Here is a 69,294-nt window from a genome sequence, read left to right as displayed (position 1 = left end):
GTTGTTCAGACAGACCCAAGGGCACCTGATCTAACACTTCCTCCCCGCAGGGCCTGGTCGGGCACCCCTAGACTCTGATCTCCAGAGCAGCCCAGGCTCTAACACCCCAGCAGCAGGCCTGCCTCTGCCCGCTGCCTTCCCCTGCTCTGGGGGCCGATTTTCCAGCCCGGCTCCTCAGAGGGGTTGCTGGGCCTATTCCCTGGCTGCATCTCTGCCAGATGTGCGGGGGAAGGGGGGCCTGCAGCTGCAGAGCATTTTGCCCAGATGTGGAAGCTGCAGTTTGCAAAGGCCTAGCAAACCGGAGGCTGCTGAGGCTGAGGCGGGCTCTTAGCTGGCCGCAGAATGGCAGGGGAAGAAAGGACATTCCTGTGCCGATGGTGTCGCCCTGTCATTAGCACCCGGGGAGCCGCAGAAAGGGAGTTCCCAGCTCCCCCACAAGGGAAGGGAGGCCAGAGGGGGGCGGAGGTTAGCTGGGGCCCCCGCCTGGCCATTGGATCCGCAGCGGCCGCCTCTGGAAACCTCAGGGGCTTTCCACGTGCTGCCGGGGAGCCGAGGCTTTCTGGCTCGCATTCAGCCTGCTCAGCAGTTGAGTGAGTGCCCTTAGCACCAGCCAGACCATCCTGGGGCCCAGGCCGCCTGAGCGTGCCAGAGCCACACCAAAGCCGGGGGTTCGTGTGCTGCCACCAGCCCCGGGGAGGCCACATTCCCTGGGGGTTGTGGGAATGCTGGCGGTGGCGGGGAGAGCTCGGCCCATCCTGAGCAGGCTGATGGCCATGATCCTGCGGGTGAGGCTCAGCTCCTGTTAGACCAACCCCCACTGGGGGGTGCACCCAGGAGAGCCCAGACAGGATTGGCCCAAGGTCACATCAGGGGTGTCAACGAGTGGGGGGGGTCCCCCGGCCCTGCCCCCCCCCGCAGGCAGACGTGACTCTCACTCCCCAGGGGAACAGCCGGGGGTCAGGCGACAGGGACCCAACGTAGAACAGACGGGTCAGCACAGGGACCAGAACCCGTCAGTACCATCCAGCTTGGGGAGAGGGGCCCAGAGGGGTCCCCGAGCCAGGCCCTGGTCCCCTTCCTCCCTCTCCAGCCAGCCCAGACTGCCCCACCCCCCAGCCCAGTTCCAATTCAAACCAGCCTGGCCCCTCCTCTGCTTCTGTCCCGGGGAAGAAAGGGGTCACCTGGTTGCCTGGGTTACAAAAAGCGGGGATGGCCATTGGCTACCTGTGAGAGGTTACCACACCCAAACTCCCCTCCCCGCTGTGCACTGCTGCTGTGCCTGGGGAAACTGAGGCACACACCCGGGGTCACTGCAGGACAATAGGAAACACATGGAGTGGACCCAGGGGGATAAAATTCTTACACACCCCTTCGCTACAGGTGCATGCTGGGAAGAGCCTTACCCTGGACCACTCTAAGGCCCGGTGCCCGCGGTCAGATCTGGCATCTCTGCTGGCAGTGGGGTGAGGACAGGGCCAGGAGAGGGGGTGTCTCCTTGGACCCCTCACCTCCTGACGTGACCGGCTGCTTCTCTGCTGTGGTGCTGGACCTGCTGCCTGCCTGGGGCCGGGGCAGCACTGCTGAGCACGCCTACTTCTTTCAGTGCCGCTGGCCTGTAACCGGAGCAGGGGCTCGGGGGCGATGCTGGAACATGGGCCTTAGCCGCATGGGTTACACTTCCATAAAGGATCCCCATTGGCCGGGGGCCCAGGGCTGCAGGTCTGACAGCTCTGAAGCCACATCAGAGAGCGGCCAGGCACCAGCTGAAACCACCTTCCTCTAGGGAATGGGGCTCTCTGGTAAGCGGGATACCTGCCCATTCCTGGGCTGCTTCCCCCCCAGTGCCATGCCCCCTTGGTGTGCCGTGCCACGCCATGCCTGGTGTGCTGAGTGGGCACGGCCCCTGCGTGAGGCGAGGCGGGTTTGTTTCCCACATGGGAATTGCTCTGACGGGCCTGTCTCTTCCTGCCAGTGGTTGCGGTCGGGACCCACTTGACGCGCCCAGCTGCCTGGGGTGTTTGGCTGAGCGGGACGGGAGGAAAAGCCCAGTGGTGCTGGCAAACATTGTAAAAGGCTCACAGAGCAGCCCGGCAGCCTCCCTGGGACTGGCGCAGCGCTGGAGTGTTAATCCTTGACATTAAAGCACTGGCAAGAGGAGGAACAAAGCCCGACTTGTGGCAGCAAAGCCAGGCCCAGCTACTTGTTTGCCTCCCTCCTGGCTGGCCTCCATCGCTGAGCCAATCCCAGTGCACATTTAACCATTATCTTCTCCCCCAACGAACCCGGCGGGTTTCCACACCATGGGCCAAGTTCCCCGCTCGTAGCACCCAGCTGACTCCAGTCCTTCGGCGTCAGCAGGGTGTGACCTATATCCCGCTGCGTTCCTGCCTCTCAGCCTCTCTCCCAACCCCCATGCTGTGGTATCCAAGCACCCGATTTATTTCACCCAGTCAGCAGTGCAGCCACCTCTGGGGTGCAGCGTGACGGCTGAATAGCGGCGCCCAGCTCCGCTCGGTATTAAGACAGGAAGTGAAAATGAATCCCCTATCAAACTCGGCCTGCAGGCAAATAAGGGGCGCGGTGAGACGTGGAGGGGAGCAGAATGCAGCTAGGGATAATGGGGTCACAACTCGGCTGCACTGGGTCCCCTTTGCTCGCTCTGTGACAGTCTGTGTGTCTTGACTTTCAAGCCTGTCACAGATTTGTGGGGATCCCCAGCCCAGCCCCCACCTGCAGGCGGACGTGGCTCTCACTCCCCAGGGGAACAGCCGGGGATCGGGTGACAGGGACCCAGCGCAGAACAGACTGGTCAGCACAGGGACCAGAACCCGTCAGTACCGTCCAGCTTGGGGAGTGGGGCCCAGAGGGGTCCCCGAGCTGGGGCTGTGCTGGAGTAGGGTGAGAGGATCTTATTTCCTTCATTAGGTTGCATGTGTTTCCTACCGGCCTGCGGTAACCCCAGGTGGGTGCCTCAGTTTCTCTAAGCCCAAATAATAGAGGGGTGTAGGGCCTGGTGACCCCCACAGTATTTGACAGAGTTCCTGGTCCCCTTCCACCCTCTCCAGCCAGACCAGAGTGCCCCACCCACTAGCCCAGTTCCAATTCAAACCAGCCCGGCCCCTCCTTTGCCTCTGTCCTATTTCCCAGGGAAGAAAGGGGTCACCTGGTTGCCTGGGTTACGAAGAGCAGGGATGGCCATTGCCTACCTGTAAGACGTCATCACACCCAAACTCCCCTCCCCGCTGTGCCCTGATGCTGTGCCTGGGGAAACTGAGGCACCACCTAGTGCTGCTGCAGGACAGTAGGAAACACATGAAACCTAACCAGGGGAAAAAAGTCCCTCCCACACCCACTGCGCACATCAGCCGACCCCCTTTTCACTGGCCCTTCCCAGGGTTTCAAAGTCCAGCTGGACCCCTGCCCACATGTCAAATCCAGTTGGTGTTGGCCCCTCCTCGGGCTCCGTGGAGTCCAGGACACCCGTGGCTGGCAGGGGAACTCAGGCCACCCACCTTGCCAGGCCCAGCCCGGGGACCCTGTAACCAGAACTCTGGGTCCTCAGTCACTGTCCTTGGGGTTTATTTGGGCTCCTCCACACCTGCTCCCACTATCTTCCCCTACGAGCTGCTCTCTCCCCGTGGCTGCTTCAGCCCCCTCCTCACCGCTAGCCAGACCCCCGGCTCCCGAGCAGGCTGGCAGGTGAGGCCCAGTGACCTCAAGGGCCCTCATTAGCTTAGTCAGGGCTGGCGTGGGCAGCACACCCTGGACATGAGCCACGTTGGTGTTTGTCCGGGAGAGACTAAGGCCCCGATGCTCAATTTCCCAGAAGCGCAAACCAACGAACACTGCCGCCAAGGGACCGGACATCAGAGTGCAGGCCGCGGTGAACAGCCGGGCTCGGTAACTCAACGGTGCAGGAGCTGTGGGCAGCAGCAGCTAGGTGCTCAGAGCTAGCGAGCAGAGCTGGGTGTGTCCACCAAGACTTGAGAGTCACGCTCCTTCGTAACCCCAGGTTGGGAGTGGTTGAACCTGGGGCCCAGCCTGGGGCTCCTGCATCTGCTCTGCATCAAGGCGCCCTGGTCCAAGCCCCCACTCCCCGGAGGTCCCAACGGCGGCTGCTCCAACCCTCGGCTCGCAGTGCAGGGTGGGAAAACATGACTGTTGGCAAACTGCCTGGTCCAGAGGTGGAAGGAGGTCAGACCTGGGACTGTGGGGTGCTTCCAGTGGCCTCCCAGAGCCGAGTCTCGGGGGGCTGTTTGGACATTGCAAAGCATTGCAAAGCTTGACACTGGCTCTGATCCTGCCCCTGTGAGCTCTGGGGCAGCGCGGGTTGTGTGTGGACGGGGGGGAAGGAGAGAGAGCAGGCTCGGGCCTGCGTGCAAACCCGGGGCTCATGCTATAGGGTAGGCACAGCCCACGGACAGGCAGGAGGGGTCCAATAAAATAAACCCACTTCTAGAGCAACTCAACTGTCCTCCCGACCCAGTCTCGCTGGGCAAACCAGCCCTGGTTCAGCTGCATGTGTGTCCTACTCCCCTGTAGCAACACCGGGCGGGTGCCTCAGTTTCCCCAGGCACAGCATCAGGGCACAGTGGTGAGAGGATTCTGGGTGTGATGACTTCTCATACGTAGCCAATGGCCCTCCCGGCTCTTCGTAACCCACGCAACCAGGTGACCCCTTTCTTCTGGTCCCAGTGCTGAAAAGTCTGTACCACACTGTGTCCCTGTCGCCTGATCCCCAGCCGTTCTCCTGGGGAGCGAGAGCCACGTCCGCCTGCAGGGGGGGCAGGGCTGGGGACTCCCCCTTGCCGTGACAAACAGATCTGCCCTAGGAATCTGGGGTGAGTTCTCCAGCCAGACAGGGGCCCCCCAGGATTCCTGGGCAGGGAGCCCAGGGAGTGCAGGTCCCAGCCCGCACCTTGTCAGCTGTTCCCCAGTGGGCCCAGGCAGCGGAGGGTAAAAGCCGTTTCAGTCCAGGGCCTCGGCTTGCAAAGGAGAAGCGGCTAACTCAGAGCAGCGAACGTGGGCCTGCTGCAGCCCCCGGCAGGATGACGGGCAGAAATCCTGGCACCTTCCCCGCGTTCTGGTGCCTGACTCTCCCCGGTGGGGCAGGCGAGCGGAAACGGGTGCTGTCGCGTCGCCAGACAGGCGGATGCAGCACCTCCGGGGTGGGGTGGGCTCCGGCACTGCTGGCGACTGGCCCTGCCAGCACACGGGGCTGCGGAGCTGTTGCTCCGGATCTGCATCGTGTACCACGCCTGCCATTGATAACCCAATAAGCCCAACTGGGTCCCAGGCAATCTTTGGAGGAAAAAACACCCCGCCCCTGCCCAGGCAGCTGGTGCCAGCTGGCAGAGGGCGCTGGGGTTAGGCCACAGCCGAGCTGCTCCGCTCCCAGCTCAGCTGTCGGGTGATCCCTTGGTTTGGAAAAGGAGCGTGGCTCTGGGTGTGGGAGGGAGCCATCTGAGCACGGATGAAGAAGAGGAACTCCTCCAAGCACTGTGTAAATGCTGCAGGGGAGTCACTCCTGATTTGCACCGGGGGAAGGCAGGGAAGGGTCAGAGTGGAGGGTCCTGCTGCTCCCAGGGAGTTAGATGGGCCAGCCAGGGAACACGACCTCCAACCCACGCTGGCCGAGTTTGCCAGCCATCAGGAGCAACACCGGCATGTGGGCTGGGGTCAGCTGGTGCTGGGGGAGGGGCCAGGATCAGTTGGCAGAGATGGGGGAGGGGCTGAGATAGATCAGCTGGCAGATGGGGGAGGGGCCAGGATCAGCTGGCAGAGATGGGGGAGGGGCTGTGATAGATCAGCTGGCAGATGGGGGCAGGGCTGATAATCTTGCAGAGAGGGGGAGAGGCTGAGGTCAGCTGGCAGAGCTGGTGGGGGGGTCTGTAGCAGACAGGACCTCAGCCGATGGGTACCCCAGGAGGCTGAGGCCCCTCGGGGGCTGCGGCAGGCTTCCTGGCTCTTGTCCTCGCTGGGTCCGAGCTCTCATGGTGCTGTTCCAGAGGGACCCGGACTTCGCACTGGTTCAGCGGCCCATGAAAGCTCCGGGGCCCAGCCCACTCCTGGGGCACGGCGCCCAAGCCAGGGCGACCCCAGCCCGTCCACCCCGCTGTGTTCCTGGGAATCCAGATGGAAGCCCCAAGGCTGCAGCACTTCCAACAGCCCCACCCCAAGCCCTGGCCTTCCCCTGCCTCCAGGATGGCTCTGGCTGGGGAGGGAGGAGACAGCCACGGTGCTACCCTGGTGGGTGGGATGCAGCCAGGCTGGGCATGGCACCGTCCCCCCGCCTCCCCCCACAGCTGGAGGGCACAGTCCCATCAAACCCAGCTCAGCCCGCCTTCAAACCGGCCGCCTGCCCATGGGAGGGCTGCCTAGGGCCAGGGACTGCAGCTGTCGTGGGAGCTGTGCTCCCCGGCTTCCCTTCAGGAAGCTGGCTAGGGTCAGCCGATGCTCAAGTGACTTGTGTCTCGGAGTGGGGGGTCCCCAGCCCTGCCGTCCCCGCAGGCGGACGCGGCTCTCACTCCCCAGGGGAACAGCCGGGGACCAGGCGACAGGGACACAGCGCAGAACAGACTGGTCAGCACAGGGACCAGAAGCCGTCAGTACCGTCCAGCTTGGGGAGAGGGGCCCAGAGGGGTCCCCGAGCCAGGCCCTGGTCCCCTTCCTCCCTCTCCAGCCACAGCAGACTGCCCCACCCCCCAGCCCAGTTCCAATTCAAACCAGCCCGGCCCCTCCTCCGCCTCTGTCCTGTTTCTGGGGAAGAAAGGGGGTCACCTGGTTGCCTGGGTTACGAAGAGCAGGGATGGCCATTGGCTACCTGTGAGATGTCATCACACCCAAACTCCCCTCCCCGCTGTGCCCTGATGCTGTGCCTGGGGAAACTGAGGCACCCCCCTTGGGTTGCTACAGGACAGTAGGAAACACATGGATCCAACCCAGGGGAATCAAACCCTCCCACACTCTCTGTGGGAAACACAGATCTTGTTCAGAGGCTTCCCCGAGTGGGCAGACAAAGGCCTGACCCAAACCACTGACTGTTTCACCCGGAGGGCGATTAATCCCCAGAGTAGCTCCCCGGGGCTGGTGGTGGCCTCTCCCCTGCCGGGGAGGAAGGGGCTGTGAAACACACGTGCAGGTATTTGCTTAGCAGGAGCTCTGCTCTCGCTCCGTCCCGAAGGAATGCCGCAGGTCCCAGGGCCTGTGATCCCAATGGGCCATTCTGGCTTGACGGCTGAGGGGTCGTTGCCCAGGTTGTGAACCCAGGCCCATCAGCATTCAAAGCAAGTCGAAGGGAAGGAGTAACTCTCTTGGTTGGCAGCAGTAGTAGGCTCACTTCCTCTTACTGCCCTGCCAGACAGGAGGCTGGCCTGGTTTTGTGCTCAAAGCTGGGGGCATCTCTTCCCGACTGACCACCCACAGGACGAGATTCCAGAGCAAAACTCACTCATACAGTGGAACAAATCCCTCACGGGCAGGTTCCTTTGTCCGGCAGGGTCCCCAGTCCGCACTGTGGACGGGGCCCTGCCAAGCCAGGTGCAGCACAGGGCAGCAACGCCTGCACCCAGGAGAGCTCTGCCCAGGCAGCGGGGAAGGGGGAAGCCAGAGATCTTCAAGGAGGGGAGTCTGGAGGCACAGGTCATGGGAGCCGCCGCGGAGCAAAGGCTGTGGGGTAGAGGCTGAGGCGAGTGGGCCCAGCAGCTGGAGCAAAGCAGCTGAAACAGACAGCGCTGGGGCAGAGTGAGTGGGGAACCTGAGGAGGGACCAGGGCTTTATTCAGTCTCCACAAGAGAAGAGTGAGGGCGGATTTGAGAGCTGCCTTCAGCTTTCTGCAGGGGCTGCAAAGTGGCTGGAGTGAGGCTGTCCTCGGAGGCGGCCGACAACGGACCGAAGCGCAGGGGTCTCTGGAGCAGCAGCACCGTCGGCGTTGGTGGTGCATGTTGGCTCTGGGGGCGCTGGTGCACGTAGCCGGAGAGTCTGCTCCCTGGTGTTCTCGAGCCCTTTCTTGGGGCAGTGACCGCCCAGGACCAGGCTCCGGTTTGGGGCTCTCATGCCCGAGGGAGGCGTTTGCTGGCACATCAGCTGTGCCCCAGGCTGAGGGTAGGGGTGTAAATAAACACACGGCACTAAGAGACGCTCGGCAAAGGGCAAAGGGTGGCTGCAGTCGAAGGAGCCCCGGTGTGGCTGTGCCGCGGAGGAGCCATGTCCAATACAAGCATCTCACAAGCCCAGCTTGCACCGGGCCGGCGTTCGTGTGTCTATACAATGGGGCTGTTGGCTGCCGTACGCCAGCTCTGAGGTTCCTGGGTCACTCCTAGCCTACCCACTGCGGGGCAGGGGAGGGCGCAGAGCAGCCGTGGGGATCGTCGGCGTCAGCAAGGCCGGAGGAGGCGGGTTGGGCAGGTTGGAAGAAGAATCTGGCGTCTCCTCTCCCTGCCAGAGCCAGCAGTGCTGGGGCGTGCTGGGGCGTGTGCTTCTGGGCCAGGTGCTCATGCCTGGGGTGCCTTGAAGCGCCCGGGAGGGGTGTGAATGGCCCAGCAGAGCAGGCCCCATCACACCCCCTGCCACCGCATGTGGCTCCCCTCCCCTGCCGTGCAAGCCAGCTGGGAATGGGAAGCGCTGGGCGACTGCCTGAGATGGTGAAAGGCTGCACAGGCAGCTGGGGGGCGGTCTGCAGGGGTGCGACTCTCCCCCTGGGGTCTCCCTCCGCGCTGCTAGGCTTGGACAGCTGCACCCGAAGGTTTGCCTTCCCCGTGCGGATGCAGGCAGATTCGCCTGTGGGAGGGCACAGACCCAAGTGCCCGTTGGAGGCAGGGGAGCGCGTCTGGGGGTCAGGCTGCAGAAGGCCGATGGGACGCGGCGTGGCTTCTTTCACCTGGGTCCGGTTAGCGCGCTGCAGAAAACGCTCCCTCGCAAATGCCCCAGGGACCAAATAACTCCCCGGCCATCAGAGAAGCTTGGGGAGTGCCGGCGAAGGTACCACAAAACCGCTCCTGTCAAATGATCATTGTGTGTGGCCACCGGGGGTCACAGACCCAGCGTGGGTTTCTCCCTCACCGCCGGCCATGGCAAAGCCCATGTGGGCAGGGCTGCTGTCAGCCTGTTTTCAGGGAGAAGAAGCTGTAAGTGTGGAGTCAAAGAAGGACCCTTCTCCTCGGGACTCTGACAGGGAACACCCCAGGGCCCAGCTGGGCACCGGAAGAGACTTCGGGGAAACTGGGGTTTATTCTATTACTGCCTCCCTTTGGAGTTTCACTCCGCGGCTCCCTGCGCTGCTGTTCCACCAGCTTTGACCTCCCCGCCCCTTCGTGCGGCTAATACCCCTTCCGTCAGGTTACTGCAGCGCTGGCTTTGCTGTGAGATCCAGCGAGCCCGGATCAATTGGTGTCGGGACTGGTCTGCAGGGTGAGTTTTGGTGTCAGTGACCCCGTGGCCTGTCTGTGACTCCATGCAAAGACAGACCCAGGGAGCCAGGAGCTCACATTTGTCACTGGCTGGGGCAATCTAATCCCAGACCACGCTGCCAGCTTGGGCCCTACCCGGGTTCGATGTCTGGGCTGAGGCCGGCACGCCCAGGTGGGAGCTGCTCCAGGTGGAGTAACAGCCTGATGCTCTTTGTTACTCAAGTTTTGCTCCGTGTTGGCGACGTGGCCGGGGCTGCAGAGCTCTTTTCCGGCCACAGAGCTCAGGCGGGCGCCGCGTTTTAGGCAGCTGTCGTAATAGCTGTAGCCAAAATCCATGTGAGTGATCACTTGTGAGCATGGGTTTGCTCACCTCTGCCAAGGGCCTGCCAGCCGTGCGAGTGACGTTCGGTGGTACGTACGAGGGCCTTGGTGGTGCGTGGGGCGGAGGTGAAGCACACCTGAGCCTTGACGCGCTGCTTGGCCCGGCTGCGGGACTGGCGACCTGTGCTGTGGCTGTGCCGCAAGCTGCTGTCTGGGTGCAGAGCTCTGGGCTTTCCGGGGCTGTGAATTTGGGCCCTCCCGGGTGCCGAAGTTTCCGTGTTCAGGGCAGAGAACATTTTCGTTATGCAGCGAATTACAAAAATGACAGGAGCTGGACAGCGAATGTCAGCCAGACGCAGGTCCCGGCACCCCTCCGCTGCTGTCCCTCGCTCCCGACCCACAGCCCCTGCCGCCAAGCCCTGGACCCCCCAGCCTGCCAGTTCCCTTCACTCCCCACCTGCAGCCCCTGGCCCCCAGCCCTGGGCCCCCCCAGCCCTGCCAGTGTGTGACGTCGTGAGGGGGTGGGTGTGAGCAACAGGTTGAGCAGCTCCCACCAGGTGGGGATGACCCCCAGATGTGTATAGCCTAGGCTGGCAGGTAACACCTCTGTCCTCAACAAAGCACCGGGAGGAGCCGAGCTGGGTTTGAATCGGAGGTGGCAGTTAAATGCTGGGGGGAGGGAGCTGGAAGGAGCCAGCCTGGCGAGGGGGAAGCTACACCCCAGAGGGGCTCCCCTCAGGCTCCTCTCCCCAGGACGGGTTGGAAGGACTGTCACTGCTGGCTGCACTGACACCCCTGTGCTGAGCTGGGCCTCTGTCGTCTCATCAACTTCCTGTTCTCCCTGCTGAGCGAGAGTCACTCCTGCCTGTGGCCGGGGTGCAGAGCTTGGGGACCCCTGAGCCCCATCACACAGTGCCCCCCACTCCCAGTCCACAGCCCCTGCAACCCCAGCCCTAGGGCTCCCCCCCAGCCCTGCCAGTTCCCCTCGCTCCCGACCCGCAGCCCTCTTGCCTGTTCCATCTTGGCCCCTGCGTGAGCCCTGCCCGCTGACGGTGCCAAAACGCTTGGCTGTCTGTGAGCCAGGCTCCAGCAGGCGCAGAGCCACCTGACTCCGCTCTCCCTTGTGGCCAGGCAGGCAGGCGGTGCTGGCACAGGGGCTGTGCGGGTGATGAGCTCACACCCCGGCCCGGCGTTCTCTGACGGCCCCTGGCCGCGGCAGCCCCTCGGCACGCCTGGGATGGCAGGGAGCTGCCGTGCGCCAGCCTCGCAGGCTGTCATTATGGCATTCCCGTCCCCGCTGGAAAGTCCCCGCACGTGGAGCCGTGGGGCTGTGGCCAGCGCAGGCAGCTGCAGGCAGCCACATGAGAGCAGGCAGCTGCCCTGCGATTACAGGGCCCCGGCTCCACCCCAGCCCGCTGGGCTGCTCCCCGAGCGAACGCTGCTGGTCCCTTTCCTCGGGCCCTGCCTGGCCTGCTCCAGGCCTGCCTCTCTGCCACCCCCGGCCCCTCCATGGCCGCCCCTCCACCGGCCCCAGCCCCTCCAACCTCCAGCCCCCAGCCCCTCCACCGGCCCCAGCCCCTCCAACCTCCAGCCCCCAACCCCTCCACCGGCCCCTGGCCCCTCCAACCTCCAGCCCCCAACCCCTCCACCAGCCCCTGGCCCCTCCATGGCCGCCCCTCCACCGGCCCCAGCCCCTCCAACCTCCAGCCCCCAGCCCCTCCACCGGCCCCAGCCCCTCCAACCTCCAGCCCCCAACCCCTCCACCGGCCCCTGGCCCCTCCAACCTCCAGCCCCCAACCCCTCCACCGGCCCCTGGCCCCTCCAACCTCCAGCCCCCAACCCCTCCACCAGCCCCTGGCCCCTCCAGGGCTGTTCCTCCAGCGGCCCCTCCATGGCTGTCTGTCTGCTGGCCCAGCCCCTCCACGGCTGCCTCCGTTTCAGCCCTCCTGGCTCCCCATCCCCTCCGCTCTCCTGCCCTTTGCTTGCTCTGTGCCCTGCTGCTCTCCCCGCCTGACCTGGGCTTCCCTGCGTGGCTGTCTCTGTGCCCCCAGCCCTCTGCCCCGTGCTGCTGGGGCGCACCCCCCACCTGTGCAGTGCCAGCCCCCGGAGGCGCTCTCAGCCCAGCGGCCACGGAGGGCTGGGGGTTGTGCGCTGGGCGTTCATCAGGCCCCGCAGGCAGAACGGGCCCCCAGGGAAGTGGGGAGGGAAACACCTCTGGCCTCTGCCGCCTGCTGCCAGCTGAGCCCTGGTCCTGTCCCCCGCTCGGGACTGTTCCCCTGCCCAGCCCTTAGCCCGGCTGAGCTGCTTGTGTCTCCCCTCCCCCACCCTCCTGCCTACCAAACAGGGGTAGGAGGGGAGGGGGGGAGTTCTTGGGGCCTGTTCGCTCTTGTGGCTGCCCAAGTTAGGGACCTCCTGCCCCCCACTACTTTTGGGGGGCTCCTTCCCCCCATCCCAGGCACTGCCCAGCCATTTGCTGCTGTCCGTGTGCCCTGAGCCTCCCCCACTGCCCTGCCAGCCTCTCCCCAGCCTGTTCTCACCCCACCCCGTGACGCACCTCGATTTTCCAGCCGAGCGCTGACGCCACTTCTGTGCCCATTGTACCTCATGGCACCGAGTCCTGAGCCAGCTGGGCCGAGGGAGGCGTCGGACGCCCGCTGGTGCAGCCCTGAACCTGGCTGTGTGGGGGGAGTGCATGTGTGAGACTCAGGCTGGATGTGTGTGTGACAGGCAGAGCAGCTCCCAGTGGCTAAGGATGACCCTGGGGCTATAACCCAGGCTGGCAGGTAACACCTCTGCCCTGAACACAGAGCAGGGAGGAGCCGAGCTGGGTTTGAATCCGAGGCAGCAGTTAGAAACAGGAGGGGAGAGGGAGCTGGAAGGCAGCCAGCCGGGGGAGGGGGAAGCTACACCCCAGAGGGGCACCCCTCGGGCTCCTCTCCCCAGGAGGGGTTGGAAGGACTGTCTCTGGCTGCTGTACTGTCGCTTCTGTGAGAAACTGGGCGTCTGTTGCCTAATAAACCTCCTGTTGTACCTGCTGAGTGAGCGTCACTCCTGCCTGCGGACGGGGTGCAGTGCAGGGGGACCCCTGAACCCCATCACACCGTGTCCCTAGTGTGTCTGTGCTGTGTGCGTGTGAGAAGTCGTGGCTACGGAGCTGTCGCTGCATGGGAACTGTGTCAGCGTCGAGTCTCACACCAGGAGGTGCGACTTCCCCCTCCGGGCGATGGGCCGGACAAAGGTCCAGACGTCCAATCAGACGTCTGGGCCTTTGTCCGGTCCGTCGCCCGGCAGGGAGGGGATTGCACCTCCTGGTGTGATACTCCACACTAACCCATTTCCCATGCAGCGATGTGGGACGCGGCCCGTCCTCACTGATGCAGCACAGGGCAAAGTCCCACAGCCACCTGCGGGGCAGGAGACCTGGGCTGAGTGGTGGGGTGGGGAGAAGACGCCCGGACGCTCATTCCATCTGCCACGTGAAGGACTGGGACGGGCTGGCGCGACCAGTGACCAACGGCCGTCTGCTGCAGCTGCTTGCCTGGGGCGGGTGAGCCTGACCCTCCAGGGCCGAAGGGAGAGGAAAGGACATTTCCCTCCCACTAGAAAGTCAGAAGGTGGCCCTGGCGGTACCGTCTTGGGTCCAGTCTTTGGTGCTCCAGGAACTAAGCCAACGTGCTCTGAGTTTCCCCCCATAAGGTGTTTTCAGGGAAAGAAGCCACGCTGCATCCCACCGGCCTTCGGCCGCCTGACCCCCAGACGCGCTCCCCTGCCTTCAACAGGCACTGGGGTCTGTGCCCTCCCACAACTGAATCTGCCTAAATCTGCACAGGGAGAGGCGAACCTTTGGGTGCAGCTTTCCAAGTCTAGCGGTGCAGGGGGAGACCCCGGGGGAGAGTCACACCCCTGAGGACTCCCCCAGGAGCCGGCTGCAACCTTTCCCCAACCCAGGCAGTTGCTGAGAGCTTCCCATTCCCAGCTGGCTTGCTGGGGAGGGGAGGGCAGCCGCACACAGTGGCAGGGGGTGTGATGGGGCCTGCTCTGCCGGGCTATTCAAGAATCCGCCCGGAGCAGCGCTGGCTGCATTGACACCTGCCAGTGATGTATGAGATGCATCACCCTGACTATTTGTCTCCCTCACCCTGTTCTCTCCCTCTCTGTTAATAACCTTTCGACTTTAGAGTCTAACAGCCTGGCCCAGTGCGCTGCCCTGGGTAAGAGCCAAGTCTATATTGACCGGGGGCTGTGGCTGGACTCGGGGGTTGGGAAGAAGCTGTGTGGAGCTGGTGAAGTAGGTTTAATAACCTGTCACCTGGGTTTGGGGTTGTTGGGCTGGGCTGGTGCAGCAGCTGGGAGGTCTGGGGGTTTGCTTGTGTGGCTCTGGCTGGCCACTGGGGCTGGCAGAGGAGCTGGTTGGATTTGCCCTCGCAAGGAGGAAATCCCAGCCTGGCTCGGATTTAAGCCGTTTTACCCTGGGTTGATTTTCTCAGCCATGCCCAGAAACCCCCGTCCTGTCACCCCTGCCCCCAACCTACCATGCGTGCTCTGAGGTGCCACAGCAGGAGCTCAGCCCTAGCCCAAGCCTGGGGAGGCGACAGGGGGCACCACTGCCATGGGGTGCCCTGCTGAGCCAGCATCTCCCTGCACAGGAGCGGAGGGAGATTCTCCCCTGCCCAGTGCCCGGCTGGCCCTGCAGCAAGGGTGAGCCGCAGGGGCAGTGCCCCGGTGGGCGGGTGCCCCAAGCTGATGTCTGCCCATGCACGGGGGAGAGGGGGCAAATTCCAGCCTCAGGGCCTGGGCTGGTCCCTTCTGGATGGTGCCCTGGGCCTGGCCTGGGAGAGTCCCGCCGTGGGGGAAGAGGGACCCAGGCGGAGCAGGGCCGTGTGTGCGCTGCGGGAGGGGCTCAGGCCTGGAGGCCGCCGGGTGAGGCGTGGCCGAGCCCAGGGGCTGCATTTTGTTGTGCACGTGGGTGTGATTTGCACCACCCCAGGGCCATGCCGAGTCGCACCAAGCAGTGCTGAGGACTGGGGGCAGGTCTTCGCTGGGCCTGGCTTGCCTACCATGAGCTTCAGCCCCGGGTGGCACTCGACGGCTCGGACATTGCACTCGTGTCTGGGGGACAGCCCTGGGCCAATTCACCTCCGGCCCTGGGAGCGACCTTTCAGCTGGAAGCGACGGGTGGGGCACGAGCGTGTGAAATGGACACGAGAGGGTAGTTTAGTGGTGCAGCGTGGTATGTGTGCGATGGCTTGCACGCTGGGCTGGAACCAAGCACCGCCCGGGAGAAAAGCGTGAGCTGCTTGAGCAGAGATCCGAGGCTAGTACAGGTCTGTCTCTGGGGTGGGTGCACGAGGGGCCTCTGGCTCACAAGTCCCAGCCAGTTCACCAGTGCAGCTCGACTGGCCAACGCACACTAAGCTCTGAATTCCGTCCCGGGGCTCGCACGAAGCCTCGCACCATTACTGTCCCCAGGCTGGGGGCAGCGCTGCAAACAGGCAACGCTCCCAAAGGCAGGCGGGGGGAAGTGCTGGGACGTGCCAGCCAGAGGCTCCCCTGGTGCCAGCCAAGCCTCACACCTCAGGCTCCAGTTTCACTGCACCAGGCCCTACACATGGGTGTGAGTTCTGAGCACGAGGGCTGCTGCTCGTTCCAGGGACGCACGGCGATCCATGGCAAACGGCGGGGGAAGCAATTCGAACGGAACAGTCTTTGCAGCAGCCCAGGGAACCCGGACGTGGGCTGTGTGCCGCCGTGACCAGCTCTGCTGCAGGCCTGGGGGCGCTGGGTGCCTGCAGAGGAGCATGCCAGCAGAGGCCTGGCCGCTTGCACTTTGCACCTGCATGCACAGCTTCCTGGGGGGGACGGGACAGATAAGGGGTGGCACCCCCCTTGGGCCAGGGCCGGGGCCTCACTGCTGGGCGCTGCCTTGGGAGCACACCAAACTCTGTAGTTTGGGGTGGGGGCTGCACGGGATTGCAGGGACGCAGCCATGTCCCCCGCTGTGCCTCCCCAAGACCACATCAAGCAGGGGCCGGCCTGGCCCAGCTGTATGTGCTGCTGGATTAGTAGCTGGGGCGTTACGGAGCTGGGGGAGGGGGGAGGCAGGCAGCCCAGCCGGCTCACACACTCCCAGCCCATCAACCCCTGGGGGACTGGCAGCAGGTGCCGAGTCCAACCTGCCGAGGTGTGATTGATGTGCGGGGGCTGAACTCCCCTCTCCCCCTGGAGGGGACCCTCTGCGGCAGGCTGGGGGCAGCAGGCCCTGCTTTGTCCTGCCTGGCCGGCCCTTTCCCTGGCAGCGGGAGAGCAGCTGGCTGAGCCCTGGCAGCAATGGCGGTGGGGGGGACATCCCTGGCTCCTCGCAAGCCTGGACTCCTCCACTGGTGCTTTGGGGCCACTCTCGCCGGGGTGGAGGCCCCTTCTGGAGTTTCCCTTTCGCGTCGCCGGGGGGAAGTCAGGGAGCAACCAGCAGCAGGGCTCTGGGGGCCAGCATGTGGCTGCACCCTGGGGAGACGGGCTGACTCCTCGGGCTTTGCCAGGGCTGATGGACGGGACTCAGGCCTGGCTTGCCCCCCCCAGGCTCCGGAGACACTGCAGGAGCTCAGGGGCGCTGGGAGTGCCAGGCCCTGGGCAGGCCAGGAGGGAGGCTGAGTTGGAAGGAGTTGGGATCTTCCAGGGCTCTCTCTGGCTTCCCTCCTGCCCAGCCCCAGCACTGTAGCACAGCCACTGCCCCGGGAAGGGCCAGCTTTTCCCGAGGGCCCCGCCGCAGGGCCACTTTAGCCTGGGGCCTGGTTGGTGGCGGGGGAGGAGGCTGCCTCTGCGGCTGTGCCAGGTCCCAGCCCCACTTGGGGCCCAGCTGCCCAGTGCTCAGGCTGACCCACGGAGGCCTGAACCCGGAAGACCCTGACCCCTCTGCTCCCAGGGGTGCATCGTGGCTGGGCCCAGGGGAACCACAGAGGCAACGGGCAAGGGAGGTTAAGGGGGTTGAAGGAGCAGCCCTCTTCCTTGGGGCTCTCGCCTGCCATCCCACAGCAGTGGGAGCAGCAGAAACACCCGTCAAGCCAGCGGGGACTCTGCAGGGCAGGGAGGGGGCTGTTCCCCCCGATCCCGGCCCCAGCCCTGGCCCATGCTGACACGCTGACCTGCTGCATGGTCCCATCTCCAAGCCACTTTTATTCACAGCAATAAAATAATTTACGGTACCCAACAGCTGCGGGCGCATGCGGCGCTGCCGGGGGCCCCCTGCCCCGCTGAGAAACGCCTGCGGGTTGGAACGCAGCAGTGGGCTGAGTCCTGAGCTGGCTCCCGCGGGGGATCAGCCGTCGAGCGGCTGGGGGGTCGCGAGCCAGGTGGGATGCTCAGTGCCCTGGGGGTCTGTGCTTGTGCCTGTATGGGGCAGCGACTGAGTGCTTCCGGAGCCACTTGTGGCCCACAGCCTGGCCATGCTTTGCAGCCAGGGCCAGTGCGGCTGCCAAAGAGCTGTGCATGGCTCAGACACGCCCCAGCCTTGCCTCACTCCCTCTGGAGCGGCCCTGGGGTGTCCTGCAGGAGGCAGTGGTGGCGTTGGCCCAGCAATGGCGGGGGCAGACCCAGGGTGCTGACAAAGGGAGGAAAGGGAGAGATGTACAAGCTGCTCCCTGCTGCACCCCATGTCTGGATGCAGACAGGCCTGGGGCAATGGGCAGATGCCCCGGCCCATGAGGTGCAGCCCGTGGCCCTGCTGGTATTGGACAAGCCCCTGTGTGCAGACTGTGACCCAACCAGTGGTGGACAGGACCTTTGGTTTGGCCCGTGGCCCAGCTGGTGGTGAGCAGGCCCCTTGGTGCATCCTGTGACCCAGCCAGCAATGGACAGGCCCCTCGGTGTGGCCCGTGGCCTGTGGCCCAGCCAGTGGCAGACAGGCTCCTTGGTTTGGCCCATTACCCAGCCAGTGGTGGATGGGCCCCTCAGGACAGCCTGCGGCCTGGCCGGTGGTGGGCAGGCCCCCGGTGCATCCTGTGACCCAGCCAGCAGCAGACAGGCCCCTCAGTGTGGCCAGTAGCCCAGCCAGTGGCAGACAGGCCCTTTGGTGTGGCCTGTGGCCTGGCCAGCAGTGGACAAGCCCCTCGGTGCAGCCCAGGGCCCAGCCAGCAGTGGACAGGCCCCTCGGTGCAGCCCATGGCCCGGCCGGTGGCAGACAGGCCCCGTGGCCCAGCCCATGGCCCGGCCCGTGGCAGACAGGCCCTGTGGCCCAGCCCATGGCCCGGCCGGCGGCAGACAGGCCCCGTGGCCCAGCCCGTGGCCCGGCCGGCGGCAGACAGGCCCCGTGGCCCAGCCCGTGGCCCGGCCGGCGGCAGACAGGCCCCGTGGCCCAGCCCGTGGCCCGGCCGGCGGCAGACAGGCCCCGTGGCCCAGCCCGTGGCCCGGCCGGCGGCAGACAGGCCCCGTGGCCCAGCCCGTGGCCCGGCCGGCGGCAGACAGGCCCCGTGGCCCAGCCCGTGGCCCGGCCGGCGGCAGACAGGCCCCGTGGCCCAGCCCGTGGCCCGGCCGGCGGCAGCAGGCCCCGTGGCCCGGCCAGCGGCGGCGGCGGCAGCGCTCACTTGCATACGCTGACCCACTCGGTGAGCCGGCACTCCTCGCAGGCCACGAAGCAGCACCAGTGGAAGCGGCAGTGGCAGCGCTCCCGGCGTGTCTGGCGCAGGATGTTGTGGCCCCGCCCGCAGCACAGGCTCTCGCAGTTGTCCATGCCCGGGCTGGTCTTGTTACAGCGCCGGCCCTGTGTGCCGGGGGAGTCCAGCGCCGGCTCCTGCTCGCAGAAGTCGGGCGATTTCTCGAAGTAGACCAGGCTGCCGCTGCCGGCTCGGCGCCGCTGCCGCCCAGGGCCCGGCTCCAGCTGCCCCGCGTTCCTGTTGTGCGGCCGGATGAGCGTGGCCCCGGAGAAACGCTCCCTGAGCAGGGAGCCCACCAGGCGGAACTCGGGGGTCACCTGCCAGCACGTCTGCAGCTGGCAGCTCCCAGAGGTGCCGTGGCACTTGCATTTCCGCCGCATGTTGTCCAGCACCACCTGGGGGCACAAGGGGGTCGTTAGGCCGAGCTGGGAGCCCGCCGCACCCGGAGCAGCCGGGGGGGGATGACTCGGGGGGAGGCGAAGCAGCCAGGGGAGCCTGGGCTTTAGGGAAGCAGGTGAGGGCTCCTGAATGTGCATTGAGCCCAGGGCTGGGCTGAAACACCCGGGTTTGAGCGTGGCCGGTGGGGACGTGACTGCAGCACACGCAGGCCCAGCAGGCTGGCTTGGCTCCAGTCTGGGGGTCTCTCCCAGCCCAGAACCCAGCTTTGACCTCTGCTGGATCCTGGCTGGCTCCCGTCCCTCCCTCCCGCCTGCCTGTGGAGCCTCCCTTGGCCCGGGCCTCCCAGCAGCAAAGTGGGGAAAGTCCCACCCTGGAGGGCAGCTTCCAGCTACCGGGGGCTGGGGCCACCTGTGCGTGCTCACTCGGCCTGGAGAATGCCAGCCTGGCCAAGCCCCCGGCTGCTTGCGCTGTGTCACCGGCTGTTGAGCAAGGACAGCGGCCGTCTCGTCCGCAGGGTCTTTTTCCTGGGCCCTATCCCTGATCTCTGCCTGTCTGCTTCCAGAGGGTCCCCAGGTTAGCCTGTAGCCCCCCAAAAACCAGCCCTGCAGAGCCCCAAAGGACCAACCATTTTTTCTAGTAGGTGATGAGCTTCTGTGGGTCTTTAGACCTCATCACCCAATAACTACAACGGTTGGTCTTTAAAGTGCTGCTGGGTCCTTGGTCTTTGGTGCTGCTCCTTCCAGGCACGCAGCCAGCACGCAGCACTAAATCCGGCCGGCTGGGCAGGCTTCTTTCTGGGCTTCACAGCGTCTGCTACCTGCGTTCTTGGCTGTAACCTAAACCTGTCACTGGGAAACAAACCAGCAGTCCTGGAGCATTTTAAAGACTCACAAAATAGTTTATTATGTGATGAGCTTCCGGGGGGGGCAGCCCCACTTGTCCAGCGAAAGCTTGTCCCCGAATAAATCATTTGGTTAGACTTTAAAGCGCTCTGTAACTGCTGGTGTGGTTTGTTTGGATACAGACTGGTACGGCTCCCTCGCTGCCACTATTACGGGTAGTGAAGGGTTTTGTCACTCCAAGGGTGCGTCTGCACTTGCATTCCTCTTTTGAAAGAGGCATGCAAATGAGGTAAATCGAAAATGCAATTTTGCATATTCAGCACCTCATTTGCATGCTCTAATTTCAAAACACAAGTTTGCATATTCAGCATCTCATTTGCATATTCTAATTCCGAGAGAGCTGCATGCCTCTTTCGAAAGAGGAATGCAAGTGTAAGTGCCCCGTAAAGGGAATTTCCACAGGATTCCTCCAGTGAAGAGCCAGATGGATCTTGAGAAACTTGGAGCCTCCTGCTGCAAAAAGCAGAGGTGGCCACTCTTTTGCTGCACTACAGGAAAATCTTCACAAGGAGTTAGCTGTATAGGTCCTAAGACACACTGTTGAGCAGTTCTGATTCCAGTCAGTAGAGCAGTGGTTCTCACCGGGGGGGGGGTTGCATTAACTCAGTGGTTCTCAACACTTGTTTATGGATAAAAAAATGGACTTATTTTATGTTCATCTAATCTTCTTTGTTTATCCTGTTTGCCCAGTCCTCAGTACAATGGCACGTTTATGGCCTGTGGGCCATTTCTTCCAAGCTACCAGTTATGATTTGGTTGTTTAAATGAATGTGTTGCAATGGGAGGAGAAAAAAATTGTGTGTTTGAAAATTGTAGGCACTGGGGTGATTGTAGATTTTTTAAGGGGTACTTTATTAACAAAAGGTTGAGAAACCCTGCAGTTTCTCTGACACAACCAGGGACGGCAGAAGAACAGCCCAGCCAACCACTCCAGTACAGTGCAGCACCCTCCTAAGCACATACACACACTCAGCCGCTTGCTCTCCAGCTGAGGTTTGAACCAGACCAAGGGGGGTTTTTAAAAACACACAGCAAAGAAGGAACCCCAATCTGCCTCCATCACCTGGGCTCTGGCAGCCTGAGGGTGGGCGATTTGACTGGTTCTCTTGTCCTATCTTATGGCAAAATGAGAAGCCTGGCCCTTGAGCCAGCGTGACTCCGGAGCCGTGCTCAGGTCTGTTTAAAGCCCAGAAAGCCTGGGATCGACAGAGCCGTACTGCTGTGTCCTCCCCCTGCCCTCCTCTCTACACCCCTACATTGCCTGGGTCCCCTGCACACACCCTGCCCTGAAAAGATGGTACAATGGATCTAGCATGGCCGGCTCTCCTGAGGTCCATTGGGTGAAGCCCCAGCTCTTGGAGTCCTGTGATTAAGAGGAGACTCGGGTTTTGTTTAAAGAGGGGTCCAGCTCGACAGGAGGTAGGTCCCAAACACTAGAGAGACTAGCCAGACATTTCCAGGCCTCCGGCTGCAGGGAGAAGCTAAAAGGCCTGGTGTGAGAGTCCAAGGCTCAGCAAGCAGCTGGCCTGTTGAGCTGACAACAGGCTACCCGGGATGAAGTTGAATACAGGATAAAGTGTAACAAAGACAAATGCAAAGTGCTCCACTTCGGAAAAAACAATCAGTTTCACACGTACAGAATGGGGAGAGACTGTCTAGGAAGGAGTATGGCAGAAAGGAATCTAGGGGTTACAGTGGACCACAAGCTAAATATGACTCATCAGTGTGATGCTGCTGCAAAAATACCAAACATGACTCTGGGATGCATTAACAGGTGTGTTGTGAGCAAGACACGAGAAGTCAGTCATTCCTCCACTACTCGGCGCTCGTTAGGCCTCAGCTGGAGTATTGTGTCCAGTTCTGGGCACCGCAGCTCAAGAAAGATGTGGAGAAATTGGAGAGGGTCCAGAAAAGAGCAACGAGAATGATCAAAGGTCTAGAGAACATGAGCTATGAAGAAAGGCTGAAAGAATTGGGCTTGTTTAGTTTGGAAAAAAGAAGATTGAGGAGGGGACATGATAGCGGTTTGCAGGTATATAAAAGGGTGTCATAAGGAGGAGGGAGAAAACTTGTTCTTTTTGGCCTCTGAGGATAGAACAAGAGGCAATGGGCTTAAACTGCAGCAAGGGAGGTTTAGGTTGGACATTAGGAAAAAGTTCCGAACTGTCAGGGTGGTCGAACAGTGGAATAAATTGCCTGGAGAGATTGTGGAATCTCCATCTCTGGAGATATTTAAGACCAGGTTAGAGAGATGTCTGTCAGGGATGGTCTGGACTGTACTTCGTCCTGCCTTTGGGGCAGGGGGCTGGACTCGATGGCCTCTCGAGGTCCCTTCCAGTCCTAGTGTTCTGTGATTCTACGTTTCTAACCGATGTACTGCAGCGCTGGCAAAGGGGACCCCGGCAAGGCTGCAGGAGGCAAGGTAGGGCCAGGTTAACAGTGCCATCAGCCTTGGCACCGGTTCCCCTGGCTCCGAGGAAGATGAGCTCGGTATGGAGCAGCGGCTGAGCAGCCCTAGGCAGAGTCCAGCCCTGGGCGGAATAAACGTTGTTAGGGGCCCCGAGCTGTGAAGGATGTGCACCACCAATAGAAAGACAGTGCCAGCTGGGGGTGTTCTGCTAATCAGCCAGGCCGCTCCTGACTCTCCCCTGGGCGGCCGGCCAGCACACAGCTGAGAGAGAGCCCTGCTCCGGGGCCGATCGAGGGGGGGCTGACTGCTGGGTTCAGTGCTTGGGGGCAGGAGGGGAGTGAGGGCAGCCAGGGACGGAGGCGGGCTGGGAAGGCGGGGGCAGTTTCTGGCCTTGGAGGGGGCAGGAATGGGGCCGAGCCCCCCGTCGGGTGTGGCCATGGCACTCGATCCCTTCACAGAGGGGCCGACCCACCAGGCGCCTGGGATGTGCTGACCTGGGAGGTCCCTCCCTGTCCTACAGTCCTGAGCTGACCCCTGTGCTGATTCCACCCACAGGGTGCAGCCAGCCGGGCCCTGACTCGTGCTGGTTGAACGCCAGGTGGCGGTGCCAGGGTGCCAGCTCCCCTGGTGTGTGGCTGCAGGCGTGAGCATGGTCCCAGGGCTGGCCTGGCTGGTCCCATGCTGGGCGCAGCAGTTGGCTGGTGTGGGTGGCTGCGGAGGTGGTTAGCCAGGCCAGCCCGTGGGTCCCTGGGGAGGATGCTGCAGGCGGCTGCTGCTGGGTGTGGGCAGACAGAGCAGGTGTCTGTGGCCTTGGCCGGGAGCTGCTGGCTTGTGGGGGCTGGGAAGGGACGTGTTTGATGTGGGGGGGTGGCCTTTGTGGGCGGAAGCACTCGCTGCAAGCCGGCGTCTTCCCCGGAGCGGAGAGCTGGGCTGCGCTGGAAGTGGGGGGGCTGCAACTGAAACAGGAGGGGGCAGGTCCTCTGAGTGCCACACCCCCCCGGGCCAGCGTACGGCCACCACACCAGACGCCCCTGCAGCGCCCGTCTGGAACGCTGTGTCGGTTGCCTGGAGCCCAGCCCGTGGCACCCCGGCCAGCAGGGACCCTGGCTCGCTCCTGGCGGGTGGGACGTACTCCCGCCCCCTCTGACGCTGCAGCAGCTGCTGCATGTTGCCCCCTCCTGGCTGGCACGTCTGAGCAGGGGTAGGGGAGAGCTCAGTGGGCCAGTCTGGGCACTCCCGGGTTGGTGCCGCTGACCGGTCAACTCCAGCTCACCTGCCCACAGCCAGCAGAGCCGAGCGCAGCCTGCGGAACAGCTGTGCCCACGAGTGCCAGGCAGCCATTTCCTGCCCGGTGTGGGCACTCGTGGCAGGCCCCTTGGCTGAGGAGGCCCCCCCCAGGGAGCCGCACTGGGGCGGCCGAGGCCAGAAACACCCCAAGGCCGTGGTGTGGCCAAGCGCCCAAGCGCGCCTCCAAGGCCAGCTCTCCGAGAGTCCTGGCTCCAGTCCGGCCCCACTGCTCAGCGTGGCACCGCGCCCAGCTGGGCCCCACCGCCCAGCTCCCCCTCTCCGGAGCCCCCCGGGCCTGGCCAAGCAGCCTGCAGAGCAGCCAGCCACTAGAGCAGGGCAGTGCCGCCAGAGCCGGGCCCGGGAGACCTGCTGCTGGCCTTGGGGCTTAACTCCTCTGGCTTGGCTGTCCCGCCGGGAGAGCCGGGGGCAGGGCAGAGCTCCCCACACCTCTGGCAGAGGGCACGAGCTGCACCCCAGGGCACTGCTCAGCCGCGGCACGGACGGAGCCGGCCACAGCACGGCAGGCTCAGCGCCTCCGTCTTCCCGGGAATTCCAGCACTGGCACTGGGGGAGAAACCACCGCTCCAGGGCCTGGGTCCCCACTGAGCCAAGGGCAGGCAGGTCCTGCGTCTGCCGGGTGAGCTCCCCGGGGGAGCCCCTTGACTGGCTCTTCCTCTGGAGCCAGCTGCCGTGGCTGCCGCTGGAATTCCCCTGCCTGGGAGCTACGAAACTGTCTGGTTACACCTGCCTCCCCCCGCTCGGCGCCCCGCCTGCCTGGGGGATTCCCTGCTAGCTCCACACCCAGGGCGTGGCAGCAAACCCTGCGCCCCACCTGCGCCCTCGCTGCCTGCGTCCCGCTGGGGCCGGTCAGCACCAGGCACCGACCTGGCCCAGAGGGGGCCCAGCTCAACTCTCCGCGACACCAGTTAACGGAGGGACGGAACGGAGCACAGGGAACTTCTGGTTTCAGCCCTGGCCTGTGTCTGGCCAAGGCGCAGCCCAGCAGCCTGGGACTCCCAGGGGAAGGGGTCCAGGGAATCAGCCCAGCTGGGCAGCTGAGGGGCACCACGCCGGGGCCACCCTTCCCTGGCCCCATCTCAGACACCCCTCCCACACACACACCACAGGTCCCATGCCTGCCCGGATCACAGAGGCCCCATGGCTGCAAGATCACAGAGAGGTCTGCTGGTGTTTGTGCTCACCCTGGCCTTGAGCTGTGCCCCCTGGTACCCCCCCAGAGCTCCCACCACCACCCCGAATTCCCTGTAACCCCCAGAGCTCCCAGCACCCCCCAGAATTCCCTGTACCCCCCAGAGCTCCCAGCACCCCCCAGAATTCCCCCCTCCCTGAGTTTCCACCACCACCCTGAATTCCCTGTACCTGCCAGAGCTCCCAGCACCCCCCAGAATTCCCTGTACCCCCCAGAGCTCCCAGCACCCCCCAGAATTCCCCCCTCCCTGAGTTTCCACCACCACCCTGAATTCCCTGTACCTGCCAGAGCTCCCAGCACCCCCCAGAATTCCCTGTACCCCCCAGAGCTCCCAGCACCCCCCAGAATTCCCCCCTCCCTGAGTTTCCACCACCACCCTGAATTCCCTGTACCTGCCAGAGCTCCCAGCACCCCCCAGAATTCCCTGTACCCCCCAGAGCTCCCAGCACCCCCCAGAATTCCCCCCTCCCTGAGTTTCCACCACCACCCTGAATTCCCTGTACCTGCCAGAGCTCCCAGCACCCCCCAGAATTCCCTGTACCCCCCAGAGCTCCCAGCACCCCCCAGAATTCCCCCCTCCCTGAGTTTCCACCACCACCCTGAATTCCCTGTATCTGCCAGAGCTCCCAGCACCCCCCAGAATTCCCTGTACTCCCCAGAGTTCCCAGCATCCCCCAGAATTCCACATCCCCCCTCAGAGCTCCCAGCACCCCCAGAATTCCCCATAACCCTCAGAGCTCCTGGCACCACCCAGAATTCCCCAAACCCCCAGAGTTCCTAGCACCCCCCAGAATTGCCTGTAACCTCCAGAGCTCCCAGAACCCCCCAGAATTCCCCCTAACCCTCAGAGCTCCCAGCACCCCCCAGAATTCCCTGAACCCCCAAAGTTCCCAGCACCCCCCAGAATTCCCCATACCCCCCATAACTCCCTGTATCCCCTCCCCCAAGAGTCCCCCATACCCTCCCACCCCTCCAAGCTCACAGCTCTGTGGCCCAGACGCCGTGTGCCAGGCAAGAGCTCCTGGCCCGCGCAGCCCAGGCAGATGAACGACTGTTCTCCCCATTGCAGAGACGGGGAAGCTGGGGCCCGAGGCCGCTAGGCTTTGTGGTGGCCAATCTGGCCAAGCCGAGCTGTGTAGGGCGGCCCCGGGACCATGCTCGGGGTGGGCTGGGCATTGCTCACACGGCTTCGCAGCCAGGGAGCTACGCTGCGTAAAGCCTACAGGCCTGCAGGGCAGAGCCAGGACTCGAACTGGGCCCTCCCCAGGCCCACAAACCACAAGCTCAGCCATCAGCTGCCCCTGGACGCACCTGTACCCAGTGCTCACTGACACGAGCGGCCTTGCACGTGCACGAGGGCTCCCCCGCCCCCACCCCAGTGCTTCCCACGCACGCCCAAAGTGCTTCATTGCAGGGAAGCCTTTGTTGTGAGATTAATAGGCAGCTCCTGCTCCCCTTTCATCTCAGCCCTCTGATCCTGCGCGCCATCAAACAGCCGCACATGGGAGCCGGGCTCCGGGGCCAGGCCTCAGCCCTCCCTCGGGCGCCATTCCCAGCTGCTCTGCTCCTGCGGGGGTGGGCCTGGGCTGCCTTCCGATGCTGAACCCACCCTGGAGCCGGAGAGCACCACAGGCTGAGGCTGAGGAGAGACTCCTTCTGGGGCTCCCCGTTTTATCAGCTGCGGCTGGGCCAGGCCAGGCGGGAGGAGCCAGCCTGGGCACGGAGGGGGAGGGAGAGGGCCGGCGGTACCCATCAAAGCGGACCGAGTCGTTCTCCAGACCATTGCTAAGAGGGCTGCGAGGTGCGCCCTGGCCGCAGGGGGATGGATGGGCTGCGGCCCTCATTTGGGGTGGCTTCCGCCCGGCATCCATCCCAAAGCTACGCCACCAGAACCCCAGCCCAGCACGCATGCCCGGATGGACGGGTCATGACGGCGCCTGACAACTCTCTCCCTGCCAGCTCAAACAGTCAGCAAGCCCCAGGCAGGGAGGGCCGAACCCAGCCCAAACGGAGCTCTGTGCAGACACGGGAATCCCTGCACCCCCGCCCAGATGTGGCCACCTCTTGGGGGGACATGACAGCTGATTAGCTCCTCACAGCAAAACTCCGCGGCAGTTTGCTCCGGGTGTCTGCTGGCGTCTGCCTTTCCCTGGGTTGTTTGCATTGAGTTACGAAAGACAACTGAAAAATAAATTAAAACCCGGCCTTGAACAGGACCAGTCATCCCCACTGTGTTGCGTGGGTTCCTAGCCCTGGTTTCTCCTGCCATTTGCACCCATCGGTCACCTCTCATCTGGGATTAGCCTATTACCTCTGCGCAGCAAGGCCCTCTGTGTCTGTAGCAGGGCTGTCCCCGGGTGTGCTCGGGGCCTGTGGTCCAGCCCGGGTGCACCCCTGGGTTTGCCCCATCTGACATCACCCAGACATGTCTCTGCCCCGCTGCGCACCTGCTCAAGTGGGATGAAATTCTTCCATGCCTGCTGGCCACAGAGAAACCACAGGCAGCATCCATGTCCTGCTCAGTCACCCCTCGGCACCAGAGCTACCTACCCGTGTGATGCACCGGACCACAGCCTGAACTGTTACTTGCAGTACGGTCCAATTAGAAGTCACAGCTGATCTCTCCTGGTTAGGAGCCAGAGACCTACTTCTCCCCAGAGAGGCAGCCATGAGCCCTGCACCCGGCGCTAAGCAAACACACCACTCACTGCAGCCCTGCTCAAATGCAGCCACCTCTGGGGGGCGGCGTGACGGCCGGTTAACAGCTAGCGCCCGGGGAACTGATGAGAATGATCCAGGAGCTGATCGGCACGCGGGTGTTCTCTGGCATCCCAGAGGGGCACAGCGAGAGCCAGCAGAGCCCTGGGCCCACTCCGCAACACGGCTACCCCTTCCACTGCGCCACCGCACGCAGGCAGAGCCCGGTGGCCAGAGAACCCCGCGGCAGGTCTACGCCGACCCGGCAGGCAGTGTGAATTCTCGGCTGTGGTTCCCTTTTTCGCTTCATGACGTGTAGTAGCGGCTAGAATTGGCTTTGCTGGGGGTCCGGGAATGGTCTGGGGCGAGGTTGGGGGTCCGCACCAGTGAAAAGGCTGGGAACCACTGGCCTAGAGGACGGAATAGAGCCCCTGCCTCTGCCCCCCGTGCACCACAGCTCCCCCGGGGCGACAGCCTTGCAACACGCCCAGCTCAAGCGCCCCGGCCCCGCTCACCTGCCGGCCCACGCGGTTGTTGTGCAGCCTCATGCGGGAGTGAATGTCCCTGTAGGTTTCCCGGGAGTCTAGGAAATCCTTGGAAAACTTCTCCCCATAGTCCACGTTGGGGCTGCAGCCCCCCCATTCCCAGGAGTCCTGCCGGCCCGGGCCCTCCGCCGGCATGTGCTCCAGGCGGACTCCGTGCACCATGCCTTTGCCCCGGTTCATGGCCTCCAGCTGCAGGCGATGCAGCTTCCCACGGAAGGCGTCCTCGTCTCCCCGGCGCGCCGGGTCGCAGCTGCAGGCCTGCAGCTTGCCGAGGGCGCAGGCGTTGGCGACGGCGTGCAGCACCCCGGCGGCCGCGATGGCGTAGGCGAAGGCGCTCTCCCGGAAGCCTGCGAGGAAGCAAAGGGCAGGGGTCGGTCGAGGGCCGGGAAAGCCGTGGAGGGGTCAGCCCGGGCGGCAGGCAGGACGGGGCAGCCCAGCCCAGAGGCACCGGGGTTTCCTGCAGCCCGACGGGCCGGGCCGGGCCTGGCTTGACCTCCAGGATGCCTGCAGCCCCTGGGCCTCTGCTGAGATCTCCCGCGCGGAGGTCCATGACGCCTTCAGCCCCTCACCCCGGCCTCAGGGCACTGCTGATGGGGGTGATTGTCGGAGAGCTTCCACCCAGCCAGGCAGCCCCCCGCTGGTGCCCCCCGCATGTGCTTGCCTTGACTGCTTCCCCTCCCCGCCGGGTGTCAGCTCAGTGCCGCCCTGAAGGGCCAGGGGATGCTGCGCACAGCACAGGCCCGCGGGCACCCGTGGAGGGTCCACACTGCGGGGGCTGCAGGGGGCACTATGCACCCCACTGCCCTCCTCTCTGGCCCCTTCGCCAAGGACCCCACCCGGCTCTCGCCAGCACCCACGCAGCCTGGGGCTCCTCGCTCCTGCCCTCCCCAGGCCCCTCGTCTTCTGCCCCATCCCAATCCCCTGGGCACTTGCCTGCTGCCTTCCGCTGGCTGGCCTGCCCTGCCCACGGGCTAGCCCCCACCCTCCTCCTTGGCTGCCCTCCGCCTCCCGCCTCCCGGGGCTTTATCAGGGGTTCCAAAGTGCCAGGCGTAATCCAGGTGGAGTCAGCGTCAGAGCGGCAGGAGGAGCCCAGGATCAGGCCCCTTTGCACTAAATGACGTGAGAATCTTGACCAAGCAAAGGGAGCTCTAGGAGCAGCTGGTATCGGAGCAGTGGGGGCTGGTATCGGAGCAGTGGGGGCTGGTATCAGAGTGGGGGGGCTGGTATTGGAGCAGTGGAGGCTGGTATTGGAGCAGTGGGGGCTGGTATCGGAGCAGTGGGGGCTGGTATCAGAGTGGGGGGGCTGGTATTGGAGCAGTGGGGGCTGGTATCAGAGAAGTGGGGGCTGGTATTGGAGCAGTGGGGGCTGGTATCAGAGTGGGGGGGCTGGTATTGGAGCAGTGGAGGCTGGTATTGGAGCAGTGGGGGCTGGTATCAGAGTGGGGGGGCTGGTATCGGAGCAGTGGGGGCTGGTATCAGAGTGGGGGGGCTGGTATCGGAGAACCAGGAGATGGGGGTCTGGCTTCTGAACAGGCAAAGAGAGAAACAGGGACGGGACTGTGTAAGGGCTCAGTCTTGCTTCCACTGAAGGCAGCGGGGTGGGGGTGTGGATGAGGGCCAGGATTGGCTCCCCACAGAATCACAGAATCATAGGGCTGGAAGGGACCCCAGGAGGTCATTGAGTCCCGCTCCTTGCTTCCAGCAGGATCAACCCCCACTAAGTCATCCCAGCCAGGACCTTGTCAAACTGGGACTTAAAAACCTCCAGGGATGGAGAATCCACCACTTCTCTCGGTAACGCGCTCCAGTGCATCCCCACCTGCCTGGGGACATAGTTTTCCCTAATATCCAACCAATGCGCCCCCTGTAACTTCAGCCCATTGCTCCTTGTTCTGCCATCTGTCACCACCGAGACCAGTTTCTCACCCTCCTCTTTAGAGCTCCCCCCCAGGAAGTTGAAGGCTGCTATTGAATCGCCCCTCAGTCTTCTCTTCTGTAAACTAAACAAGCCCAAATCCCTCAGCCTCTCCTCATAGGTCTTGTGCTCCAGCCCCTTAATCATTTTTGTTGTCTTCCACTGAACCCACTTCAATCCATCCACATCCTTTCTATACTGGGGGGCCCAGAACTGGATGCAATACTTCAGATGTGGCCTCACCAGAGCCGAATAAAGGGGAATAACTACTTCTCTAGATCTGCTCGAAATGCTTCTCCTAATGCACCCCAATCTGCCATTCCTCTAATATGATTGGCAGAATAATTCATTCCTCTAATATGAATATGGCATTAGGAATACATTACCGACCACCTAACCAGGACAGTGATAGTGATGCTGAAATGTTAAGGGAGATTAAAGAGGCTATCACAATAAAAAACACAGTAATAATAGGAGATTTCAATTATCCCCATATTGACTGAGTACATGTCACCTCAGGACGGGATTCAGAGATTAAATTTCTTGATGCCTTAAATGACTGCTTCTTGGAGCACCTAGTACAGGAACCCACAAGGGGAGAGTCAATTCTCACTCTAGTCCTGACTGGAACGCAGGATCTGGTCCAAGAGGTAACTGTTACTGGACTGCTTGGAAATAGTGACCACAATATAATAACTTTTAATATTCCTGTGTTGGGAAGAACACCGCAGCGGTCAAACACTCTGACATTTAATTTCAAAAAGGGGAATTACACTAAAATGAGGAAGCTAGTTAAAGAGAAACTAAAAGGTCGAGTAACTAAACTAAAATCCCTGGAAGCTGCATGGAAACTGTTTAAAGACACCATACTAGAGGCCCAACTTAAATGTATACCCCAAATAAAAAAACACAGTAAGAGATCTAACAAAGAACCACCATGGCTAAACAGCCATGTTAAAAAGGCAGTGAGAGAGAAAAGGGCAGCTTTTAAAAAGTGGAAGTCAAATCCTAGTGAGGAAAACAGAAAGGAACATAAACACTCCCAAATTAAGTGTCATAATGTAGTAAGAAAAGCCAAAAAGATTTTGAGGAACAGCTAGCCAAAAATTCAAAAAATGATAGTAAAATGTTTTTTAAATACATTAGAAGCAGGAAGCCCGCTAAAAAAGCAGTGGGGCCCTTGGACGATAAAGATATAAAAGGAGCGATCAAGGAAGACAGTGCCATTGCGGAGCGATTAAATGATTTCTTTGCTTCAGTCTTCACGGCTGAGGATGTTACAGAGGTTCCTAAATCTGAGCCAGCCTTTTTAGGTGACAAATCTGAGGAACTCTCCCAGATTGAAGTGACATTAGAGGAGGTTTTGGAGTTAATTGATAAGCTGAATAGTAACAAGTCTCCAGGACCAGACGGCATTCACCCAAGGGTTCTGAAAGAACTCAAATGTGAAATTGCAGAGTTATTAACAGTGGTTTGTAACCTATCCTTTAAATCCGCTTCGGTACCCAATGACTGGAAGACGGCCAATATAACGCCAATATTTAAAAAAGGCTCCAGAGGAGACCCTGGCAATTATAGACCGATAAGTCTAACATCAGTACGAGGCAAATTAGTAGAAACAATAGTAAAGAATAAAATTGCAAGGCACGTAGAAGAGCACAAATTGTTGGGCAAAAGTCAGCATGATTTCTGCAGAGGGAAGTCGTGTCTAACTAACCTATTAGAATTCTTTGAAGGGGTTAATAAACATGAGGACAAGGGACACCCAGTGGACATAATATACCTAGATTTCCAGAAAGCCTTTGACACGGTCCCACACCAAAGGCTTTTATGTAAATTAGGCGGTCATGGGATAGGAGGAAAGATCCTTTCATGGATCGGGAATTGGTTAAAAGACAGAAACCAAAGGGTTGGAATAAATGGTAAATTTTCACAATGGAGGGGGGTAACTGGTGGTGTTTCCCAGGGGTCAGTCCTGGGACCGATCCTGTTCAACTTGTTCATCAATGATCTAGAAAATGAGGTAAGCAGTGAGGTGGCAAAGTTTGCAGATGACACCAAGTTGTTCAGGACAGTCAAAACCAAAAGGGATTATGAAGAACTACAAAAAGATCTCAGCAAACTGAGTGATTGGGCAGCAAAATGGCAAATGAAATTTAATGTGGGTAAGTGTAAGGTAATGCACATTGGAAAAAATAACCCAAATTACACGTACAACATGATGGGGTCAAATTTAGCTACAACAGATCAGAAAAGGGATCTTAGAGTTATAGTGGATAGTTCTCTGAAGACATCCACGCAGTGTGCAGCGGCAGTCAGTAAAGCAAATAGGATGTTAGGAATTATTAAAAAATGGATAGATAATAAGACAAAAGATATCATACTTCCCCTATATAAAACTATGGTACGCCCACATCTTGAGTACTGCGTGCAGATGTGGTCTCCTCACCTCAAAAAAGATATATTGGCATTAGAAAAGGTTCAAAAAAGGGCGACTAAGATGATTAGGGGTTTGGAACGGGTCCCATATGGGGAGAGGCTAGAGAGACTGGGACTTTTCAGTCTGGAAAAGAGGCGATTGAGGGGCGATATGATAGAGGTATATAAAATCATGAATGGTGTGGAGAAAGTGAATATAGAAACATTATTTACCTTTTCCCATAATACAAGAACTAGGGGACACCAAATGAAATTGACGGGTAGTAGGTTCAAAACTAATAAAAGGAAATTTTTCTTCACACAGCGCACAGTCAACCTGTGGAACTCCTTGCCGGAGGAGGCTGTGAAGGCCAGGACTCTATTAGGGTTTAAAAAAGAGCTCGATAAATTTTTGCAGGTTAGGTCCATAAATGGCTATTAGCCAGGGGTAAAGTACGGTGCCCTGGCCTTCAGAACAAGGGCAGGAGATGGATGGCAGGAGATAAATCACTTGATCATTGTCTTCTGTTCTCCTTCTCTGGGGCACCTGGCATTGGCCACTGTCGGCAGACGGGATACTGGGCTGGATGGACCTGTGGTCTGACCCAGTATGGCCGTTCTTATGTTCTTATTAGCCTTCTTGGCTACAAGGTCACACTGTTGACTCATACCCAGCCTCTCATCCACTGTAATCCTCAGGTCCTTTTCTGCTGCGCTGCTACTTTGCCAGTCGGTCCCTAGCCTGTAACGATGCTTGGGATTCTTCCATCCCAAGTGCAGGACTCTGCACTTGTTCTTGGTGAACCTCATCAGATCTCATCCTCCAATTTATCTAGGTCACTCTGGACCCCATCCCTACCCTCCAACATATCTACCTCACCCCCTAGCTTAGTGTCATCTGCAAATTTGCTGAGGATGTAATCCATCCCCTCATCCAGGTCATTAATAAAGATGTTGAATAGTACCAGCCCTAGAACCGATCCTTGGGGCACCTCACTTGAAACTGACCACCTACCAGACATTGAGCCATTGACCTCTACTCGTGGGGCCCATCCATCAAGCCAGCTTTCTATCCATCTTACACCCCCTGGATCCAATCCATGCTTCCTTAACTTATGGGAAAGAATGTTGTGGGATGTTGTATCAAAAGCTTTGCTGAAGTCAAGGCATATCACATCCACTGACTTCCCCATGTCCACAGAGCCTGTTACCTCCTCAGAGAAGCTAATGAGATTGCTCAGGCAGGACGTGCCCTTGGTGAATCCATCTTGGCTACTCTTGATCACTTTCCCCTCTTCCAAGTGCTCCGAAATGGATTCCTTGAGGATCCCCTCCATGATTTTCCCAGGGACTGAGGTGAGGCTGACTGATTTATACTCCCTGGATTGTCCCGCTTTCCTTTGTTAAAGATGGGCACCACATTTGCCTTTTTCCAGTCATTCAGGATCTCTCCCGATCTCCACGAGCTTTCAAATATAATGGCCAAAGGCTCTGCAATGACACCTGCCAATTCCCGCAGTACCCTTGGGTGCATTAAATCCGGACCCAGGGATTTGTGTGCGTCTAGCTTTTCTAAGTAGCTCTTAATCTGTTTCCCCCCACTGAGGGCTGCCCCCCTCCTTCCCATACTGCATTGCCTAGCGCCGTATGTTGGGAAATGATCTTGTCCATGAAGACAGAGGAAAAAAAAGCACTGAGTGGTTCAACTTTTCCTGCATCATCAGTCACCAGGTTACCTCCCTCCTCCAGTAACGGCCCCACCCTCCCTGATAACCCTCCTGTTAACATGCCTTCTTGCTATCCTTCACATCCCTTGCCAGCTGCTGTTCCAATTGTGCTTTCACTCTCCTGATTACTCCCCGGCACTCTGCAGCTGTATATTTATACTCCTCCTTAGTCATCTGTCCAAGTTTCCACTTCTCCTGTGCATCCTTTTTGAGCTTGTGCTTGTCAAGGATTTCCCTGGTAAGCCAAGCTGGTTGCCTACTATATTTGCTTCTCTTACTGTGCATCAGGCAGGTTTGTTCCCGTGCCTTCAGTAAGACTTCTTTAAAATCCTTTCAGTTCTCCTGAGCTCCTTTCCCTTCATATTCACTTCCCCAGGGGATGCTGCCCATCAGATCTCAGAGGCAGTCAATGTCTGCTCTTCTGAAATCAAGGCTCACCTTCCTTCCTTTTGTCAGGATCCTGAAATCCACCATCCCGTGATCACTGCAGCCCACATTGCTCTCCACTTCTATTTCTCCTGCTAGTTCTTCCCTGTTTGTGAGCAGCAGGTCAAGCTGCACATGGCCTCTTGTGCTGGGCCTACTCCCAAGGTGTAAGGTGGGAAGGGATGACTCAATGGCTTGAGTGTTGGCTTGCTAAACCCAGGGCTGTGAGCTCAATCCTTGAGGGGGCCAAAACAAAAAGCAGTCAAGTAGCACTTTAAAGACTAGCAAAATAGTTTATTAGGTGAGCTTTCGTGGGACAGACCCACTTCTCCAGACCAGAACAGACTCAATATTTAAGGCACAGAGAACCAAAAACAGTAAGCAAGGAGGACAAATCAGAAAAAGATAATCAAGGTGAGCAAATCAGAGAGTGGAGGGGTGGGGGGGAAGGTCAAGAATTAGACTGAGCCAAGTATGCAGACAAGCCCCTATAGTGACTCAGAAAGTTCCCATCACGATTTAAACCATGTGTTAATGTGCCGAATTTGAATATAAAAGCCAGCTCGGCTGCTTCCCTTTCCAGAACGGTGCGATAATTCCTCTTCAGTAACACACATCCCTTGAGGTCATTGACAGAATGCCCCATTCAATTAAAATGCTGACTAACTGGTTTGTGGATCTGGAGTGTTTTGATGTCTGTTTTGTGCCCGTTGACCCTTTGTCTAAGGGAGTTAGAAGTCTGTCCAATATACAAAGCATCTGGGCATTGTTGGCACATGATGGCGTATATGATGTTAGTAGAGGAGCATGAGAAAGTGCCCGTGATTGGGATCTGGGCCAAATAGATTGGGGAGGCGGGGAAGGATGGTGCTTGGTCCTGCCAAGAGGGCAGGGAACTGGACTCGGTGACCTCCTGAGGTCCCTTCCAGCTCTATGAGGTGTGTTTCTTCTAACCCACCGACTTGTCCCTTTCCAAGGCATCTAGCTCAGGTCAAGAGGCTGGAGAAAGAAAGGAGCAAAGACCATGTGTGGCCAGGACCCCGCCGAGCTGGCTCCTGCACGGCCCTGAAATGACTGTAGAAGCCGTTGCTCCGGCCAGATCACCTCTCGCCAGCCTGACCATGCAGAGTGCAGAGTCCTGCTTCAGCCTGTCCCCCTGCGGCTGTGGGTCTTGGCTGGCACAGGCTCTGGGGTGTGGCTGGCAGGGGCGCAGAGCGGGGACCATTAATATAAGCTGGAATGATGTGTTGCATGGGGGAAGCTGAGAGCCACTGACCCAACCTGCAAATGCTCTCTGTGATGGAAACCACCTCAGGCCAGGGGCATGGCTGCCCTGCTCCCCAGCCCCTCTCCTTCCAGGTTCTGTGCTTCAAACGCAAAACCTCCTGGGCCCGAGTGGGCAGATCCCAGTGACTTTTCCTCCTTGAAGTGCCCCAGCCGGGAGTGCTGAGCTGCGCCACTGGGAAACGGTGTCCTCCCTTGGGAGAAAGGGAGCAATTCTGCTGCAGGATTCCAGCCTCCTGCTGAAAAAACAGAACCTTTTTCTTTCCTCTTTTTGCTGTTTGGTCTTTGGGTTTGTCCACGAGCGCGCCGAGCATTTCTGATCCGCATGGAAGGCTTGGGGTGGGGGCGGGGGTCCGAAAACATCCAGCGGTTTTGTCAAATTTCTTCTTCCATGAAAAGGCCAGAGACCGGGAGCAGGGCAGGGAAACTGCTAACAGCGCCGGCCGGTTTCCAGCAGGACTGGGCCCTGCTCTCTCTGGCTGCACACGTAGCAGGCCGCATCGCAGCCCTGGCCTCAGCTGTGGCTGCAAAATCCACTGATTTCCCAGCCCTGGCTGTGTCATTAAACTGCTCTGATTGCCGCCTGCACTTGGACGGCAGGCACCAGAGTGGAAATGGCCCCCAGGGTATTTATCGGGGACTTAGCAAGCCTCACAAAGCCTGGTGTCTTTTCAATGATTCATTGCCATCTGCTGAGCAAGCCACGCCGATCCTATTAGAGGGAGAAGGAAACGTGTCTCTGCAGCCTTCATTCAGCACCACGCAGCCAGTTTGCGCGTTCATTTTTCAAACGCGTCGGTGTGACATCCACGAGGCGCTGCTGCTTACAAGCAGCCAGAACTCTCCCCTGGCCTCCTCAAGGTTCAACAAACTCATCCCCAGTGACCCAGCCTCTTACAAAGCACTGGGTTTGGGTCTTACCCACAAAAGCTGGACAAGGTCCTGGCTGGGATGACGTAGTGGGGGTTGATCCTGCTTGAAGCAGGGGGCTGGACTAGATGACCTCCTGAGGTCCCTTCCAGCCCTGGGACTCTGTGATTCTGTTTCTCCAAGCTCCTGACCTCAAAAATGTGTTAGTCTCAAAGGTGCTCCTGGACTGCTGGTTATTTGCAAAGCTACTGACTTGCAGGGCTTCTCCTCGGAGAAGATTTACGGTGTGATGGCTTTCCCCATGCAGCGGTCTTGTGAAGTTCTCCCTGCTGGGAGGCCCTAGTTACAAAGCAACTCCATTGTTATAAGGACATTAACTCCAGGGCAGCTGCAAACAAAGATTTCCTTTTAACCCTTGTGACTCACCCTAATCAAGGACAATCACCCACCCTAATTATCCACTCTAAGGCCTCCTGCTCTGCCAACCCTCCTTTCCTAACTCCCCTGGCTGCAGAGGGTGGTTCGCAGTGACTTCAGTCCCTTATGGGGAGGCCCGTGTCTCCGACTCCCCACCCAGTCGCAGAAACCTCTGATGCTGTTTGGCTCCAGCTTTGCAAGGGGACTCTTGCTCGGACGAGGTCCAAAGCTGAGCACTTGTCGGCCAAAAGGGGAACGTGTCGGAAAGCTCTGAGCACATGGAAGAAGCGGGAGGGAGAATGGGAGCCCCAGACAACCTAGGACCGGTGGTCGCAAGGCACCGCAGTTCTAGTTTAAGCGTTGTCTGCATTCCACCCCAACTCGCAGCCGGGGAGCATCTGGGGGTTGTGGGCATTGGCCATGGCCGCTTCTTCCTGGCTCTTGGCAGAGGGCACTTCCCAGCCCGTCCCCAGATGGCACAGGAGATCCCAAATAACGCTTCTGCAGGGGCACGCTGCAGGGTGGCGTTATGTTCCTTGGCAGGCGTAAGACTGACAGCAGTTCTGATCCGCCAGCCCCAGATCGCAGCACGGCTTTTCACGCCAGCAAGAATTCACCTAACTGGGCTCCCTCTACGCTGCACAAACGGGACCAACACTGGGTCAGATTAAAGGTCCATCTAGGCCAGGAGCCCATCTTCCACCAGTGGCTGGCGCCAAGGGCTTCGGAGGGAATGAACTGAGCCGGGCAGTCACCAAGTGATCCGTCCCCTCTTGTCCATTCCCAGCGATGGACGCACGTTTGGCGATGCACAGAGCATGGGACCATGTCCCTGACCATCTTGGCTAACAGCCATTGAAGAATCTGTCCTCCAGGGACCTTTCTCACCATCTTCTGGACCCTGTTATGGTCTTGGCCTTCCCAACAGCCTGCACAAGGAGTTCCCCAGGTTGACAGTGAATTGAATTTCCTTCTGTTCTCTTTGCTCCCTGGCTCTTGTGCTGAGTGAAGGGGTAAATGTCACCGCCTATTTGCTTTGTCCACACCAGTCATGACTTCACAGGCTCCTATCATATCCCCCCTTAGTGGTCTCAATTCCAACCTGAATGGTCCAAGTTGTGCCATGAATTTCTATAGCAGTATTATGATATATTCTTTCTTCGTCTCTCTCCCTTTCCTAAGGGTTCCCAACATTCGGTTTGCTTTCTGTCTGCCGCTGCCCCTGGAGTGGATGTTTTCCGAGAATTTTCTGTGGTGGCTCCGCTGTCTTTCTTGCGTGGGAAGAGCTAATTCAGACCCCATCACCTTGGGAGTAGGGTTTCCAATGTGCATGGCTTTAAACTTATCAACGCTGAATTTCATCCACCACTGTCTTCACCCCGGCCCCAGGCTGGCGAGACCCCTTGGTAATCCTTTGTAGTCAATTTGCCACATAACTTTCCTGAGTACTCCTGGATCATCTGCAATCTGCCACCTGACTATTCACCCCCTTTTCTAGGTCAGTTCTGAACATGTGGAACAGCACAGGTCCCTGTGCAGACCCTTGCTAGGTACATTGCATTGTGAAAGCTGGTCATTTATCCCTACCTTCTGTGCCCTGTCTTTCAACCAGTTACTGATCCATGAAAGGGCCATCCCTCTTATCCCCCCACAGCATGCTTTGCTTCAGAGCTTTCGGTGAGGGACCTGTCTGATCTCAGGCTTTCTGTAAATCCAAGTGTACAGTATCAACTGGATTCCCCTAGTTGACACCTTCGGGGAATTCTAGTAGATTGGTCAGGTGCGATTTCCTTTGACAAAAGCCGTGCTCGTCTGCTTGCCCGGTAAGACTGGCCATTGTTATAGTTTCAGCCAATTGTGCCAGTACTGAAGCTACACTCACCAGACTGTGATTGTAGGGATCAGCTGGGAAGCCTTTTTAAAAGGTTGGCACTCCATTAGCTACCCTGCCAACGTTCGGTAGAGGCTGATTGAAACAATAGGTTACATGCCACAGTTAGTAGTTCTTCAGCTTCGCAACTGAGTTCTTTCAGCACTTTTGGGTGAATCCCATCAGGGCCAGGTGACTTATTACTGATTCATTTATCAATTTGAAACAAAGACTCCTTGACTGACAGCTCAGTCTGCGACAGTTGCTCAGTCTGGCACAGTTCCTCAGATCTGCCCCTAACCAGAATGGCTCAGGTGTGAGAATCTCCCTCACGTCCTCTACAGTGAAGACTAATGTAAAGAATTAATTTAGCTTGTCCACAACAACATTGTCTTCCTTGCATGATCCTTCAGCACCTCCATGTCCAGTGGTCCTGCTGTTTGGTCACCTTCCCATTTCTGATGCACTTTTAGGAAAGGTCAGACTCATTTGCACTAAACAGAGCCATTTGGAGCGGCCTTTCTTTTAATGTGGAGAAGAAAACGGGGACGGCTAGGCCACGCTCTTAGAAAACCATCGTCCACCATAGTCCATCGGGTGCTCGCATGGAACCCGCAAGGCAAATGCAAAAGAGGAAGACCTCCGACAAGGTGAAGAAGATCTACTGAGACTGAAGAACAACAACCAGGGTACTCCTGGGGCCAGCTAGAAGCTTTGCCCCGAGACAGGGCAAAGCGGGGAAGACTTGTAGATGACCGATGCTCCACACAGAGTAGAAGTGTTTAAGTCAAGGAAGTCCAAAGTCTGGAGAGATTACAAGTCCCAGGATGCAGTGTGTCCTGTTCGGGTCAGACTCGGGTATCGCATGATGGAGATGCCCTGCTGGTGCCTGGACACCACAGGGATGCAGGCCAGGTGGAGTTGGTTGAAGGGAGATGAAGTCCTGCCATCGCCTCTCCCCATTAAAGAGATGTGGGGTTTTTGGGGTCACTATCCAAACCTCCCAGAATCTGCTACTGATCCCAGCCGGTTCTTTGAGGTGGAGACATTTCCATGGAAGGTTCGTAGAATCCCAGGGCTGGAAGGGACCTCAGGAGGTCATCGAGTCCAGTTCCCTGCTTTAAGCAAGATCAACTCCCACTAAGTCATCCCAGCCAGGGCCTTGTTAAGCCGGGACTTAAAAACCTCAAGGGATGGAGAATCCACCACCTCTCTAGGCAACGCATTCCAGTGCTTCACCACCCGCCTGGTGAAGCAGTTTTCCCGAATATCCAACCTACACCTCTCCCTCTGCAACTTCAGCCCATTGCTCCTTGTTCCGCATCTGTCACCACTGAGAACAGCCTCTCTCCATCCTCTTTAGAGCTCCCTTTCAGGAAGTTGAAGGCTGCTATCAAATCACCCCTCAGTCTTCTCTGCTGTGAACTAAACAAGCCCAAATCCCTCAGCCTCTCCTCATAGGTCATGTGCTCCAGCCCCTTCATCATTTTTGTTGCCCTTCACTGAACCTGCTCCAGCACATCCACGTCCTTTTTATACTGGGGGGCCTCAAAAATGGACACAATATTCCAGATGTGGCCTCACCAGTGCCGAATAGAGGGGAACAACCACTTCTCTAGATCTGCTCGAAATGCTCCTCCTAATGCACCCCAGTATGCTGTTAGCCTTCTTGGCTTCAAGGGTGCACTGCTGACTCATATCCAGCCTTTCATGCACCATAACCCCTAGGTCCCTTTCCGCTATACTGCTGCTGAGCCAGTTAGTTCCCAGCCTATAACAATGTTTGGGATTCTTCCGTCCCAGGTGCAGGACTCTGCACTTCTCCTTATTGAACCGCATCAGATTTCTTTCGGCCCAATCCTCCAATTTATCCAGGTCCCTCTGGACCCTGTCCCTACATTCCAATGTATCTACCTCTCCTCCTAGCTTAGTGTCATCTGCAAACTCTGCTGAGGTGCAATCCAGTCCCTCATCCAGGTCATTAATAAAGATGTTGAACAACACCAGCCCCAGAACTGAGCCTTGCGGCGCTCCGCTTGGAACCGACCGCCATCCGGATACCGAGCCATTGACCACCATCCGTTGTGCCCGACCGTCAAGCCGAAGGTTTTCCATCACTCCTCCTGGACCCAGGTCTCTGCGCTCTGGGGCCTGGCTGGGAACGGCAGGTCAGTGCTGTTCCCAGCCTGACGCAGCAGAGTGGACTTCTCCCAAGTCTCCCAGGATTTCTGGTCTGGTCTGACTGGTTCTAGAGGCCCCTGGAAGTTCCCAGGAATTGAGCTGCTCTGCCAAGCTTCCAGACTCTGCCCAGGGCACGGTGTCAGCTGGGCCGCACCGGTGGCCCTCCGAGAGCTGCTCTGCTCCAGTTCTGCCCACGGAAGGAGGCAGGGAGCGCGCCCGGCTCCTCTGAGGACGGGGGGAGTCTGCCAGTCGCAACATGTTTCCTGTTCTCTCTCCTCCGCCTCCCTCTTTTGCTAATTAAACTGCAGGTGAACCTACCAGGCTGTGGCAACACGCCAGATGCTAAATTCCTCCGTGCAGATCGGAACTTGCCTCCATGAGACTTCCGAGAGTCCTGCTCAGAGAACACGGCCGCTCTCCCCGCCAGGGCTGCCTGCTTGTTTTCAGCGTGGTCCAGGGCCAGCTCCACAAAGACACACCGGTTCCTAGCTCCCAGGGGCTTCAGTGCGAAAGAGAAACCTAATCCCTTTGCAGAGCCAGGGCCGAGTGGCTAGGGTGATGTGGCGGGGCTCAGGAGAGCACCAACCACCACTTCTCTCTGCTGCTCTTTGCTCTACACCTTGTCTGTTTGCACTTGGAGCTCCTTAGGGCAGGTGCTAAGAGACAAAGGGGCTTAGGTGCCAGAAGAGGCAGAGAAGTGGGCTTCTGAAAAGTGCCAGTGGGCATTTTCTGAAGTCTATGGGAATTAGGCACCAAATTTTCCAGAGCCCATCTGACCATCCTCCTCGGTGCCAGTCAGCCTCTTCAAATACCTCACTGCTCAGGACCCTGACCCGATGGGCTAGGGCAACACCTGGCACCATCTCAGCGGGGGCCACGGCCTGGTCTGCCTTCGCCCGGGCGGGGCGTGCCGAGCGCGCCAGCATGCACCGGTTCCAGCCCTGGCTCTGTGCTACCGGAGACACATTCTGGACCTGCCTCTGGCCCGTCCCACTGCAACAGAGTGGAGGGCACCTGCCGCCCCCCCAGACTCCACCCGCACACCAGCCGCGAGCGGTGGAGATACCCGCCAACGGGGTGAGCGCCACCTGCCAAGTCGGTTCCTGCCACGCCAGCCCACGAGCAGGGACACATTCTGCCAGCAGGGAACCCTCTCCTGGACAGCAGCTCTCTGCATTCGGCATTACCGTGTACACCCAACTGGGCCCCCGAGCCCCGGGTGCCTTCCTGGGGTACAGCACAAAAACCGGCGCTTCTCCCAGTCCATGTCTGGTCTGGTGAGTCCCTCCTCCTCCTCCTCTTCTTCCTCAACAACCCTGGGCTCAGTGCCCCTGGCCTTCCCTGGAACGACCCCCCATGGCCCTGCCCTACCTTGGGGACCCCTCCCAGGCCTGCTGGCGGTGGGGCCCAGATCCCGTGCCCTAGCTGTGCCATGGACTGGCTGGCTGCAATGGGAGCAGCAGGGTGTGATGGGGTTCAGGGGTCCCCCTGCACTGCACCCCGTCCGCTGGCAGGAGAGACTCTCACTCAGCAGGTACAACAGAAGGTTTATTAGTCAACAGATGCCCAGTTTCTCACAGAAGCGACAGCATAGCAGCCAGAGAAAGTCCTTCCAACCTGTCCTGGGGAGAAGACCCCGAGGGGTGCCCCTCTGGGGTGTAGCTTCCCCCTCCTCAGGCTGGCTGCCTTCCAGCTCTCCCTTTTCCTAGCCTCTAACTGCCACCCCCGATTCAAAAAACCAGCTCAGCTCCTCCCTGCTCTTTGTTCAGGCAGAGGTGTTACCTGCCAGTTGTAGCCCCAGGGTCATCCTTAGCCACTGGGAGCTGCTGCTTGCCTCAGACATCCAGCCTGACTCACACATGCACTCCCCCCACTCCATCACATCTCTCCCCGCTTCCAGACGAAACTGAGCGGGGTCCCTTAGCCAGTGACCTGGGGAAGTTCGGGGCCCTCCCTGCGTGACAGGGCATCGGCTATGGTGTTGTTGTTCCCCTTCACATGGACCACCTCCATGTCGTAGTCCTGCAGGAGCAGACTCCACCGCAGGAGCTTGGCGTTGGCCCCTTTCATGTGATGCAGCCAGGTCAGGGGTGAGTGATCGGTGTACACGGTGAAACGCCGTCCAAACAGGTACGGCTGCAGCTTCCCCAGCGCCCACACCATGGCCAGACATTCCTTCTCTATGGCTGCGTAGTTCTGCTCCCGGGGCAGCAGCTTCTTACTCAGGTACACGATGGGGTGTTTCTCCCCTTTGTCATTCACTTGCATTAGCACCGCCCCCAGCCCCACGTCTGAGGCATCGGTGAACACCAGGAAGGGCTTGTTGAAGTCTGGATTTGCCAGCACTGGGGCCCTAACCAGAGCCTCCTTCAGCGCGCAGAGGGCCTCTTGGCACTGCTCGGTCCAGACCACCTTGTCAGGCTTTCCCTTTTTACACAGCTCCATGAGGGGGGCTGCGATGGAGCTAAAGTGGGGCACAAACCTCCGGTAGTACCCCGCCATCCCAATGAAGGCCTGGACCTGCTTCTTAGTCTGGGGTGTTGGCCAATCTCTGACAGCCTCCACTTTACCTGGCTCTGGCTTTAAGCAGCCGCTGCCCACCTTGTGGCCCAGGTAGGTCACCTCAGCCATTCCCACCTTGCACTTCCCTGCCTTGATAGTCAGACCGGCCTTCTGGAGTCGGTCCAGCACCTGCTTGACCTGGGACACATGGTCCTCCCACGTCTGGCTGAAGATGCAAATGTTGTCCATGTAAGCCAGGGCAAAGCTCTCCATCCTTTTCAGTAGCTGGTCCACCAGACGCTGGAAGGTAGCGGGTGCCCCTTTGAGGCCAAAGGGAAGGACCAGGAACTCGTAGAGCCCCACAGGAGTGATGAAAGCCGACTTCAGCCGGGCATCTTGGTCTAATGGCACTTGCCAGGACCCCTTGGTGAGGTCTATGGTGGTGAGGTAACGGGCTCCCCCCAGCTTGTCTAAAAGGTCATCAAGCCTAGGCATGGGGTAGGCGTCCGAGACAGTGATGGCGTTAAGCTTGCGATAGTCCACACAAAACCGAACAGACCCATCTTTTTTAGGGACTAACACCACGGGAGAGGCCCAGGGGCTGGACGAGGGTTGGATCACCCCCAGAGCCAGCATGTCTTCAACCTCCTGCTCTATGTCCTGAGCCGTCCTCCCTGTGGCTCTGAATGGCACACACTTGATAGGGGCGTGGGTGCCTGTCTCTATTCGGTGGACAGCCAGGTCAGTGCGTCCGGGTCTGTCCGAGAACAGCTGTTGATGCGAATGCAGCACCTCCTTGATCTCCGTCTGCTGGGCAGGGGTCAGCTGGTCTGAGAGGGGAATAGACTCCAGCAAGGAGCCGGCTCCAGTCCTTGTGAGTAAATCCACCAAGGGATCATCCCCCTGCCCCTCCCAGTGTCTGCACATGGCCAGCACCAAGTTCTGTCTGTCCCAGTAAGGTTTCATCATGTTCACATGATAGACCCGGTGGCTGTGGGCCCGGTTCGACAGTTCCACCACATAATTCACGTCATTTAGCTGTTTGACGACCTTGAAGGGCCCATCCCAGGCCGCTTGCAGCTTGTTCCGCCGCACAGGTACAAGGACCATCACTTGATCCCCGGTGGCATAGGCTCGGGCCCTGGCGTTACGGTCATACCAGACCTTTTGCTTCCTTTGGGCCATGGAGAGGTTCTCCCTGGCCAGGCCCATGAGCTCGGTGAGTTTTTCCCGGAAGGTCAGTACATACTGTACCACTGACTCCCCTTCAGGAGAGGCCGTCCCCTCCCACTCTTCTCTGAGCAAGTCCAAGGGTCCCCGTACCCTCCTTCCGTACAGCAGCTCAAACGGGGAGAACCCCGTGGATTCCTGGGGCACCTCCCTGTATGCAAACAGCAGGTGGGGTAAGTACTTGTCCCAGTCATGGGGGTATTGATTCATGAAGGTTCTCAGCATCTGCTTCAGAGTCCCATTGAACCTCTCCACCAGCCCATTGGTCTGCGGGTGGTAGGCTGTGGCCCAGGTGTGCCGGACCCCACACTTGTCCCACAAGCTTTGCAGTAGGGCCGACATGAAGTTGGACCCCTGATCTCTGAGGACCTCCTTGGGGAACCCCACTCTGCTGAAAATGGACAGCAGTGCATCTGCCACGGTGTCAGCGTCGATAGAGGTCAAGGCCACTGCTTCTGGGTATCGCGTGGCAAAATCTACCACTACCAAAATATATTTCTTCCCCGAACGCGCTGCCTTGCTGAAGGGGCCCACTATATCTATAGCCACTTTCTGGAAAGGCTCCTCTATGTTGGGCAGCGGCCTCAGGGCAGCTTTCCCCTTGTCCCGGCTCTTCCCCACCCTCTGGCAGGGATCGCAGGACAGGCAATACAGACGGACAGCTGCAAAGATCCCTGGCCAGAAAAAGTTCTGTAACAACCTTCTCCTGGTGCGGTGGATCCCCTGGTGTCCTGCGAGCGGGACATCATGGGCTAGGTACAGCAGCCTGCGCCGGTACTTTTGGGGAACCACCAGTTGCCTCTGGACCTTCCATGGCTCCGCTTTGCGTCTGGGAGCCCATTCCCGGTACAGGAATCCCTTTTCCCACAGGAATGTCTCCCTGCAGCCCTCCCCCAGCTGTGGAGCTGGGCTGAGACTGGCCAGTTCCCTCAGCTTCTGCAAGGAGGGGTCTCTCTGCTGCTCTGCCTGGAACTCTTCCGCTGGGGCAGGGGCGGATGCTACTTCCCCATCCCTGCCTGGCTCCAGCACCCCTGGCCTGTGAGATCTGGTTTTTGGGGGCCCCCTTTCTCTCAGGGTTGGCCCCTGTGGCTCCTGTGACTTTGGCTGGGCCTGTACCCCTGTATCTGGGGAGCGCACCCCTCGTTTTCTTTGGCTACGGGTCAGGACCAGGACACGAGGGCGTTCACCTTGCCAGTTCTCCAGGTCAGCCCCCATCAGTACATCCGCCGGCAAATGGCTGTGCACGCCCACTTCCTTGGGGCCTTCCTTCTTCCCCCATTTCAGGTGCACCCTCGCCATGGGCACCTTGAAAGGGGTCCCATCAATTCCTGTTACCGACAGGTGGGAATCAGGTATCATGCAGCCTGGTGCCACCACCCCGGGTCGGGCCAGCGTCACGTCAGCGCCTGTGTCCCAGAACCCCGTGACCTTTTTCCCGTCTACCTCGAGGGGTTTGAGACACTTGCTCCACAGAGGCATTGCCGCCCCCACTCTGTAAACTGGCCTCTGAGCATTTGGTCCCCCTGAGGAGCTGGTCTGTGGGGCGGACTCGGCCCAATCCGAGTGCCCACTGTCAGCACCACCCGCCTTGGCCGCCAGCCCCTCTGGCTTCTGGGACCCCACCCAGTTGACTCCATGACCCCCCGGCCTGCTCAACCTGTCTGGGAGCCTGGGGCACTGGGCTGCTCTATGCCCCTTTCGCCCACAGCGATAACAGCCTGGGTCTTGTTGTGTCCCTCAGGCCGGCTGCTCTGTCCGGGCTCTGTTTGGCTCTCTGGGGGGTGGGTGGCTGGCCCCTCTTTCCTGGGCTTGCCCAAGAGGTGGTCCCCTCTGTCGTACAGTTAGGGACCGGTCTCTCTGAGATTCTCGGTTTCTCCGGGACTCCCTCTCTCTCCGACACTCCCTCTCTTTGTGGGGCTCACTTTCAAACCTGGCCCGGCTGTTTGTGAAGTCATGTGCCAGTTTCCCTGCATCGTGTGAGTCCCCTGGCTTCCGGTCCACGAGCCACACCCTCAGGTCAGGTGCGCACATCTCGTAGAATCGCTCCACGACCGCCAGCTCGATCAGGTCCTCTACGGACTGGACTCCCATTCCGAACGCCCACTTCCGGTAGTATTGCTTCAGGCGGGCGGTTGTATCTACGTGGGTTTCCTCTGGCCTCTTCTGCGCCTCCTGGAACTTCTTCTTGTACATCTCCGGAGTCAGCCCGAACTTATGCAGCAGGGCCTGTTTGAACCGTTCATAGTCCCCAGGCTGCAGCCCCACCAGCTGGCTGAGCACCGCTGCGGCCTTCTGGCCCAGCAAGGGGGTGAGGTGCCGGAGCCACTCATCTGGGGGAACCTCATGCAACTCACAGGCTCGCTCAAAGGCGGTAAGGAACTCGTCCATGTCCCCTGGGTCCTGACACTGGGCCAGCACACGCGTGTCCAAGTGACTGGCCACCCCGAGCCGTCTGACCCTCTCCCCGCTTACCGCAGCTGAGGCCTCTTGGAGTCTCGCCTCTGCCATGGTTCGCTCATGCTCCCGCTCTCGCTCTCTCTCCTCACGCTCTCGCTCTCTCTCCTTCCGTTCTCGTTCTTTCTCCTCCCGCTGTCTCTCTTGTAGCTGGCGCTCGTGCTCACGCTCTCTTTCCCGTTCCTGGCGCTCACGCTCTCTTTCCCGTTCCTGGCGCTCACGCTCACGCTCTCTTTCCCGTTCCTGGCGCTCCAGTTCCTTTAATTTCACCTCGAGTTCCAGCCGTCGCAGCTCTGCGGTGGGGGACTCTGCCCACGATGGACCACCGCTAGTTGAGCGCGACCTGGCGGGCACCGCGTCTGTCTGACGGCGTCGAGCCCCTGCTCCTGTCGGAGAATCCGAAACGCTTCCCGAGGCTGACCAGCCACTTTCTGCCGGGACAGGCTCTGCCCCCCCGGATCGGTCATTCTCTTCCAGCCGTGCAATCAGCTGGGCCTTGGTCGCCTTCCCCACGGTCAGGCCCCTCTCTCTGCACAGCCCCGCTAGCTCTGCCTTCAGGAGTCGGGTATAATCCATCTCCCCGCTATCTCCCGGGGTATCCACTCACCAGCAGCAGCTGCAGGAATGGCTCTGTTCCCCCTCTGGCTCTTGTGAGACTCCTTCCTTCTCTGGTGCTCAGTCAGCCACTGCTGGGAGCTCATCCGTGCGTGCAGTGCATCCCACTTCTGACACCAGTGTGATGGGGTTCAGGGGTCCCCCTGCACTGCACCCCATCCGCTGGCAGGAGAGACTCTCACTCAGCAGGTACAACAGAAGGTTTATTAGGCAACAGATGTCCAGTTTCTCACAGAAGCGACAGCACAGCAGCCAGAGACAGTCCTTCCAACCTGTCCTGGGGGGAAGACCCCGAGGGGTGCCCCTCTGGGGTGTAGCTTCCCCCTCCTCAGGCTGGCTGCCTTCCAGCTCTCCCTTTTCCTAGCCTCTAACTGCCGCCCCCGATTCAAAACCCAGCTCAGCTCCTCCCTGCTCTTTGTTCAGGCAGAGGTGTCACCTGCCAGTTGTAGCCCCAGGGTCATCCTTAGCCACTGGGAGCTGCTGCTTGCCTCAGACATCCAGCCTGACTCACACATGCACTCCCCCCACTCCATCACACAGGGAATGGCTGGCCAGACGTGGAGAGGGGTTAACTAGAAGGGACCTGACCCAAGAAGCCATCAGAACCTGCTCGATCCACACCCTGCCTCTCCAGCAACACTCTCCCCTCCAGCCCATGGCTCTATGGGTCCAGCAGCTGCGGGGTGCTACCTGCCCTTCTCACAAGCACTCGGAGAGGGCATCTCTCCAAGCCAGCATGGGCGGGGTTGGAACCCCACAGGCCAGGACCCAGAGGCCAGAGCTGCCAGGCCCTGCCTTGGGATCAGCAAGGGGCAGAGCTGGCGGAGCATTAGAAAGCAGGAGGTGGGAAATGGTTGGTCGGTGGGGGGACCGACAGGAGCCCCCACCAGTTGCAGAGAAGGATTTCAGCCCCTTCGGCTCGGCTGTGATCTCATGGCACCTGAGTGGAGCCAGGGCAGCAGGTGGAGGGGAGCTCTCTGGTGCACTCCCGCCAGGCCACAAAGGGCGCCGTGCCAGGAGAGGTGCCATCTCCGGGGGGGGGGGGGGGGGCCGTAAAACCCCAGGTGCTGCCCTCTGGGGGTTGCGTGAGATCCCAGGGCTCCCTTGGTTGGAGTCAAGATGCACATGGGGGCCAGTGCCCAGCTCAGGTGCTCTATTCCACCCCCCTAAAGCCCTGACGCTGACTGGAACCCGCTGCAGCTGCACTTCCCGTCTCAGCCGTTGTGTGGCGCTGCCGCAAGCAGCCCCAGAGGTGGCCGCATTTCCACAGCAGACGCAGCCGTCGTACGACTGAGTGCGTCACAGTGATGGGCGCAGGAGACCCCAGGGGCCTGGCACTACGACTGCAAGAGCCTGGTGCAGCTTTGCCCCACCCTGATTTCCCCCTCTTCTTCTCAGCCGGCGCAGGGGCGCAGACTGCAGCTCAGCAGACCGAGGACAGGCTTTGGGGCTGGGCATGAGTGTGCAATTTCCTTTGCCTGAGCTCCTTTGCCTATCGGCTGCAAAGAGCTCCCCGGCTGGTTCCCTCTCTCCCCTGCCCCCGGCTGCCCTGGGGAACAGCTGGTGGCCGACGAGAAGGCACCACGGCCTCCGGCGCGCCCTGGATGCCACTCGGCCCTTGTGCTGGGAATTCAGTGCGAGACAAGTGCGTCTGGGAGCAGCCTGGGACAGACGGGCCCTACAAATAATTGAAGGGGAGGTGCACGCACGGCTGAGCTGATGGCAGAAGGAGCGGGAAGATGATGAAAGATTAAAGGGCTCTGTCACTTCAGGTTACGGGCAGCCGTCCTTCGCCCACCTCGTGTTCCTGGGGGCAGCAGGGGAGGAGCCTGTGGGCTGCTCCCCTGGGGGGGTGAGAGAGACGAGTAAAACGCCCCCAGCTCCAGCGACCGACTTTGTGGGCTTGTTGCGGAAATCGCTGCAAAGGGGAGTTTGCAACTCACACTGCAGGCTGTAGAGAAGGGGAGGAGCTTGGAAATCTGCCAGCAAGGCCGGCTGCCATGTGCCACCCTTCCCAAAGCTCCCGGGCCCATCCCGCACATCCCACAATGGGAAACTCACACCCCCCACCCTGCCTCCCTGCTTGGCTATCCTAAGTCTAACATCGGAGGCTGCAGGGGGTTGCCAGCCCCTGGCACCCAGCATCGGCTACAGGAGGCACAGCCGGCTGTGTGGCCAAGGCTGTGCACTGAGAGCGAGGCGCTGGGGCAGGACTGGTCCCCGGTGTCTTTCTTCAGGACAGGATGGGATTTGCAGTGGGCAGGTCCGGGGCCCCGGAAGGACCTCAAGTCAGATGCCCAAAAGAACTGGTCCTTTCTGGGGAGTTTGGCTGGGTTCTCAGGGGTCCCCAGCCAGCCGGCCCTCAGCCCCCGAGACCTGGGTATCTATTGGCCCATCCCTGTAAAGAGCCCAGCCGCTGCATGGCTGGCTCACGACTGGCTGGGTTTGAATTCAGATGGGAAAGGCTGAGACTCCCCATTTCCCCCACCCCAAGCCTGACAAAGAACATTTCCCGGCACCAATACAGGCTGAGCCTCTCTCATCCAGCCCCTGTGGACCCAACCGGCACCAGCAAGAGACTTTGCCAGGCTGCAGGACCTCAACAGCAACATTGACCTCATCTCTAGCAAATGCCGAGCAGCATTTAAGAACATAGGAACGGCCAGACGGGGTCAGACCAAAGGTCCATCCAGCCCAGTGTCCCGTCTGCCGACAGCAGCCCATGCCGGGTGCCCCAGAGCGAGTGAACAGAACAGGCAATGATCGCTCTCCTGCCACCCATCTCCAGCCTCTGACAGAGGCCAGGGACACCATCTGACCCAGCCTGGCTACTAGCCATGGACTGACCTAACCTCCTTGGATTGATCTAGCTCTTTTTAAACCCTGTTCCAGCCCTGGCCTTCCCAGCCTCCTCTGGCGAGGAGTTCCACAAGTCGGCTGTGCACTGGGTGAAGAACTTCCTTTTATTTGTTTTAAATCTGCTGCCCATTAATGTCGTTTTGGTGTCCCCTAGCTCTGGTGTTGTGGAAACAAGTAAATAATTTTTTCTTTCTCGCTTTTTCCACACCAATCATGATTTTATAGACCTCTATCATATCCCCCCCCCTTAGTCTCCTCTTTTTTAAGCTGAAGAGTCTCAGACTCTTTAATCTCTCTTCACTGGGGACTCGCTCCAAACCCCTCATCATTTTAGTCACCCTTTTCTGAACAGTTTCTCATGACAATACGTCTTTCCTGAGATGAGACCACATCTGGACGCAGTACTCAAGAGGTGGGCGTATCATGGTTTTATATAAGGGCAATAAGATACTCTCCGTCTTATTCTCTATCCCTTTTCTAATGATTCCCAACCTGTTTGCTTCTCTGCCTGACGCTGCACACGGTGTGGATGTTTTCGAGAACGAGCCATGATAACTCCAAGATCTCTCTCCTGATGAGCTGTAGCTAAATTAGTCCCCCATCACACTGTATGGATAGTTGGGGTTATTTTTTTCAATGTGCACTACTTTACATTTATCCACATTCAATTTCAGTTCTCATTTTGTTGCCCAATCACTCAGTTTTGTAAGATCCTTTCGAAGTTCTTCACAGTCTGCTTGGGTCTTAACTGTCTGCAAACTTCGCCACCTCACAGTTTACCCCTTTCTCCGGATCATTTATGAAGGTGTTGAATAGGATTGGTTTTAGGACTGACCCTTGGGGAACAGCACTAGTTACCCCTCCACATTCTGAAAATTTACCATTTATTCCTACCCTTTGTTTCCTGCCTTGTAACCAGTTCTCAATCCAAGAAAGGATCTTGCCCCTTATCCCATGACAACTTAATTACCTAAGAGCCTTTGGTGAGGGACCTTGTCAAAGGGTTTCTGGAAATCTAAGTATACTGTATCTACTGGATTCCTCTTGTCTGCATGTTTGTTAACCCCTTCAAAGAATTCCAATAGATTAGTGAGACATGATTTCCCTTTACAGAAATCATGTTGACTTTGTGCAACAAATCATGCTCTTCTATATGTTTGACAATTTTATTCCTGACTATGGTTTCCACTGCTTTGCCCGGTACTGACATTAGACTTACTGGTCTGTTATTGCCGGGATTGCCTCTACAACCCTTTTTAAATATTGGCATGACATTAGCTACCTTCCAGCCACTGGGAACAAAAGCTGATTTAAAGGATTAGTTACAAGCCACCGTTAACAGTTCTGCAATTTCACATTTGAGTTCTTTCAGAACACTTGGGTGAATGCCATCCGGTCCCAGGGACTTGTTACTGTTAAGTTTATCAATCAGTTGCAAAACCTCCTCTAGTGACACCTTAATCTTGGACAATTCCTCAGACACGTCACCTCCAAAGGACAGCTCAGTTTTGGGAATCTCCCTGACATCCTCAGCCATGAAAACCGAAGCAAAGAATTCATTGAGTTTCTCCGCAATGACTTGGTCATCTTTGGATGGCGGTCTGTTTCAAGCGGAGTGCCGCAAGGCTCGGTTCTGGGGTCGGTGTTATTCAACATGTTTATTAAGGACCTGGATGAGGGACTGGGTTGCACCCTCAGAAGTTTGCGGATGACACAAAACTAGGGGGAGAGGTAGATACGTTGGAGGGTAGAGAGACAATCCAGAGGGACCTGGATAAATTGGAGGACTGGGCCAAAAGAAATCTGATGCGGTTCAATAAGGAGAAGTGTAGAGTCCTGCACCTGGGGCGGAAGAATCCCAAACATTGTTGCAGGCTGGGGACTGACTGGCTCAGCAGCAGTACGATGGAAAGGGACCTAGGGGTTATGGTGGATGAAAGGCTGGATATGAGTAAACACTGTGCCCTTGTAGCCAAGAAGGCTAACGGCATACTGGGGTGCATTAGGAGGAGCATTTCGAGCAGATCTACAGAAGTAGTTATTCCTCTTTATTCGGCACTGGTGAGGCCACATCGGGAATATTGTGTCCAGTTTTGGGCCCCCCAGTATAAAAAGGATGTGGATGTGCTGGAGCAGGTTCAGCGAAGGGCAACAAAAATGATTAAGGGTCTGGAGCACAAGACCGATGTGGGGAGGCTGAGGGATTTGGGCTGGTTTAGTTTACAGAAGAGAAGACTGAGGGGCGATTTAATAGCAGCCTTCAACTTCCTGAAGGGGAGCTGTAAACAGGAGGGTGAAAAACTGTTGTCAGTGGTGTCAGATGGCAGAACAAGGAGTAATGGGCTGAAGCTGAAGAGGGGAAGGTGTAGGTTGGATATTAGGAAAAACTCTTTCCCCAGGCAGGTGGTGAAGCACTGGAATGCGTTGCCTAGAGAGGTGGTGGATTCTCCATCCCTTGAGGTTTTTAAGTCCCGGCTGGACAAGGTCCTGGCTGGGATGGCTTAGTGGGGATTGATCCTGCTTTGGGCAGGGGGCTGGACTAGATGACCTCCTGAGGTCCTTTCCAGCCCTGGGATTCTGTGATTCTATGAGCGCCCCTGTCCAACACAGCTGCAGCGGACTGGGCTCTGAGAAGACATTTGGGGGAAATTCCGGCCGAATAACAGCACAGAACTCTGAGAGCCAGGACTGGTGGCCAGAAACAAATTCTATAGGGTCACGAGAAACTTGGCCACGCCAACTTGGCCGCGCCACAGCTAACTGAAATCACGCTGGATGATGGATGTTGCCGGATGACGGAGTTCCGGATTAGAGAGGCTCAACCTGCAGCCAGGAACGGCCTCTCTGGGGCAGAACCAGAGTGATCTCAGTAGCCCTTCTCCTGCCTCCAGCATCCTCAGGCACAGGAAACCTCGGAGTGGGCAGCTGCATCTCAGGACCTGGGCAGGACACCTCAGTCTGGCCTCACTTTGCCCCTCACCGCTCCCCCTCTTCTCGAGCAGTGAGGAATACGCTCAGCTCCCGCCCCGCGCAGAGTCCTGCGGCCCCGTGCAGCCTGTGCCCTCTACCCTGCCGCTCCCCACCCAGTTCTGCTCCATGACAGGACGTGCCGGCTCACCCCAGCCAGCTTTGCCCCATGCACTGGAGCAGCAAACCACCAGGGAGGTGTCACCAGCTCACCTGCCTACGGTCGAGGGACTCAAAACGACCCCGAAGCCCAGAGCATTTGGAAGTACATTGGTTCTCAACAACGCATCACACCCAGTCCCACCAGGACGCTGCATCTCTCCACATGGACCTGCCCCTGGCTGGACGCAGCCGGAGCTGCTCTAAGGGTTTGAGTCTCCGACCGGTCTGCAGCAAACAGGGAAGGAATCGGGCTCTGAGGATTCGTTACAGCTGTGCTGGGACACTTGGCTTCCTCGGGCGCTGTGCTGTGAGCAAACCCCAATCCAATCCAGCTCCCCTGCCCCCAGGACGTCTGCCTGGGGACAGCAAACCTATTGGCTCGGGTGGGGCAGAGTCTACCTGGAAGGGTTCAGAGTTCTGGGTCTCCCCGAGGTAGCCATGTATTCCCCCAGTGCTGGCCTGGCTCGGGAGCCCCCGTGTCCCTGGGCTTTGGGGCTTTTCCCACACAGCAGCCGTGTCCACAGACCATTTCTTACATGGCCTGAAAATCAGAGTTCTTTCCCTTGATGGGAACCCAGCGCTGGGGTACCCCAGTGTGACAAAGGCAGGTGTAAGGATTTTATTCCCTCGTGGTGCCTCAGTTGCCCCAGGCACAGCATCAGTGCATAGAGGGGACAGGAGTTTGGGTGTGATGACGTCTCACAGGTAGGCAATGGCCATCCCTGCTCTTCGTAACCCAGGCAAGCAGTTACCCCTTTCTTCCCCAGGAAACAGGACAGAGGCAGAGGAGGGGCCGGGCTGGTGTGAATTGGAACTGGGCTGGGGGGTGGGGCAGTCTGGTCTGGCTGGAGAGGGAGGAAGGGGACCAGGGCCCAGCGCGGGGACACCTCTGGGCCCCTCTCCCCAAGCTGGATGTTACTGATGGCTTCTGGTCCCTGTGCTGACCAGTCTGTTCTACGCTGGGTCCCTGTCACCTGACCCCCGGCTGTTCCCCTGGGGAGCGAGAGCCACGTCTGCTTGCGGGTGTGGGCAGGGCCAGGGACCCCCTGACTCCGTGACACCCAGCACGGCGCAGCCCTTGGGGTCTCAGAGCAGCTGCAAGAGCTGATCAAAGCTCTGCCCTAACCTCTCCCTGGCGTGCTCCCTGGGTGCTGGGCAGCGCAGGGAAGGGACAGCTGGGGCTGCAGGGTTGGACGCAGGCACCAGGCTGTGCTCAGAGGGGCCAGGAGCAATCAACACTGGCACAGAAAATGCAGGGAGCTCTGACCCAGCACCACGCAGGCTGCCGGTGCCTGGGGCGTCGCCCATAACCACGCTGGGGGGCTCAGTGCCCCAGGGGCTGTGGGTCACAGGGAAGGCCGTTTCAGGCTGTGCAGAGCAGCCCCCCCCGGGTCTGCCTCTTGCACTCACCGGCGCCCCCTACAGGACGCTGTTCCCAGCCGGCTGTGGCTTGGAGCTGGGACCAGTCCCTGGGGCAATCCCAGGACAGAGTTATTGCCCTGGTGGGTGGGGGATGGCTGCCGGGGGATGGGCTGGTGCAGCTCCATGTTCCTCAGCAGCTGGGCTGCAGCAGGCTGTGTTGGGGCTGTCTCCGGACAGGTGGCTCCATCCATGCGACCAGTCGGAGGGGTGGCATCCCCAGCTCCTGGGCCAAACGCCCCGATGAGGGATGGTCCCCCAGAAACACCCCTCTCCCCAGCAGTTCCTTGTGGGAACCAGCTTCCCATTCACATCCTGTCCTGAACTGTTGTGCGGCACTGCCGCTGACCAGCTGCCACATCCCACCCCAGAGCTGGCTGCATTTCCAAGGCACTTCCTGGGACAGACTCCACCATCACTTTCTCAGGAGGAACATCCCCTGCGGCCCAAGAGGAAGGCAGAGACAGGGCTGGGAGGGATCTGCTGCAAGGACTGGCACTGGGAGTGCAGGGGCTCAGAAGATACAGGCTTTGGCTGTGTGAACATAAAGGGGTTTCCAGGCTGGGGCTGCTGGACCAGGCCAGATCTTAGGATCATAGAATCCCAGAATCTGAGGGCTGGAAGGGACCTCAGGAGGTCTTCTAGTCCAGCCCCCTGCCCAAAGCAGGACCAGCCCCCAGTAAGTCATCCCAGCCAGGACCTTGTCCAGCCGGGACTTAAAAACCTCAAAGGGATGGAGAATCCACCACCTCTCTAGGCAACGCATTCCAGTGCTTCACCACCCGCCTGGGGAAAGAGTATTTCCTGATATCTAACCTACACCTCCTGCTGTAACTTCAGCCCATTGCTCCTTGTTCTGCATCCGACACCACTGAGAACAGCCTCTCTCCAGCCTCCTTACAGCTCCCCTTCAGGAAGTTGAAGGCTGCTATTAAATCACCCCTCAGTCTCCTCTTCTGTGAACTAAACAAGCCCAAACCCCTCAGCCTCTCCTCATAGGTCGTGTGTTCCAGCCCCCGAATCATTTTCACTGCCCTTTCGGGTCTCCTTGGCTCCCCCGGTCTCAGCCGGGTGCTGGCCCATGGAGCTTGCGCCCGAGGCCGTGCTGCCTGGGAGGGGACCTGTCCCGCTGCGGAGAGGCAGGGCGGGGGCTGGGAGGAGGGGGCCCTCACCTCGGCTGAAGATGACGCTCTCGTAGGGGATCTTGTTCTTGGTCTCCAGGCTGGAGCAGTTCCAGCGCTGGTCCCGGAACTGGTGCTGGCACTCGTGGATGGCGATCTGGATGCCCTGGATGGCGGAGGCTGTGACATCGGGGTTGCGCACACACACCTCCAGCTGTCGCCGCGTCAGGCCAGACAGCATCAAGCACACGGTGTTGGCGTTCAGCACCGGCTCCGATGGCAGCTTCAGGCCCAGGATTTCATTGGCGCAGGAGCTGCAAGGCAGAGAACCGGGCGCTCAGAACCCTGCTGCCCTGACCCGTGACCCCCCAGGGATCTGCGGGGGAGAAGGGGAGCTGGATGGGGGCCACCCGCAAGCCAACCCAGTGACTATGAGCTGGGTCGGGAGAGGGGCTGCCAGGGCAGGGGCTGTGGGGCTGCCTAGGAAGCCAGAGGGGAGCTGGGGAGGGGTGGAGCTGGCCGGGGCAGGGGTAAGCAGGCAGAGGCAGGACTGAAGGTGCTGGCAAGGGGTAAGATGGACTATGCCCTCAGCCAGCTGGGGGGGCTCCAGACCCGGCCCCCGGCTCGACTCCCCAGCTCTGGGATCCCCTGGGAAGAGCCTGCCTGGAGCCAACCCCTGCCCTGTTCCCAGAGAAATTAATCCACAATCAGCCGAAGAGACTCTCACAGCAGATGCTCCCCAGCTGGGCCCCCCCGCGGGAGGAGGAGGAGGGCTGGGGGCTCTGAAGGGCTGAGGCTGAGCTCTGTGGCAATGCCCCCTGGAGGTCACCCCCCACGCCGTGCCCCCGGACTGCCCAGCCATCCGTCCCGTCAGCCTGCCTCAGCCCCACAGGCCCTGTCTCTTCTGGGGATGAGGCATGGGCACAGCTCCCTTTGCAGCTGGGCTGCCATGATGCAGGCCTATTGCTGCTCCAGCCAGGTTCATGCCGCAGCCTCACCAGGGTGTCTGGGCACCGGCCAGGCCTAGGCTTGCACCTGTCCCACAGGCAGGCGCTGGGTGAGCCATGGAGTGGCTCTGGGGGAGGGGAGTGGTCTCTCACTCAGAGCTGTGCCCCCGGCACAGGGAGGTTTGGGATGCGCCAGGCTGAGGATGAATGTCCCAGGCCCTGACGAGCTTTCCCGGCTAGCAGGACGCCCCACGGGGCACAGCTGTGCCTGTGGCTCCAACCCAGAGCAGAGGGAGTGAGTCCAGGGCTGTGGGGTGCTGCTGTGGGGCGTGGGGACAGCCAGGTGCCCAGGCTCTGACCCAGGGGGGCAGTGCCAGTCTGAGCTGACAGCTGAAAGGTGACCCCAGGCTCCTTCCTGTCCCTCTACAACTGGCGAGAACATCAGAGTCAAGCCCGCAAGGGTGCCCTGCCCTGGAGACCCTCCTGGCAGGGACTCTGACTGGGCTCTCACAAAGTCCTGAAGGGGATCCTCAAGGAGCCCCTAGTGCAGCAGTTGGGAGAGGGCAAAGTCATGGATTCGCCAAGGGCAAGTCCTGCCTGGCCAGCCCGATGGCCTCCTCTGGCGCCACAACCGGCTCTGCGGCCATGGGGAAGCAGTGGATGTGATACACCCGGACACCAGCAAAGCTTCGGATATGGGCTCTCACCGCACTCTTGCCAGCAAGATACAGACACACGGATGAGATAAACGGACTGTGGGGCGGCTGGAAAGCTGGTTAGATCGCCGGGCTCAATGGATTGTGAACACTAAGCGAGGGGCAGAGGTAGGTACGTTGGAGGGTAGGGATGGGGTCCAGAGTGACCTGGATAAATTGGAGGATTGGGCCAAAAGAAATCTGATGAGGTTCAGCAAGAACAAATGCAGAGTCCTGCACCTGGGGCGGAAGAATCCCAAGCATTGGCATAGGCTGGGGCCGACTGGCAAACTGGCAGTACAGCAGAAAAGGACCTGAGGATTACAGTGGATGAGAGGCTGGATATGGGTCAACACTGTGCCCTGGTAGCCAAGAAGGGTAATGGCATATCGGGTGCATTAGGAGGAACATTTCCAGCAGAGCTGGGGAAGTGATTATGCCCCTTTATTCAGCTCTGGTGAGGCCACACCTGGAGTATTGCATCCAGTTCTGGGCCCCCCAGTATAGAAAGGATGTGGGTGCATTGGAGAGGTTCCAGCAGAGGGTAGCAAAAATGATGAAGGGGCTGGAGCACATGACTGTGAGGACAGGCTGAGGGATTTGGGCTTGTTTAGTTTGCAGAAGAGTGTGCAGGGAACGGGGAGTTGATAGCAGCCTTCAGATACCTGCAGGGGAGCTCTAAGAGGTTGGAGAGAGGCTGTTCTCAGTGGTGACAGATGGCAGAACAAGGAGCAATGGGCTGAAGTTACAGGGGGAGGTCTAGGTTGGATATTAGGGAAAACTCTTTCCCCAGGTGGATGGGGGAGCACTGGAATGCGTTGCTTAGAGAGGTGGTGGATTCTCCATCCCTAGAGGTCTTTAAGTCCCGGCTGGACAAGGTCCTGGCTGGGAGGATTTCGTTGGGTTGATCCTGCTTTGGGCAGGGGGCTGGGGTCCATGACTTGCTGAGATCCCTTCCCCCCTACGATGCCATGGTCCCAATGGGGCACCGCCAGCGAGCCAGGCTGGGACAGGGACCTCTTCCAGAGCTCTTGATTTGGGTGCAGCTTCCCCAGTCTTTCTGAGCCAGGCCTGGCACGGGGCAGGTGCCGCTCCTGCCATCCAAGGGCTCCTGAGCCGGGGCAGAGCAATCAGTGTCCAGCTTGCCTGGGGCCTCCAGCTGGGATGGGCCCTAGGAGACCCCCTGGCTCCCCTCCAGCTGAGGGCAGGCACCTGCGGGCACCGGGAGTGCCCAGGACTGGCAGCCGGCTGTGCTGGGGCAGGCCAGGGCCCTGGCTGCAGCTGTACGCCCAGCGCCTCCACTCGCCCCTCCAGCGGGCACGGTGCCAGGCCCAGCGCAGCCAATCCCGAGAGCGAGAACAGCCCCACGCCCTGACCCCCAAATCCCTCCCGGCCCTGCCAGGGCCCGAGCAAGGGAGGCAGCCCCATGGCCAGTCCCCCAGCCCGACCTCTGCCCCACCTCGCAAGGGGCAGCCGGGCTGGGCGGACGCAAAGCGCACGGAGCCGCTGCCCCCCGCCTTCCCGGCGCTGCTGCCTTAATTAACTCCCGTTCCCACGTCAGCTAATTACCTGGGAAGGGGCAGGAAAGCCCAGCCCCGACAGAGGCCGGAACAAGCCCCAGGGAAGGAGCTGCGCGGGGGGGGTTAACCCTGCCCTGCCCAAGCTCTGCAGCTGGCAACAGGGGGGCAGGGGAGGCGAACGGGGGGCGCTGGAGTCCCGGGGGTACAGGACGGCCCCCGCCCACTTCGGGGATTCGAACCCCGCGTCCCGGGGGGACCTGCCCCCCGCGCCGCGTCCTTCGGGCTGCCCCGGCCCCTGGAAGCGGTCCAGCCTCCCGGGTGCGGAGTTACCCGCCGGGCCTGCGCCCAGCTCCCCGCGCCAGGCCCCAGGGAGGTACTGGGCGGGGCCCGGGCCCTCCCCGAGCCCAGGGACCCGCAGCGCCGCACGAGCGCGGCTCCCGGGCCAGCCCTGCAGCGCCGTGCACTCCCCGGCCACCGGCCGGAGACCTGCGGGGAGCTGCGCCCTCGGGCCGCGTGTAGACGCGGCTCCGCCGCAGCCCTGGTGGGCCGATGCCCGCCTCCCCGCGGGGCGGCCCCGCAGCTCTCACCTGGGCACCCACAGGCTGAGGAGCAGCAGGGGGCAGAGCCCGGGGCGCAGCGGCGTCCGGCCCAGCTCGTCCGCGGGGGGCCCGGGGCGGCGCCAGGCTCGGGCCCGGGGGGCCGTCTGCGTGCCGGGGGGTCCCTGGGCTCCCGGCGCCGCGGCGGCTCCCCGGGCGGGCGGCCCCGGGCGGCCAGGGCCAGCGCCCCCCGGCCCGGAGCCCCGCATGGCCCGCGAGCGGCTCGGCTCGGCTCGGTCCTCCTCTCCTCTCACTCCGACTCCATCGGCGCGTCCCCGGAGCTGGGCGCACGCGGAGCCCCGGCTGCTGCCCTGCGGCGGCTCCCGGCTCGGCTCGTTCGGGGGCTGCGGCGGCGGCTCTGCCCGGACTCGCGCCGCACGCGGAGTTCCTGGGAGCCCGAGTCCCGGCACGTCCGGAGCCGGAGCACGGGGTAGAGGGCGGCGGCGGCAGCGAGGCTGGCGGGGAGCGGGGCACACGCGGCCCGGCGGGCGGGGCGGCTGGGCGGGGGCGTATAGGTGGGTGTGCGCGGCTGGGCGTGTGCAGATGGATGGTGTAAGGGGTAGGTAGCTGTAAGCCCGGGGATATATGGGATGTGCACGGATGGGTGTGCACAGACAGAGCTGTGCATCACGTGTGCAAGGATGTGAGTGCACAAACATGGAGTTATGCACTGTGTGTGAGGATATGTGTGCACATTTGTGGGTGCAAGGTACGTGTGTGCACAGACAGACAGACACAGAGCTGTGCATCACGTGTGCAAGGATGTGAGTGCCCAAACATGGCGTTGTGTACTGTGAGAAGATGTGTGCGCACATCTCTGTGTGCAAGGTATGTATGTAGAGACACACAGAGGTGTGCACCACGTGTGCAAGGTTGTGAGTGTAGAAACATGGGGTTGTGCACTGTGTGAGGGGGTGGGTGTGCCCATCTGTGTGTGCCAGGCCGTATGGAGGTGTGCATTGTGTGTGCAAGGTGTGTGCACAGACAGAGCTGTGCATCATGTGTGCAAGGATGTGAGTGCACGAGCATGGAGTTGTGCACTGTGGGTGAGGGTGTGTGTGTACGTCTGTGTGCAAGGCCATATGGAGGTGTACAAGGCTGTGTGTGCACTAATTTACAGAGCTGTGCATGTGTGTAGGAATGGATATGTACACATGGATATGTGGGAGTACACAGTTGTCCGCTATGCATGGATGGGTGTGCGTCAGTATACAGGGGTCTGCATCTGTGTGCGAGCGCATGGATATCCAGTGATTTGGTCTCTGTGCACATGGATGTGAGCGCCTGCCCAGACACGTGGGGAGAGTGGCTTTGTGTGCGTGGGCACATGGGGCTGGGCATTGGTGTGAGTGTGCATGCATCCAAAGGGGTGTGCAGGGATGAGTGTGCATGTACGTGTGCAATGTGTAAGCATGTGCTTGTAGGGGGATGTGTGGGTAAATCCCTTAGGCATGTGGCTGTGCTAGTGGAGAGTGTGGGGGGGTGCCAGTAAGTGGTGTGTGTAAATCCCCTAGGGCCAGTGGTTCCCAAACTTTTCAGCATCACCCCCCTCTTTTGATTTTTGAGTAACCCTCACACCCCTGCCTCCTCTTTACCATCATCCAACCCACTTTTAACAAGAAATTCAAACTGTAATTTAAAATAAACACAAAAAACTTGATATTAAAATGTTATTTAAAATGAAAAATAAGCACAAATAGTTTTTCTTGGCTGCTTCTGGGTACCTGGTGTAGCCCCAGCTGGCCAGCTGCCTGAGCCCCATGCCAACTGCCAGGGCTGCCTGCGACAGCTGCCCGCCTGCCCCAGACCTGTGCTGCCAGAGCCACCCGCCTGAGCCCCAAACCACCAGGGCCAGCCACCTGCCCGCCTGCCAGCTGCTGGGGCCAGCCACCTACCCACCCACCTGAGCCCCACGCTGCTGGGGCCAGCCACCCAAGCCCCATGAATTCTGCAAGCCAGCTGGCCTCCTAAGCCCCATGAGCTGCCCGCCCGAGCCCCTCCCCTCTCACAAAGCCAGGCACCACCAGCCCCACTTCTAAGCCCATCCTCCTCCCCTGCCACCATCCCACGCTCACCTTTGCTTGAGGGTCCTCGCCGGCTGCCTGCTTTTTATAGCAGCTGTGCCGGGTCAATCAACATAAAATGGCAGGGGCTGAGACCCAGAAGCAAAGGATGAGGGGAAAGATGGGGGGGGGCTGGGTTGCCTCACCCCCCCCCGGAATTTCTTCATGCCCCCCAGTTTGGGAAACCATGCCTGAGGCGCAGGGTTGTGCTGGTGACAAGTGGGGGAGGTGTCAGTATGCGAGGGGTGCTTGTAGGGTGTGCGTAAATCCCTGAGGCGTGTGGCTGTGCTGGTGGCAAGTGTGCAGGCATGTCAGTATGTGGGGGTGCTTGTAGGGTGTGTGTGTAAATCTCCGAGGTGTGAGGCTGTGTTGATGATGATGAGTGTGCGGGAGTGTCAGTGTGCGGGGGGTGCTTGTAGGGAGGGTGTAAATCCCCAAGGCGTGTGGCTGTGCTGGTGGCGAGTGTGCAGGAGTGTCAGTGTGTGGGGGTGCTTCTAGGGGGTGTGTAAATCCCCAAGGCATGTGGTTGTGCTGGTGGCGAGTGTGCAGGAGTGTCAGTGTGTGTGGGGTGCTTGTAGGGTGTGTGTGTAAATCCCCGAGGCATGTGGCTGTGCTGGTGGTGAGTGTCAGTGTGCGGGGGGTGCTTGTAGGGGATGTGTGTAAATCCCCGAGGCATGTGGCTGTGCTGGTGGTGAGTGTCAGTGTGCGGGGGGTGCTTGTAGGGGGTGTGTGTAAATCCCTGAGGCATGTGGCTGTGCTGGTGGTGAGTGTCAGTGTGCGGGGGGTGCTTGTAGGGGGTGTGTGTAAATCCCTGAGGCATGTGGCTGTGCTGGTGGTGAGTGTCAGTGTGTGTGGGGTGCTTGTAGGGTGTGTGTGTAAATCCCCGAGGCATGTGGCTGTGCTGGTGGTGAGTGTACGGGAGTGTCAGCGTGCAGGGGGTGCTTGTAGGGGATGTGTGTAAATCCCCGAGGCATGTGGCTGTGCTGGTGGTGAGTGTCAGTGTGTGGGGGGTGCTTGTAGGGGGTGTGTGTAAATCCCCAAGGCGTGTGGCTGTGCTGGTGGCAAGTGTGCAGGAGTGTCAGTGTGCGGGGGGTGCTTGTAGGGGGTGGGTGTAAATCATCGAGGTGTATGGCTGTGCTGGTGATGAGTGTGCGGGAGTGTCAGTGTGTGTGGGGTGCTTGTAGGGGGTGTGTGTAAATCCTTGAGGCATGTGGCTGTGCTGGTGGCGAGTGTGCAGGAGGTGTGGCTGCTCGTGCGTACGTTGGCTGGAGGAGGGGTGCATGGGTGATGAACCAGGTTCACTGCATTTTGCCATGTGCTGAGGAGCTATCCAGGTTCTCACATCACCATGCCCCGGCTGAGCGTCCCTACGGCCTTGGATCCAGTAAGGGAGTGAGAGGCGGCCGCCTGTCTCCAGGGTCAATCTGATGCAGGGCCCTGGCCTTGTGTCCTACTCCCCCACCCTGCCCTTTCCATAGTACGCAGCCTGCCCCACGCCCCCATTTCGCGGGGTTCCTGGCTCCTCATGGGCTTTCAGCAGGTGTCTTAGTCACAAGACATCCCTGCATCAACACCGCCGAGTGCTGGAGCCCACCCAGGGCTTGTTCCCAGGCACCCGATGTGGCTATACATACCATGCCTGCAGCGTCATGGGGGCTACTTTAGCTACAGCTCATCAGGAGAGAGATCTTGGAGTCAGCGAGGCTCATTCTCTGAAAACATCCCCGCCGTGTGCAGCGGCAGGCAGAAAAGCAAACAGGTTGGGATCATTAGAAAAGGGATAGAGAATAAGACGGAGACTATCTTATTGCCCTTGTATAAAACCACGGTACGCCCACCTCTTGAGTACTGCGTCCAGATGTGGTCTCCTCATCTCAGAAAAGTCATGTTGGCGTTAGAAACGGTTCAGAAAAGGGCGACTAAAATGCCGAGGGGTTGGAACGGGCGTCATATGAAGAGAGATTAGAGACGAGGACTTTTCAGCTTAGAAAAGAGGAGACTAAAGCCGGGGGTATGATAGAGGCGTATGAAGTTACGAGGGGTGAGGAGAAAGTGAACAAGGAAAAGTTATTTACTTGTGCCCAGAATATCAGAACTAGAGGTCACCAAGAGACATTAATGAGCATCAGGTTTAACACAAATACAAGGAAGTTCTTCTGCACTCAGCGCACAGCCGACCTGTGGAACTCCTCGCCACAGGAGGCTGGGGAGGCCAGGGCTGGAACAGGGTTTAGAAAGAGCTAGATCAGTGGGTGGAGGTGAGGTCCATTAATGGCTGTTAGCCGGGCTGGGGAGGAATGGTGTCCCTGGCCTCTGTTTGTCACAAGCTGGAGACGGATGGCAGGAGAGAGATCACTTGATCGATACGTGTTCTGTTCACTCCCTCTGGGGCGCCTGGCACTGGCCACTGTCGGCAGACAGGACACTGGGCTGGATGGACCTTCGGTCTGGCCCAGTGTGGCCGTTCCTACGTTCTCATGCCTCCCTTGGCGGGCGAGGGCTGGCTGGGACACAGTGCCTGGCCCGTCCCAGCAGCTCGCAAGGCCCACTGCTGCACACCTGAGTCAGGCCAAGGATCCCTGTGGGAATAGCCTCCAAAGCAGGGAGCCCTGCAGCTTGTGTGCACCCCTCTATACGGTGTTATCCCCTGTCCCTGCAGGGCCCAGCGCCCACCAGGCCTGAGCCTGTAGCGCAGCAGCAGCCACTTACCCCAAGCTGGCTTTACCTTGCCCCACATCCTGGCCCATGCCCACGGCCTCCTGAGGCTGCTGCTCTAAGCCAGCCCCCCAGAGGCATTTCAAGCACCAGCAGAGGCAGCTGCACGCTCCCCCGGCCCCCCACCTGGTCAGCCAGGGGGCAGCTGCAGGCAGCCCCAGGACCCAGGCTCCTGCTGGGAAGTTCTGACTGGCCAGGACGATCCCACCGTGCAACGCTCCCTTGGTGCCGGAAAGGCAGCCTGGCCAGTCGGAGGGGTTGCTGCCGAAGGCAGGTGAGTGCAGGACTCCGGGGTTCTTTTCCCTGCCCTGCCACTGGCACTTCCTGCTGCAGCCCTGGCCACAGCCATGGCCACACTCCTCCCGGCTCCGAGGACGACAGCAGGAGAGGAAACTTGACCGGGGATGAGGGCTGGCGCTAAGGGAGCTGCTCCTCCAGCTGGCAGCAGTAGCAGACTCCTGTTCTCGAAAGGGATCAGCCACCAGGAGGTGACAAAGACTGACGCTCCCGAGTGTGGCCACAAGAACTGCAGGCGGGAGGGAAGCGGCTTAGCCTGGCCCGAGCCCAGCTGGCGGGCCAGCAGGACTGCCGCTCTGGAGGGCAGAGCAGGGGGGAGTTGGAGCAGGGAACCATGCCCGGGGGCGGGGGGCAGCTGTTCTCTGGAGGGGGGTGGGACTAGGGACACACCCCCAGGCAAGGGCTGGGCCCCTGCTCAGAGCAGTTCACTCCCACCTGCACAGAGCACAGGTGACGCGCTGGGGCAAGTAGCCCAGCCCTGGTCCCTGGCGATGCCCTGGGGGGCCTAACAGGTCTCCTGCATCTCTCACCGGCGCAGCCCGGCCCATTGACTCAGCCAGGCCGACCCAGTCCGGTGGCCTCGCCAGCCAGCGGCTGCTCTGAGGCTCTGCGTGGTGCTGCATTCCTGGGGAGCTCCTCCACCCTTCCCAGCGACACGCCCTCCCCGGCTTGCCTGGGTGGGGCTGGCAGCGCCCGCCGCCTGCAGCTTCAAACGCCTGGCATGGGTGTGGGCAAACGCCTGCCGGAGCCGCGGCCACCACCTCTGGGGCTGCCGCCTGACACGCCAGATGCTTGGGAGCCCGCAGGACTGGGGCCAGGCTAGTTCCAGCACCAGCTTTGCTTGGGAGCTGCTGGGCCGAGCAGGGAGCCACAGGCACCTCCCCAGGCCTCCAGAAGGGCTCTGGGGGCTTCCCATCCCTGACACTGGCTCAGCCCCGGGGTCCTTCTGGCAGGACCAGCGCTGACCCAAGCTGCCCTGTGGTGCATGTCCCAGCCCTCCTCTGCAGGATATTGGCTGGCAGCTGCACTCAGGGAGCCTTGCCTGGAGTGACACTGGGCGCTGGGGGTGCCAGCTGCAGGGAGAAGCTTTCTGCTCGACACCCTGGAGGTTCTGGACCCATGGCTGTGGGGCGCCTGGGATGGCCAGGAGACAAGTTCCCTGCCTGGGCATCTTTGAGCCCCTGTTCTCATCCCACGCCCTCAGCACCACAGCGAGATGCCTTGGTCCTGGGCCACTCAGCGACACAACCCTGCCTGTCTCTGAAGGGCCAAAGACTGGCACATAAATGAACTAGGGAGATGAGGTCACAGGCAGGCAAGGGGTTTATGGGGCCTAGGACCAGAGCAAGTGGGGGCCTCTCGCCCCCACCCCTGCACCGTTCTCCACACTGCTGCTGCCAGGGAATTAGGGTCGGGGCTCTGGGGTTTCCCCTGCTCCCTGGCAGGAGCACTGGGTGGGTGGAGCAGGTCGGGGCAGTTGGTGCCCATTTTGCTGGGGGTCCCCTAATTACCAGGGGGTCCTGGGTGTGGGCCCCATCAGCCAATAGCTGTAATAACTAAACCAGGGCTCAGCGACTTTCCTCAGCACAGGCCGGAACGGGACCTTTGCAGCTCGCTGCACGGGCTGAGCACCGGTGACACTTCTAAAGTCACCAACAGCCCTGCTCACAGCGGCGTCTTTAACAACCCTGTGACGAGGCAGAGCCGTACCGGTCAGCCAGGGGCAGCAGCATCGGCTGGGCTGCTGTTAATCCACAGGGCCCTGGCTCTGACCAAGCTCCCGGCTGCGTGGGAGATGGGGGGGCTGAGCTCCCACCTTGCGTGTGGAAGGAAATCAGGTCATGCGCTGGGGGGCTGCTGACCCCTGGACTCGAAGGTGGGTGACAGCTGGTTAAGGGGTCGTGCGCAATGGCTCTCGACAGGTGGGGAGGGGTAGCCGGTGGGGTTCTGCAGGGGTCACTCCTGGGCTGGAGCAGTCCCATATGTTTGTAAAGTTGGGGACAATGGAGTAGCCAGAACCTGCAAAAGCTGTGGGGGGTGAGGTTGGGGGCAGAGGGAGCTGCAGGCACTTGGAAGTCCAGGGTTAAAATCTGGAACTGTGTGTCACTAAAACGTATTAGACCATAACATAGGAACAGCCACACTGGGTCAGCGCAAAGGTCCATCCAGCCCAGCGTCCTGTCTGCTGACGGTGGCCAGTGCCAGGCGCCCCAGAGAGAGTGAACAGAACACGTATCGATCAAGTGATCTCTCTCCTGCCATTCATCTCCAGCTTGTGACAAACAGGCCAGGGTCACCATTCCTCCCCAGCCCGGCTAACAGCCATTAAGGGACCTCACCTCCACCCACAGATCTAGCTCTTTTTAAACCCTGTTCCAGCCCTGGCCTCCCCAGCCTCCTGTGGCGAGGAGTTCCACGGGTCGGCTGTGCGCTGGGTGAAGAACTTCCTTGTATTTGTGTTAAACCTGCTGCCCATTAATGTCACTTGGGCTACGTCTACACGTGAAGCCTACATCGAAGTAGCCTATTTCGATGTGGCGACATCGAAATAGGCTATTTCGATGAATAACGTCTACACGTCCTCCAGGGCTGGCAACGTCGATGTTCAACATCGATGTTGCGCAGCACCACATCGAAATAGGCGCAGCGAGGGAAGGTCTACACGCCACAGTAGCACACATCGAAATAAGGGTGCCAGGCACAGCTGCAGACAGGGTCACAGGGCGGACTCAACAGCCAGCCGCTCCCTTAAAGGGCCCCTCCCAGACACACTTGCACTAAACACCACAAGATCCACAGAGCCGACAACGAGTTGCAGACCCTGTGCATGCAGCATGAATCCCCTGCTGCAGCAGCAGCAGCCAGAAGCCCTGGGCTAAGGGCTGCTGCACACGGTGACCATAGAGCCCCGCACGGGCTGGAGAGGCAGCGTCTCTCAACCCCCCAGCTGATGGCTGCCATGGAGGATCCCACAATTTCGACGTTGCGGGACGCGGATCGTCTACACGGTCCCTACTTCGACGTTGAACGTCGAAGTAGGGTGCTATTCCGATCCCCTCATGAGGTTAGCGACTTCGACGTCTCGCCGCCTAACGTCGAAGTTAACTTCGAAATAACGCCCAACGCGTGTAGCCACGACGGGCGCTATTTCGAAGTTAGTGCCGCTACTTCGAAGTAGCGTGCACGTGTAGACACAGCTTTGGTGTCCTCTAGTTCTGATATTCTGGGAACAAGTAAATAACTTTTCCTTATTCACCCTCTCCACGCAGCTCATCATTTTACAGACCTCTACCTTAATCCCCCTCTGTCTCCTCTTTCCTAAGCTGAAAAGTCCCAGTCTGTTTAACCTCTCCTCATACAGGACCCGTTGCAAACCCCTCGTCATTTTCGTGCCCTTTTCTGAACCTTTTCTAATATTGAATTGGAATTTGATTCATTCCAGAACCGCTCTGGATTCAGCTGGGTGAAATGGAGAGAGAGCGACGCACAGCCCTGCCGGGGCAACTCAACCGCACCAGCACAAAGGGGGACTGGCTGGCTCGGTGGCCACGCTGCTGAGAAGGATCTAGGGGGGTTACAGGGTTCCCTGTAAGCTGAGCACCCAGGAGAGGTGGGGTGCTGCCCAGCTGACTGGCAGAGTTCCCACGGCCACCCACAGAACATTTATTCCACCCATGGATGGAAAAAATTAGAGGGCCCCAGTTAGCGGGGATCACAGATTGGCTACACGTCCACTGTGTGTACAGCTCCTCTCATCTGCGGGGGATTAGACACGGGAAGGAGCTGCCCAGCACCGGTGAGGCCTTCACTGGCCTTCTGGGTGCTCACGCCAGGCAAGATGTGAGCAAGTTGGAGGATCCAGGGGAGAGCAGCCAAAGCTGGCTGAGCTTTAGAGCCCAGCCCTGTGGGGAAGGGCCCTGCTGGGACCTGGGTGCTCTGCCCGCAGCTGGGACAGGCTGGTCGCAAGAGGCACCCGACCCACTGTCATCAGTGTCGCCCAGAGGCGGGACAAGCTGCAGAGGAGCTTTAGGTCTGAGCTTGGGGAAACTGGTTGGATATTAGGAAAAACTACTTCCCCAGGAGGGAGGTGAAGCACTGGAATGTGTTGCCTGGAGAGGTGGTGGATTCTCTATCCCTTGAGGTTTTTAAGTCCCGGCTGGACAAGGTCCTGGCTGGGATGACTTAGTGGGGTTGATCCTGC

At 59.7% G+C, this 69,294-nt stretch overlaps 1 protein-coding gene across 1 annotated transcript; it reads right to left on the bottom strand.

Moving 5' to 3' along the window:
* Positions 1-18,300: 18,300 nt before the first annotated feature.
* WNT10A (Wnt family member 10A) lies at positions 18,301-60,227 on the bottom strand. Its single transcript, XM_075001043.1, has 4 exons — positions 60,010-60,227; positions 56,312-56,574; positions 27,794-28,170; positions 18,301-18,768 (listed from the first exon to the last, which is right to left on the bottom strand). The coding sequence occupies exons 1-4, from the start codon at positions 60,225-60,227 to the stop codon at positions 18,301-18,303; spliced, it is 1,326 nt and encodes a 441-aa protein (XP_074857144.1).
* Between the last annotated feature and the right edge of the window lie 9,067 nt (positions 60,228-69,294).

This window comes from Carettochelys insculpta, chromosome 8 (genome assembly GCF_033958435.1).
Source record: "Carettochelys insculpta isolate YL-2023 chromosome 8, ASM3395843v1, whole genome shotgun sequence".
NCBI lineage: Eukaryota > Metazoa > Chordata > Testudines > Carettochelyidae > Carettochelys > Carettochelys insculpta.
The sequence above is the reverse complement of the archived record's forward strand: the minus strand, read 5'-3'. Positions and strand labels throughout refer to the sequence as shown.

Coding starts and splice junctions, on each gene's coding strand:
- WNT10A (XM_075001043.1), bottom strand. CDS start 60,227: ATGCGGGGCTCCGGGCCGGGGGGCGCTGGCCCTGGCCGCCCGGGGCCG. Junction 56,575..60,009: donor CTCAGCCTGTGGGTGCCCAG/GTGAGAGCTGCG, acceptor TCTGCCTTGCAG/CTCCTGCGCCAATGAAATCC. Junction 18,769..27,793: donor ACAACCGCGTGGGCCGGCAG/GTGAGCGGGGCC, acceptor TTGTGCCCCCAG/GTGGTGCTGGACAACATGCG.